Below are 52248 nucleotides of genomic sequence, written 5' to 3'. Positions count from 1 at the left end.
GGCTCACAGGCTCTAGAGCACAGCCTCAGTAGTTGTGGCGCATGGGCTTAGTTGCTCCGCGGCATGTGGGATCTTCCCGGACCAGGGCTCGAACCCGTGTCCCCTGCATTGGCAGGTGGATTCTTAACCGCTGTGCCAGCGAGAAGTCCCCCTTTTTGTTAAATATTCTTTTCCATTATGGTTTTTCCCAAGAGATTGGATATAGTTCCCTGTGCTACACAGTAGGATTAACTCTTTCAAATAAATTTGTTTCTACGCCTAAGTTTTGAAATTAGATTTTTAAAAATAATATAAATGTACGTTTGATTTTTAACCTGCAAAGGAATTCCAGTTTTATAAGACTCACTCCTGGGTGGGATAAGAAAGGTGGGAGGGAGACGCAAGAGGGAGGAGATATGGGGATATATGTACATGTATAGCTGATTCACTTTATTATAAAGCAGAAACTAACACACCATTGTAAAGTAATTATACTCCAATAAAGATGTAAAAAAAAAAAAAAACAAAAAAGACACTCCTGTGGCCAAGAACCCTAGCCCTGGATTAAGAGCCCCAGCGGCTCCCTAACACCAGAACTTCTTCCCTAGGAACTGATCTCCTCGGAGCCCCCCCCCCCAGATCGGAGCCTGGAGAATACGTGAACCGGATGTTGACTCTTTTGCCATGGTAACGGACGTGAATACGGAAGTTACGCCAGAGGAACAGGAAGTGGAGCGGGCTGCGAACCCACGTGGGTCCTGCGTGTGTTTCTAGGTCCTTGGAACCCGGTCCTTTAAACTCACCCCCGGCTTAGTAGACATGGGTCGTTCGGGGAAGTTGCCCTCCGGGGTCTCGGCCAAGTTGAAACGCTGGAAGAAAGGCCACAGCAGCGACAGCAACCCGGCCATCTCCCGCCACCGCCAGGCCGCCCGCAGCCGCTTCTTCAGCCGGCCCTCAGGTAGCAGGGTCGCGACCCAGGCGCAGCCGGCGGCGGGGTTCTGGGCGGGCCTGGGTCTCAATGGATTTGAGCCTCTCTGCAGGCTCTGGGGCCCAAGCATCGGACCTTTCGTCTCCTAAAATGTCCGATCTGGAGCCTGTTGTAAAGGTCCACCCTCCCCATTTAAGAGATGCAGAAACCGACTCCACAGGAGGGAGATGACTTGGCTAGAGTACCACGAGTATCAGTCAGTACTCACGCCTATAGTTAACCGTGGTGGCTCTTTACAAAGCGCTTTCACCCTCATCTCTTTCCCAGGCCCCTCACTGTAGCCCCCAGCCGACTCCCACCGGCGAAACTTTTAGCTGGAGGGTTCCCTTTCTGAATCTGATAAGTTTTAGGTGTACAGTGGACTGCTGAGGCAGACCGCGTTCAGAATTTAGCCTCTCTGGTTGGGGGCCTGGACTCCGCCGTTTGTTTCCTAGGGGTAGTTCTTGTTCTCTTAGCCAAAAGGAGGTTCGGGTAGAAGTGGGGGCCTTACCCTTTGCCTCCGGTGTTCAGGAAAGAGCGACTTGACAGTTGATGCGGTAAAGTTGCATAATGAACTGCAGTCAGGATCCCTGCTTCTGGGTAAAAGCGAAGCCCCTGAGACTGCCATGGAAGAGGAAGAGGTGGCTCCAGCTCTCACCGAGAAGTCCTCGGGCACCTTCCTGAGCGGCCTCTCCGACTGCACAAACGTCACCTTCAGCAAAGTGCAGCGCTTCTGGGAGTCCAGCTCGGCTGCCCACAAGGAGGTAGGGGGGGACTCTCAGGACAGCCGGAGGCTAGTGAGGGGAGGCCAGCTGACTGCTGTCCGGTGGCAACAGGTGGAATCTCTGGATGATGTGTCACCCCTCCTACCCTTTGTGTCTGCTGCTTATTACCTCTCCTAGGGCATGTTCCACTTTCTGCTTTTTCTAAGAACATCTTCCTGGCTCAAGTGTAAAGTCCCTCAGGGTATTTTCCTGACAATTTTCAAATGTCCAAAACATTTTTTGCAAACATTTGTCTCTTAAGCTATACCTAACACAGGCTTTTTTATATATTGATAGAATGTTTTCAGGAAACATTTGTTGAGTAAATTAATACTGAATAACAGTGGTTAAAAAATGTTTTATCTAACAAGACCTAAATGTTATTTACTTTTTTTAGTTTATAAATTATATATATATATATATTTTTTCATTGTTTAAATGAAAAATGTCAAAACTATAAATGATAACAAAGTGAGGTGAGTAGAATAAAATATGAAAGTTGTTCTCCCAGCTTAACTCCTTTGTGGTAGTTACTGTTAACAGTAACAGTACTTTTCTAGACCAGCGCTGTTGAAAAGAAATATAATGTAAGCCACATACATAATTTAAAATTTTCTAGTAGCTATGTTAAATAAAAGTAAAAAAGATGCAAGTGAAATTAACCTTAATTATATATCTCATTTAACCTGGTGTACCCAAAATATTGTTGTTTCAACTTATAATCAATATTTTTAAAAGTGAGGTGTTTTTTGCATTATTTTTATCGTACTGAGTCTTCAAAATCTAGTCTGACACCTCCATTTGGAGGCTAAATCTTCATTGGCAATACTTGATTTGTATTTAAAGTTCATAAAACTTACAGTTGCAAAAGTAGATTCATATACCCAAGTAGTTCTAAATCTGTTTCCAAATAACTGGATAAAGTATTTGTTTTTAAATATAAATAATTAAAAAATTTTAAGATGCAGTTCCTCAGTCATACTAGCCACATCTCAAGTGCTCAATGGCCTCTTGTCAAATTACTGTTCTAGACTTTTTTACCCACATTTTGTTTAGGTTTACTGAAATGCCATTATATTTTTTATATACTATTCTACAACTTTTTTCACCACTGATCAGTGTTTCTAAGTTAATCTATGTAGTTGTTCACCACTCTTTTCAATAGTTACATAGTGTTTGAATTTGTCATTATTATATAATAAGAGTACATTATTAATCCCTTGTTGATGGCTGCTTTATTGTTCCAACTGGTTGTGGCAGTGAACACTTGTGCTTGAATGTTTACACATTTGTGCAGGTGTTTCCATATATAAGGGGTGGAGCCTTAGAGGTGGGTTTTGGGCAGATGTGTGAATTTTCCTGTTGCCGGGCCCCGTGTGTGTTCCCCTGGCTCTGGATACTGCTCATCTTGTCTGCTCTGGGCTTTATCAGGAGAATAATTTGTGAAGGAGGAAGGAGAAGAGGCTACCCTGCGGTGGGGTTTGATAGGAAATAGATGTCATAGGTACCTTCTCCCTCATGTGCAGATCTGTGCTGTCTTGGCTGCTGTCACCGAGGTGATACGCTCCCAGGGTGGGAAGGAGACAGAGACTGAGTACTTTGCTGCCCTGGTGAGTGGGTGTGACTTGCAGGTGGGCGGGCTTTCGGAGCAGCAGGTTATTCAGGCTATAAGGAGAAGGCAGGGGCCCCTGCATGCGGGGATAGAGAAGGACAGCCTTAAACAGGTGAAAGCGCTTCAGTTATTCTCAGGTGGCTTGGTAAGCCTGGTGGTATTTGCTACATTATTCTTGTAAAACAAAATCCACTACTCTCTTTTATTTTTTTCCCCTAATCCATGAAACTGAGTTACACCCAGGGGATTCTCTAGTAAAATTGTTTTCAAAGTGTAGTTTGGGGGTTCCCAAGACCCTTTTGGGGGTTGGTTAAGTCAAAATTATTTCCATAATAATACTAAACCATCATTTACCTTTTTCACTCCCATTCTCTCATGACCGTACCCTGGAGTTTTCCAGAAGTTACGTGATGTCTGATGACATTTTGACAGCTCCTGGAATTGTGCTTGCATATTTGTGTGTTTTAAAAAATTCTCAGTTTTAATTTTTAATATGATAAATATCAATAGATATAACTTTTGTAAACAGAATCTCTCTGGGGAAATCCTCAATACTTTTTTTTTTTAATAGTGAATACAGAGAGATGTCAGAGGAGCTAGTTAGAGTAGCAAGTATTAAATTTATTTATTTATTTATTTATGGCCGCGTTGGGTCTTCGTTTCTATGCGAGGGCTTTCTGTAGCTGTGGCAAGTGGGGGCCACTCTTCATCGCGGTGCGCGGGCCTCTCACTGTCGCGGCCTCTCTTGTTGTGGAGCACAGGCTCCAGACGCGCAGGCTCAGTAGTTGTGGCTCACGGGCCTAGTTGCTCCGTGGCATGTGGGATCTTCCCAGACCAGGGCTCAAACCCGTATCCCCTGCATTGGCAGGCAGACTCTCAACCACTGTGCCACCAGGGAAGCCCCCCTCAATACTTTTTAAGGGTGTAAAAGTGTGAGAACCACTACCATGGAACAGGGGCCGGCAAACTATATAGCCCATGGGCATCATCTGACCCGTGGCCTGTTTTTGTATAGCCCTAGGGCTGGGAATGGTTTTTACATTTTTACAAGATAGTTAAAATACACAAAGAAGAATACACAGCAGAGACCATATGTGGCCTGCAGAGTCTAAAGTATTTATTATCTGGCTCTTTACAGAAAAAGCCTTCTAACCTCTGCTCTAGACTAATGACGTAGATTAGATAGCACTATATGGTTTTCATAATGTGTCAGGCAGTGTTCTAAATGTCTGATGTATATTAATTCAATTAAACCTCACAACAACTTATGATCCCTGTTTTACAAATGAGGAAACCGAGTCACAGAAAAGTTAAGTTGCTAGTCCAAAGTCACAGTGGCGGAGCTGGGATTTGAACCTCTGACACCAGCGTTCTTGGTCATAACCGTCCTGCTGGGCACACGGTGCCCCCATACCCCATTTGCCCAGCGTGACACATTTCCCACTCACACCCCATGGTCTGGCCTCAGATGACAACAATGGAAGCAGTGGAGTCCGCGGAGTCTCTGGCCGCTGTTGCTTACCTGCTGAACCTCGTCCTGAAGCGGTGAGTCCTGGCTTCTTGTAGGGGGACAAAGGGAGTGGGGGTGGAAGGGAGGAAGAGGATCAGGGAATTATTAAAAGGAACAAAAAGATGCTAAGTATCAGGTGGCATTCTACTGGCTCAGGCTCCAGGGTGGCCTGGGATGTTACGGGACAGAGTGTGAGTGCTGGTGCCCGGGCAGGGGCAGCCCTGTGCAGCGAGCGAGGCAGGAGGGACAGGGTGGAGTGCTGAGCCACGATGTCTGGGCATCTGCAGCCGGGGGGCAGGTGGGGAGAGTACTTGGGGGAGTTTATAAGGGCCCATCTGGTGGTTAGTGGAGAGCGGGTGGTGGAGAAGGTGGGGCAGGCAGGGAGCTCAGGTGCCACGGAAACGCACTGAACCGGGCGTCAGGAAGGGTGGGCTCGCTGAGTGACTGGGCCAGCGCTGCCCCACTCTGTCCAGCTTCTCCTCCAGACCCGCTGCTCTCGGAGGCCCCTCTGGTCTTCTGACCTTCTTTCTTCTCTCCCTGCAGCGTGCCCAGCCCTGTGCTCATTAAGAAGTTCTCTGATACCTCCAAAGCCTTCATGGATATCATGTCAGCCCAGGCCAGCAGTGGCTCCACCTCTGCCCTCCGATGGGTCAGTGTTTGGGTCTCGGTGTCCCCCTGCCGTCTTCCAGAGCCCATCTGATTTGGCTACAGCTTGGACACTCCCTGGGAGGGGTATAGGCACTCTGTGGGCCCTTAGAAAGCCCTTTGGCATTTTCTGGAGTTGGTGAGAAGCCGGGCTCTTTCCCACCTGGGTGAAGCGGGTGGAGCTGAGAGACTGCCTCTCCTCTGAAGGTCCTCTCCTGCCTGGCCACCCTTCTGCGGAAGCAGGACCTGGAGGCCTGGAGCTACCCCGTGACCCTGCAGGTGTACCATGGGCTGCTGAGCTTCACTGTGCACGCCAAGCCCAAGGTGAGGCCGTGGGGCACCAGGACGTGGGAGGGGGCAGCCACTCTAGTAACCGGGCTGGGCCTGGCCTGCTGAGTGGACTGGGGAGCTCGCCCTGAGCGCTGGGCTCTTGTCCGGAGGTTCTCCTCCTGCCTGAAGCCCTATCTGCTAGCTCCTCCTACAGGAGGGAGGGTCACGGTCAGGCCCATTTGAGTCTCTGCTGCCTCATTGGTCAGTGACGTGTTTAGTTACAGTGTCAGGAGAGGGGGCTGGAGGGGGGCTTTGGAGTCACACAGACTGAGTTGAATACTGGACTCATTGGTTGTGCTGTGACCTTGAGCAAGTTACTTAACCTCTCTGAGTCTTGGTTTTTAAGCTGTAAAATAGGGATGATAATAACAACTTTGCTGCAAGGTCACGGCGACACTCTGGTGTTCCCCACAGGCCTGGCGCAGGTCCTGGCTTGTCGTAGGTGCCCAGTAAGTTGTGCTTGGCCACTCTGCTTCCTTCTGAAATTTAGGGCGGGGAATGTGTAACAGTCATAAGAGTCACTCCCTGTGCTAAGCGCTCTGATCCCAGGCAGGCATGCCTCCTTCCCTGTGTATCCCTGCGGTGGTTCCCTCACTTGCTTCAGGTCTCTGCTGAAACGTCATGTCACTGAAGTGACACTTTCCTGATCGCCGTATAAAAAGTAACAGCCCCTGTTTTATTGTCTGCAAAGTACTTTTACCTTCTGGTGTACATTTCTTTATTTCCTACCTCCCAATGAGTTGTTGGTTCACTGCTGAACTGGTGGACACTCCATATTGCTGGATGATTGCATGAATGAAGGAATCCGTGTTGTAAAGATGAGACACTGAAGCCCAGAGACTAAGTGGTCTGGTTTGCTCAAGGCCAGTTGGTGAGTTAGCAGGAGAGAATGGAAAGCGAGGTCCGTCTTACTCGGCAGCCCGGGAGTCCACACACACGCAGCCCCAGGCGTGGCCTTGGCCCTGTAGGAGGTGTGCGATCGATGCTCGCTGCTGGTGGTCATGAGAACCACACACACTGCTGGTTGAACACTGACCCGGCCCTGTCCCCCTTCCTTGCCCCTCAGATCCGGAAGGCTGCCCAGCATGGAGTGTGCTCCGTCCTCAAGGGCAGTGAATTCATGTTTGGTGAAAAGGCCCCTGCCCATCACCCTGCTGCCATGTCCACCGCCAAGTTCTGCATCCAGGAGATCGAGAAGTCTGGAGGTGGGGAAGCGCAGTTGAGAGTGGGCGGCGGGGGACAGGGCCTGCTGCAGAGAGTGGGCTGGAGTCTCAGCTGCCCTCTGTCCACCAGGCTCCAAGGAGGCCACCACCACGCTGCACATGCTGACCCTGCTGAAGGACCTGCTGCCCTGCTTCCCGGACGGCCTGGTGAAGAGCTGCAGTGAGACTCTCCTCCGGGTCATGACCTTGAGCCACGTGGTGAGCTCGGGCCCCAGCGCGTGGGGGCGCGCCGAGGAGGAGGGAGGGCAGAGCTTCAGACCCCAGGCCCGTGGTGCTGGCACTTGGGAAGCTCACTGTTCAGGCCAAAAGCAGGGGCTGGGATCTCCCGGCCCCCCGCGCTGCTCTTAGCTACACCCAGGGACAGCATTGCATCCCCAATGTCGGACAGACTGGGCATCTTCAGTTGGGAGATGAGGTGAGGGAGAGGATGGAACCATGGCGGGGCTGGTAAAGCGTCAGTCCTCCCCCTACCTTGAGCTCTACCCCAGCCACAGGCACAGTTATTTCTCTCTCTCTCTCTCTCTTTTTTTTTTTGCTTGCTTAATAACGTCAGTATGACAACTTTAAAGATACATAAAAACGATCCCTTGCATTTGATATGCTAGCACAATTCTGTTAGTCTCTATATATTCTCTTATACTGTTTGTTCACATACGTATTTTAAAGCATTCGTTATATAAATAACCTGATTGTTGTTTAAAAGGAAAAAAAAAAACATTCTGAAGTATATAAAGTAAAAAATAGAAGTTCTCTTTTTCCCTCCAAGTCTCATTTCCTAAGATAAATAGTACAGACAACTTGCTGTGTATCCTTTCAGATATTTTCTTTTTAGGTAAGCAAACACATAAAAACGTGAAAATACAGCTGTAATTATAGTATGCCAACCATTTGTAGCCTGCTTTTTTAGCCCATTATGTTAAAAAAACATTTTGTTCACATTTCTCCATTGTCCTTGTTTAAATCATTTTTTTTCCTGGTGGCTGCCAAGACTTACTAAAGCAACAGTCCCCTGAGTGTCCAGGTGTAGGAGGCATGTTTGAGGTTCAGGGGGCCCAAGTCCCCCCAAGCCCACCGGCTGCAGTGGGATATTGAGGAGCCCAGGGCCACCGTGGGCTTTGCGGTGGGTTCCCCACTAAGCCTCCGTGTCCTCTCCAGCTGGTGACAGCCTGTGCCATGCAGGCCTTTCACAGCCTCTTCCATGCCAAGCCCAGCCCGGGTACCCTGCCAGCAGAGCTCAACGCCCAGATCATCACGGTGAGGCCTGATGGGGGGACGGGGGACATGGCTGTGCTGGGGGGTGGCCCTGTTACTTGTCTGCAGAGCGAGGTTGGATGGGCTGGGTTGGGCCGCCCCAGCGTAGGAGTCAGGCAGACGGGCAGCCAGGAGACTGGCCACCAAAGCCACATCAGTGTCCACGGGAGCCGGGGGGCCTGACTCTTGACTTCGTGGTAGTTAACGTAATAAACCATTCAGCGTGGTCTCATGGTATTAACAGGTACCTTGAACAAAGGTTCTCAATGTTAGGGATCTCTGGGTGGATTTGGGGAAGGGGGCACAAACCCCCCCCCCCAAATTGCAAAATGTGTGTGTATGCTCACGTGCATTTTTCCGGAGAAGGGTTCTGGCTTTTGTCAGGTTCACAAAGGGTTGTGTGACCCAAGTTATTCTTCACTGCTCCTAGAGATTTTTTTCCCATAGAAGCAGAAGCGGAAGGGCTTCATTGAGCAGGGAAAGGAAGGCCAAGGGGGCTGTGAGTGCAGGGGGCCCCGTGTGCAGGCCCTGGGACAGGACAGTCACGGGGACGTGCTGTTGCCTAGGGATGGGAAGGGGTCCTGTCATTGGGCTGCTGCTGAACACACTTGCTCAGTCACCTGCTTATTCCTTGTCCCACCTCTAGGCCTTGTACGACTACGTTCCCAGCGAGAATGACTTACAACCCCTGCTGGCCTGGCTGAAAGTCATGGAGAAAGCCCACATTAACCTGGTTAGGTAGGGATGCAGTGGAGGGCGGTCCCTTGGCCTCCAGCCAGGCCCCCTGCCCTGCGGTACAGATGGGAGGGACATGAGCCGGAAGCTGGAGGGGGTTCGGCTTTCTTGGGGGAGGTGGTGGCGGTCCCAGTTTCTGTTTTGTGTCTCCGTCATAACAGTCACTCTTATAGTAGCCACTAGATGGCTCCACTTTTCCCGAATAAGGCTGAGAATGAAATAGAATATCAGTTGGTGATTGCATTTTGCCTGGAGGCAGGGTCTCTGAGTCCCCCGAAGCTTGACCACCGTGTCATCCTCCCCTCCGCTGAAGGCTTCCCGTCGGCTTGCTCTCCCCCAGGCACCATGCTGGGTGCTTTGCATCCAAGTTTCATCTCACTGATCACACCACCCCACGAAGAAGTTCTTAGCCCACTTCATAAACCAGAAAGTAAAGCACTGCGAGTTAGCTAGTCATGCAGCTGCAAGGGAGAAAAGCCAGGTCCCCAGTGCAGGTCTGCCAGGCCCGTGTCTTTTTTTCTGCACCAAATCACCTTTTACCTGGAGGTGCCAGCAAATGGCCAAATCATTTTGTTCTCCGCTTCTCAGGGTTTATCCTGCAGGAGGACTCCCACAGTTGTAGGATGTTTGTTGTAGCACTATAGGTTATGGCAAAAACACCTAGGAGCAACCTAGATGTGGCCCCGGGGGGGACTGGTTAAATGCAAACAGTGGAATACTAGGCAGCTGTTAGAAATAATTGAGGTAAATGTGTGCATGCTGATGTGGGAAGACGTCCAAGATATACTGAGCAAAAGCAAGGTGCATAATTATCTGTATTCTCGAGCCAAACTACCGGGCTGTGAGTCCTGACCACCCCCACCCCCCACTAGCTGGGTGGCCTTGGGCAAGTTATTCAACTTCTTCAAGCCTCAGTTTCCTCATCTATAAAATGGGAATTGTAATAGGATTTAATCTCAGTTGTAAGGTTTTTGTTTTTGTTTTTTGCAAGGTTTAAATGAATTAATGCTTATTGTTACACCAGTGCTTGGTATGTGATAATTGTTACATAAATGTTAGCAATTGTTATTGTTTTGTGTGTTTGTATATGCATAAAAACTTCGAAGAGTATTTGAGAAACTTAAGCTTGAATTTCCCCTGGGAAGTGCATCCGAGAGTCAGCCTGGGAGAAAGGTGTGGTGAGGAAGGCATGCTCTTCGTTTTATACCCTGGAGACCTGTTTGCATTTTTGTACCACATGTAGTTGTCACCTGCATGACGGCACTTTTTGCAGTTGCCCACCAGCAGGGCCCTGTAGAGCCCCGCAGATCTGTGACTGCCGTCAGACCTGGGCCATCTGAGTCCCCGAGGCCCAGGGCCAGGCCCCACAGAAGCCTTTTGTGTTGACAGGCTGCATCGGGACCTCGGGCTGGGCCACCTCCCTCGCTTTTTTGGAACTGCAACGACCTGCCTCCTTTCCCCCCACTCGCAGGTGGTGACAGCTGCCACCCAGTGCCTTCAGGTACCTCAGCCCCCCAGCCCAGCTTTAGCGAGGGAAACAGAGAGCCTTAGAAGCTCCCAGAGCTCACCGCAGGCCTCCAGCTGCGTCCTGGGGAGGAAGTTCTCAGGGTGGGGGTGAGCTTCCTAGAAGCTTCAGGAAGCAGTCACCTGGGAAGGCTGAGTGGCACTGGGGGGCTGTCTTGGGCCCAAACAGCTGTGGCCTCTTTTTGCAGGAGATCCTGAAGGAGTGTGTCGCTCCCCACATGGCTGACATCGGCTCCGTGACCTCCTCGGCCTCAGGCCCTGCCCAGTATGTCGCCAAGATGTTCAGGTGAGAACACAGCTTCTGCGTGAGGAGGGAATAAGGTGTGCCTGTAGAAAGTTCCTCATGATGACAGGTACTCCTGTTGTCACTGTGGTGGGCCTTGCACACGCTGCCAGAGCAGCCGGTGTCGGTTTGAGCACTGGCCACACTCCAGGTGCCGTAGTGTCATGCTCATGAGTGTGGACTTGGGGGCCCGTCATCTGGGGCTAGTTCCTCCACCTCTCAACACCTCAGGGTCCGCATCAGTCTAATGGAGGTGTGGATTGAATGAGGTCATATATGTAAAGTTCTCGGAACACTACCTGGTGTGTAGTTAAGTTCCAATAAATAGAAACTACTGGTAGTCCTTACAGTTCTAGGAGATAGGTGCTGGCCCCATTTTACAGACTGGGAAAGCTGAGGTCACTCAACTAGTAAGTGGCAGCCTGACCGCAGAGTCCACTCTTACTCATGTGCTGTGCTGCCCTCCATGCCTCCAAGAGAAGCCATTCACAGACACGGCCTCCAACCACCCGGGCCCTTCCAGCCGCCAGTGAGGAGCCTCAGAGCACCAAGAGGCTAGGATCTTTGGTGTTTCCTCTGGGTCTGTCTGCTCAGCTCTAAGGTGTGATGCTTTGGGTTCTGTTCCTTGTGAGGACATAGGCCTGTTTCTTCTGGATACACCTGGAATGAAGTTTTTGGAAAACTGAGGAATAGAGCTGCTCCACCCCCAGCTCACCCCTTTCCCCACACTAACCCCTGTTGGCCATTCTTGCCTAAAGCCTCTGGGGCTCGACTTCAAGAGATGAGCTGACCACAGCATGCATGGGCCGGAAGGGGCTAGCAGCCGGCCGGGCTTCCCCACTGCTGTGGCTTTCCTCCCTCTGCCCAGGCCACCTGTACCTACCCCATCTTCCCACCTCTGGTCAGACCGAGAAAGCATGGGACAGTGACAACACGGGCTTTGGAGGCCCAGTTTGGCCACTAGCAGAGTGACACTGCTGGGTTACTTAGTCCCTCTGAGCCTCAGTTTCCCCATCTGAGGATGGAACAAATAACCTAGCTCACAGCTTTTTTTTGAAGTGTGAGGATTATATAAATGAAACTCTTAGCACAGGGGGGACTTGGTAAACACTAGCTCTCCCCCTTGGCCTTTCCTGGGGCCTCACCCTTGCCATGGTCTGTAGTTCCTGGTGCCGGCCATGGACTTCCACGGCCCTGACTGCCCACTCCCTTGGCAGGGCAGTGGAGGAGGGCCTGACGTACAGATTCCACGCATCATGGAGCTCCGTGCTACAGCTGCTGTGTGTCTTCTTCGAGGCGTGTGGGAGACAGGCCCATCCTGTGATGAGGAAGGTGACTGGGGCAGCGGCTGGGCCGGGGCAGGAGGTGGTGCTGGGGCTGCTAGAGGGGCACGTGTCTCCGTTACCTCTGCACTTTACTCCCCCACTGCCAGGGTCCACTGCGGGTGCCCAGTACTGTGTCCCCAGGAAGGCGACTGGGAGGAACGAGAAGAGGGCTGAAACCACCCCTCACCCCCCACCCCCTAATGCCTTCTCACTAGTCTTAGCTGGAGTTGATGGTTTTGAAACTCACAGGGAACCAGTGTGATTCTCCTTCACCCCTATCTATTATCTTTTAATTCTCTAAATTTTCTGTAACAAGTGAGCATAGTATTTTAAGCAGCCTTAGGTCCCAGGGAGGTTACCAAAGCCCAGAGTAAACCATTTTAAGGCTCAGGGATCACCCGGAGATCCTCCCCAGCTCCAGGAGCAGGTGGGAGCCTGAGGACAGGCCACAGACCCCTCTCCAGTAGGCGGAGCAGCTCCCGGCCTCGTGGGGCCTTCCCCAAGGGTACGGCCGTCATTGAGAGGCCTGGCCCGGGCCCTGCTAGATTAGGTTGGCAACACCTGGCTCCTGTGAGAGGTCCTCAAGGAATGAGGCTCGCAGAGGGGTTCTGTGGGGCTGTAGTGAACCAGAGGGGGCAGCTCTGGTCTCGAGGGGCAGCTGCTCCGCAGTGCCTGCTAATTTATACTAATTGTACTGTGGGTCTGCGTTTCCCATACCTTCCCAGTTTTCAAGATAAACCGGAAATCTACATTTGTATATGAAATCTCCTGATTTTTACACGTTACTAACAAATACAGAATTTCTTTTTAAATCCTGGGGCATTGAGGAGGGCTCAGACACATCCAAGGGTTGAATTTGGTTAATGGTCTGTGACCTCCGGCGAGAGCATAACCTGACCCCACGCCCCTGACCTCGTCCTCTTGGAGACTTTGGCCCAGCCTCAGCCCCGGGTGCCTGCGCTGCAGGCCCGTCTTAATGTCTGACCCGCGTCTCTTTGCTCCAGTGCCTCCAGTCCCTGTGTGACCTGCGCCTCTCCCCCTATTCCCCCCACACGGCAGCTGTGGACCGCGCAGTGGGCGCTGCCGTGGCCAGCATGGGCCCCGAGGTGGTTTTAGAGGCTGTGCCTTTGGAAATTGATGGCTCTGAGTAAGTGCAGCCCTGCTTGGCTTCCATTCCAGCCCCAGGAGAGCCACGGGGCTTGTTCTCCGCTGGGAGGGTGTCCACACCCTCGGCTGACGCCTCCGTGTGCCGTGCGGGTCAGTGGGGGCGGCCAGAGCAGGACCTGTGCTGTTCCTCGGCTCCGTGGGGAGACAGCTCCAGGCCGTCACCCCTTCCTCACCGCGCCTCCCCTCCCTCCTCCCAGAGAGACTCTGGATTTCCCTCGGAGCTGGCTGCTGCCCGTCGTCCGAGACCACGTCCGGGAAACTCGACTTGGTTTCTTTACCGCTTACTTCCTACCTCTGGCTACCACCCTAAAGAGGAAAGGTACGGGCCCACCACAGTCCTGGGGCCTCACTGGAAGGGTCGGGAAGGGCTCCTGGTCCAGCACCCCAGCCTTAGGACGTTCGGCAGCCTCCCTGGGCCAAGCAGGTGGTCAGCCAGTGCTTGAGCGCCGTCATCAGCGGGGTCCGAGGCGTGCCCAGGCACCCCTGCCCCGAGGCAGGCAGACAGGGGCCTTTTCTCCCACCAGAGGAATAATTAGACAGGTACACACCTATTTATATATACAAAGATGTTCCAAGTAAAAATCCCGACACAGCCCACACATCCCTCAGTGGGGCTCCAGTGAAGTCAGTCATAATAAAGCCCCACTGTGGGACACAGAAGGAAAGAGACCGACAGGGGAATGGACGTGTTTAGTCCATGGTGAGCTGAGCAGATTAGATTGAAATCTTAGCTCAGCCGCTCCACAGTTGGTGACTTCGGGCAAGTTTATTCAACTCCCCCGGGTCTGCTCATCATCTGTAAAATGAGGACGATAATTGCGATGGTGTGAGGATTAAATGAAATAATCACGTAAGTGCACATTACACAGGCTGCCATGTAGAAACTGCTTGATAAATGCTACCAGCTTTATTCCCAAGTAAAACCAGGTTTCAGAACAATATATTTATAAGACAGTCCTTTTTACGTCTTTAAAAGTGTGCACGTGCTTGGAGAAATATAAGAAGGTCAGAAATGGGGAGGAAGATTTGGGGGGGAGATTGTGGGGAGATATCGCTTTCTGTTTTACACAGGTCTTTTCACTTTTTTAGAACAAACAAGTGTTTGTTTAATAATAAGTGTTATGTTTCGTCTGTGGAGCAGGGGAATCGCCCATGTTCCTGTCCTCGTCATTGGGCTTTTGGTTTGGGTAAAAATGAGGCCTGTCAGTCAGGAGTGTGCCCAGGGTCACACTGTGTCCTGTGTCACTCTAGCAATGGACCTGGCCCAGGCAGGCAGCACAGTGGAGTCCAAGATCTACGACACGCTCCAGTGGCAGGTAAGGGGTCAGCTGGGGGGCGTGGGGAGGACAGGCGGGCACAGGTTGCTGGGCGTCACTCTCCTCTATCATCCCCTCCCTCCCCAGATCTGGACCCTCCTGCCTGGGTTCTGCACGAGGCCCACGGACGTGGCCACCGCCTTCAAAGGGCTGGCGCGGACACTGGGCACGGCCATCAGCGAGCGCCCAGACCTGAGGGTCACTGTGTGCCAGGCCCTGCGCACCCTCATCACCAAGGGCTGTGAGGCGGGTACGTGTGGGCTGTGCGGTCGGGGCTGGAGGAAGATGGCTGTGATGGTGCGAGTCCCCTGACCCTGCCTGTCCAGCTCATTGCCTGAGCCACCGCTGATCCTTGTCAAGGACCTGAGTGTCCGCTGGGGACCCGAGGAGTTAGTAGGACGCTGAGAACGGCCCCTTCTCTGCCTTTACTCTCAGTGTGCTGACAGCTGCTGGGAGTCGTCCAGCCTTTACGTGGGGCTAGCACTTGGCTGGCCCCATAGACCGTGGTGGCCCCTCGTCCTCTGTGCTCTCGCTTCAGCCTCTCCTGTCCCAGAAAAGCCCCAAACCCATGATCCTGTCACAGGTCCCCCAAAAGAATGCCTCTGGGCTGCAACCACAGTGGCCTTTGAGGCAGGGTCATCTCCTGGCCCTTTTGTGCAAACTTTGGTCCTCCTGCCAGAGGCTGACCGTGCTGAAGTGAGCCGCTTTGCGAAGAACTTTCTGCCGATCCTGTTCAACCTGTACGGGCAGCCCATTGCAGCTGGAGACACCCCAGCCCCTCGCCGGGCCGTGCTGGAAACCATCAAAACTTACCTCACCATTACTGAGCCTCAGGTGAGCTGGTAGAGGAGGGGGAGGAACAGTCTCTGGTGGGTGAGTGTTGGGTTGGGGTGTTGGAAAGGTCAAGACCCTACCCACCATGGCTCACTTGGCCCTCTGCCCCCAGAAGAACAGGGGACCACATGCCAGCAGTAGGCTGGACTCGAGGCTCCTCAAAAGGGAGGAGAGGAGGGGGAAGAGACGAGGATGCAATTCTGGGACCTGCTGCTGCTCTGTATTTTCTCTTGAACAACTCCCTCCTTATCCCTTTGGGCTGCCAGTTGGTGAATGGTTTCCTGGAAAAAGCCAGTGAGAAGGTGCTGGACCCTGCTAGCTCTGACTTCACCAGGTAAGTGCCCCACTTGAGCTGGGGCAGCCCAGGGAGCTAGAGAGTACGTCTAGCAGAAGCTCTGTGTTTCTGTCTGGAATTATTTAGGAAAGTCTTGAGATATTCAATGTCCCAGCTCTACCATGAGACCTGACCAGTTCCTCCATCCTGGAGCACCATTGTAGTCTGCTAGGGAAGGGTGAGGACCCTGGAGACATGCTGCCCGGATTCAAATCCCAGCTCTGCCCCTTATAAGCTGTGACCTTGGTTGAGTTATTTATCTACTCTAGTCTGTGCCTTCATCTGTAAAATGGGCATGATGATAATACCTGCAATAGAGTTGCTGTGAGGATTGAAGGGGTTAAGACATGTAAAGCGCTGGGAACAGTGCTGGTACCTTATGAGTGCTGAGTTAGGTTACAGGCAGTGATTATTGTTCATGGGCTCCTTCGAGGCCCCTTGTCCTCCTCACCCTGACCTTTCCCACCTCCCCCGTACCCAGTAGACATGAGGACACTGAGAGTCCATGCCCTTCCCCAGCCTCCACTAAGCTTCTCCTTGGTCTCCTGTCGCTGAGCAGATTGTCCGTCCTGGACCTGGTCGTGGCCTTGGCTCCCCACGCTGATGAAGCCGCCATCAGCAAGCTGTACTCCACCATCCGGCCCTACCTAGAGGTGACCCGTGGAGGCCAGGAGCCCCACACAACCACACTTGGGGGGGGCGTGGGCCCTGTCTCCCTGTCTCCATGCCTTGCTGCTGCCCAAGATCGGGTTTTAATCTGCTTTCTCATGGCACGGCTGCCCTTTGTATCTGTCTAGCCCTGTACTCTGTCATGTAGGTGCCAGAGTGACAGAAATGCACGGCCATGCTTGGGCCTCACCTGCTAAGACGCCTCTTGCAGAGCCGAGGCCTGACTCACTCACTAGGCCCATCCCCGCCTAGCCTGATCTTCATCCTACCCAGCCTCATCCCCCTGCTGCCACTCCGGCCTCATTAGGCTGCTTTTAAGGGTTCCAGATATAACAGCCCCTCTGTGCCTTTGCACGTGCTGGGTCCCCTGCCTGACATGCTCGCCCCTGCCCGCTGTGGCTAACCGCCAGGCAAAAGTCAGGCCAGCGTGACCTTCTGAAAACTGTCACCACTGCAACAGTGTAATAAGCAGTCACCCAACAGCGTGAGAAGTGCTCTGGTGGAACGTGCAGGCAGACACACAAGTCCAGAGCAGAGTCACCTAACCTCGGGAGAGGTGTCCCATGGGGGAGCGGAAGGGATGGAGGGCTGGGTAGGCTTCACTCCCCTCGGCGTCCCCTGCCCGGCCCAGAGTTAGCCTCTCACTAACCTGTGTTCTCCCTGCCCTCCCACTGGATGTCACGAGCTCCAGAGGGCAGGGCCAGCTTCTCTGAGTCCCCACCAGGGCCAGTCACAGCTCACGTGGCTCCTCTGTGGATGTTATTGGACTGGGTGAGGTTGGGGGGCTCCCTAGCCCCGTCTCTCACCCACCCCTGTCTACCATACGCCCTCCCAGAGCAAGGCCCACGGGGTACAGAAGAAGGCCTACCGCGTGCTGGAGGAGGTGTGCGCCAGCCCCCAGGGCCCTGGCGCCCGCTTCGTGCAGAGCCACCTGGACGACCTGAAGAAGACCCTTCTGGACTCGCTACGGAGCACCTCCTCGCCCGCCAAGAGGGTGCGGACTCCAGGGGCCCCGCTCTGCCCGAGGGGGGATGAGCGACACCAGGAGAGGACCAGCGTGGAGACGCTTAGGGACTTCAGGGGCGGAGGCGGCATTGAGGGTCCTGACTGTTGTCCCCCGTCCTGCAGCCCCGTTTGAAGTGCCTCATACATATCGTGAGGAAGCTCTCAGCCGAGCACGAGGAGTTCATCAGTGCCCTCGTCCCGGAGGTGAGGGGTGCGGGAGGGGGGCATGTTGTGATTTGGGATTCCTTGGAATGTGGCTCCTGAAGGCCTACCAGGATCAGGGGAGGGCAGTATGGGGAGTGGGGGTGGGCTGGATTCACTGCCTGGGAGCGTGAGCGCCCTTACCTGTCCGCTCTGCCTCAGGCTGCCAACCCTGGGGTGGCCGGCTCGGGGAGCCCGTGCTAACGGGGCTGTCTGGGCAGGTGATCCTCTGCACCAAGGAGGTGTCGGTGGGAGCTCGGAAGAATGCTTTTGCGCTGCTGGTGGAGATGGGCCACGCCTTCCTTCGGTTTGGGCCAAACCCGGCAGGTGAGGCCCGGGTGGCATGGGGCTGGGGTGGACGCTGTGCTCCCGGCCTGGGTGAGGAGGCACCCCGCAGCCGCCCGTCGGAGAGGAAAGATAGGGGGAGCTGCCTAGCCCTGGCCCTGGGCGGGCTGCTCCTCTCTGGCTGGAGCCCCCCTTCCCGTTGGGCCTGCGATACAGCGTGCACAGTGGGCTCTGCCCTGGGCAACTCCTCTTGCTCTCCGCCCTCCCAGAGGCCCTGCAGCGCTACCTCGTCCTGATCTACCCTGGTCTCGTGGGCGCTGTGACCATGGTCAGCTGCAGTATCCTGGCCCTGACCCACCTCCTTTTCCAGTTTAAAGGTAAACGCTATTTCCTTGAAGGCCTGGGAAGCCCTCGGGGTAGGAAAATGCCCAGGAGGTCAGGACAGGGTGGCTACCGAAACAGGGAAAGGTCCTGGGAGGGAGGACGATGAGCTGGAACCAGGCCTGACCGCCTCCCGCCTCCTCTCCTACCCAGCTCGGCTTTCCTCATCCCACAGCTGCCTGCATCCCACTGTCAGAGTGGGTCGGAGGAGGTTAGGTCCCATGCCTAGATTTTAGTCCCGGTTCTGCCTCTTACCAGCCATGTGACACCTTGAACAAACTTAGGAACCTCCTGGAACCTTACTCTCTCATCTCTAAAATGGGGGAGAAAACCAGCACCTGTTCACAGGGTGGCTGAAGGACTAGAGGAGATGCTGGCAGAAAGTGACTAGACGCGTGCCAGGCACTTGGAAGTGTCCCCCAGGTGTCAGCTCCCACTCTTGTGACGCGGCAGGGGTCTTGGGTCTGGGTGGGGTTCCAGGTGTCTCTGACAGTGGCCCTCTGGCCACCACAGGTCTGATGGGGACCAGCACGATGGAGCAGCTGCTGGAGAATGTGTGCCTGCTCCTGGCCTCCCGTACCCGCGACGTGGTCAGATCAGCACTGGGCTTCATCAAGGTGGCAGTGGTCGTCATGGACGTGGCACATCTGGCCAAGCACGTGCAGCTGGTGGTGAGTGTCCCCTTCCCCTCGGCCAGTGGCATCATGGCCCGAGAGCTGCCAGCAGAGACCCAGTGAGCCTTGAGGCCAGCCAGCTTCAAACACTTTTCTAGCTACACGTTGTCTTGTGCAGCAGAAGGTCATGCAGGAGCCCTGGAAGGGACCAGTGGTGGAGGTAAAGGGGCACAGCACCCAGGCTGCCACTTGTCACCCCCCACGGCCCCTCCACAGCAGCAGGGGCTCTGCAGGGCAGGGACCAGTGGGTAGGGCCACCCCTTGTTTTACGGATAGCAAACTGAGGCCAGAGATTTTCCCAGGTCACAGTGCTAGTGAGAGCAGTCCTGGGAACAGAACTGCGACTCTGGGCTCTCCCTCGGAAGGGACCCAAACCTCCCTTTTTATTTTCCCTCTTGCACTGTGACCTTCTGGGTTTGAGAAGGCTTCTCTGGATGCCCCTGCTGGGCTGCAGAAGGGCCTGAAGAGCCCTCTGGTATTGGGTCCCTGGCCCCCTCCTGCTGGGCATAAGGCGTGCAGCAAGCTGGGACTGTCCTCTGAGCCCTCCGTCCACTGCACCCGCCGCCTCAGTTTCCCACCTCCAGCTGGGTTGAATCGCATCAGGGCTCTAGGTCCCTCTTGCCTGTCATCTTTGCATCTGGCCTTGGGTTGGGTCAAAGCGAGAAGGGGCAGATGAGAGTCAGGATGCCTGCCCCTGCCTGCCAAACCCTGCCGCCTAACTGGGGCCAGCGATGGGGAGGACGGCCTGAGCGGTGACCTGTCCTGGAGTGACTAGGGTTTATACAAGCCTTCAAAGGATCGAGGGGGCCCTGCACCACCAGCCTCACTGAGGGACACTGCAGATGATACCTGCAGGCCACACGTTTTTCACGAAGGCTGGAGAGCGGTCCAGCCAGAGATTCATGCAGGGCGGTAGGAGGGACTCGTGAAACCAGGAGAAACCCGTGGTGTGGGGGGCAGACAGGGTGGGGCGCGCATCCTCCCCCTGAAGCCCCGCTGCTCTGCCCCGCAGATGGGCGCCATCGGGAAGCTCTCGGACGACATGCGGCGGCACTTCCGCATGAAGCTTCGGAACCTGTTCACCAAGTTCATCCGCAAGTTCGGGTCTGTGCCCTGACTGGGAAGGAGTAGGGGAGGAGTCGAGGGGTTTCCAGTCCCACCAGGACTGCTGCTGAGAAGGGGCCAGGCTGGGGGGCTGGAAGGGCTCTGGCTGGACACCTCGCTCTGGATAGCGCTCTCTGGCCCGGGCACCTCACCGGCCCGTCTTCTACGCCCTCAGGTTCGAGCTGGTGAGGAAGCTCCTGCCAGAGGAATACCAGAAAGTCCTGGTAAACATCCGGAAAGCAGAGGCCCGGGCCAAGAAACACCGGGCCCTGAACCAGGCCGCTGTGGAAGAGGAGGAGGAGGAGGAGGAGGAGCCCGTCCAGGGCAAAGGCGACAGGTGAGACCCGTGGCGGGAGGCTGGGGACCTGGTCTCCCCCAACCCGAAGCCTGCCCAGGCCATGCCCAGCTGCCCTACCTCTCCTGGAGCGCCCTGACTTGGGGCTTGTCTGTCCTTAGCATTGAGGAGATCTTGGCTGACTCAGAGGATGAGGAGGACGAGGAGGAGGAGAGGAGCCGGGGCAAGGAGCAGCAGAGGCTGGCCCGCCACAGGAGCCGAGCGTGGCTGAAGGAGGGTGGCGGGGACGAGCCCCTCAACTTCTTGGACCCCAAGGTGGCCCAGCGAGTCCTGGGTGAGCAAGAAGCGGCTGGCCCATGGGCACAGAGGACAGGCTTGCCTTGGGCCAGGTTTAGGAGTGGCGTGGCCTCTGGGGAGGCCAGTGGGCACCCTGGCCTCCCACACATGCACATCATAGTGCTGCGGGCACTCATCCAAGTCACAGACCTGGGCTTGTCGGTTATGATGAGGGTGTGAGCGGGCTAGGACTGTCCTTCCACCTCCTCACCTCCCGACTCTGCCCCACCAGCCACCCAGCCTGGGCCGGGTCGGGGCAAGAAGAAGGACCACGGCTTCAAGGTGAGCGCCGACGGCCGGCTGATCATCCGTGAGGAGGAGGATGACAACGCCAAGCTGGAGGAAGAGGAAGGCGCTAAAGGTGGGGCCACCTGCCCATTCAGGAGCTGCAGCCGGCCTGGGCCAGGGCTGCACTTGCTTGCTCATTCATCCGCTCATTTGTTTGTTCACTCATTCACTCAGGGACCATTTTGAGGGGAAACGTAGGTTAAAAAAGATATAAGGAGCTTATGTCTCAGGCAAGTTTCTCAAATTTTTTGAGTTTCTCAAACTTTTTTGACCACATTGAGAAATCTTTTCATGGTGTAACCCAGCCATATATACAGTACTTCCATAATTCAAACAAAACTTTCAAAAGGCAGTAGTACTTCCTCATACCGTCTGTGATAACACTCTGTTAATCTCTCTTCTATTGTATTCTGTTCTGGTTATTCGCTTGTCCTCCTCCTTTTTGAAAATTTTTTTGTTTTTTTATTCCAAGCGTAAACTTGGCTGAGGCCTGGAAGCTCATTTATTGGTGAAAAGAGCCAGACTCTCCCGAGTCATTGTCTCCTGTTGTCCAGGGGCCGCTCAGGTGTAACATCTCCAAGTCCTGTTTCGTCTTTCCCGTTCCCTCTGCACGTATCTCTGTATTCACGTATCTCTGTATTCACGTATCTCTGTACATATCTTGTAAGATCACAAAAGCCTGGGTCTTCTAAATTTTATGTCTTCCTCTTTATTTTGGTTCTCACCGCCTGCTCACTGCAGCCACTCAACCAGTGCTGTCACTGCTGCCCCTGCAACCCGACTTACTGGTTGTGTGACTGTGGACAGTCATTTAACCTCTCTGTGCCTCAGTTTCCTCACTCCAAAGTGGGTGTAATACCAATACCTACTTCAGAGGGTTGTTGTGAAGATGAAATGGTGACCTGAACAGCATATAGACGTGCTGGGGGTAAATGTGGTGACACTATTTCCTGATCTGGCCTCGCCATTGCCCCCTTCTCACCCTCAGTGTATCCCGTCTCCTTGCTCCCTTCTTGCGCATGGAACCCTGACGCTAAAAATGCCCACCCGCCCCCTGCCCCCCACCTTCCCAGCCCCTCTCCACTCTTTCAGATCCAGTGCAAGTCCTTCTTTGTGGCCTTTCCACGGGCCCTTGGCTTCAGCCGTGTTCCCTCGGAACTCCCGACAAGCCCAGGGACTGCCAGGCTTCCATACTTTGTCACACGCTTCTTATGACGTTTGGTTGTTGATTGACTTCACTTCAGTTTGTCTTCCCTCCAGCTGATCAGTTTCAAAGTTCTTTTTTTTTTTAAATATACTGGTAGCTTTTTTTAAAAAATGGTAAAATATGCATAACATGTAATTTACTATCTTAACCATTTTTAAGTGTACGGTTCACCAGTGTGAAGTACATTCACATTGTTGTACCACCTATCTCCAGAACTCTTCATCTTGCAAAACTGAAACTCTGTACGCATTAAACAGCAACTCCCCATTTCCCCCTCCTCCGGCCCCTGACAGCCACCATTCTGCTTTCTGTCTGTATGGATGTGAATTTGAATATGAGTCGAGGTTCCTCATATAAGTGGAATCATTCAGTATTTGTGCTTTTGTGTCTGGTTTATTTCACTCAGCATAATGTCCTCAAGGTTTATCTGTGTTGTAGCTTGTGTCAGAATTTCCTTCCTTTTTAAGGCTTGCCTTATTCTGTTGTATATCTAGACCACATTTTGTTTGTCCATCATCCATCAGTGGACATTTGGGTTGCTTCCACTTTTTTTTGTTTTTCTTTCTTCCACTTTTTGACTATTGTGAATAGTGCTGCTATGAACATAAATATACAAATACCTCTTCAAGATCCTGCTTTCAGTTCGTTTGGGTATATGCCCAGAAGTGGAATTGCTGGATCATATGGTAGTTCTGTCTTTAATTTTTTGAGGAACTGCCCTACTGTTTTCCATGGTGGCTGCACTATTTTACATTCCCACCAGCAGGACACAAGGGTTTCAATTTCTCCACACCCTCTCCAGCCCTTGCTGTTTTCTGTTTCATTGATAGTAGCCATCCTAATGTATGTAAAGTGGTATCTCATGGTAGTTTTGTTTGCATTTCCCTAATGATTAGTGATGTTTAGCGTCTTTTCATGTTTGTTGTCTATCTTTTTGGAGAAGTGTCTACTCAAGTCCTTTGCCCATTTTTGAATTGGGTTTTTTTTTTTTAACATTTTTATTGGAGTATAATTGCTTTACATTGTTGTGTTAGTGTCTGCTGTATAACAAAGTGAATCAGCAATATGTATACATATGTCGCCATATCCCCTCCCTCTTGCGTCTCAGGTTGTTTCTTTTTGTTGTTGAGTTATAGGAGTTCTTTCTTTATTCTGGATATTAACTTTTTATCAGATGTATGATTTGCAAATACTTTCTCCTATCCTGTAGGCTGCGTTTTCATCCTGTTGATGTGTCCTTTGACATACACAAGTTTAACATTTTTAATGGAGTCTAATTTATCTATCTTTTGTTTATCTATCTTTTGAAAGTATTTTGCAAATACTTTCTCCTATCCTGTAGGCTGCCTTTTCATCCTGTTGGTGTGTCCTTTGACATACACAAATTTAACGTTTTTAATGGAGTCTAATCTATGTATCTTTCGTTTATCTACCTTTTGTTGCCTATGCTTTTTGTTGGTTCATACTTCTTTATATCGCCACACAATACCTAGCACAGATACGGAGAAAGGTTTTTAAGCAGGGGAATAGGGCAGTCTTCCCAGCAAAGTGGAGTGTATGTGGGGCTGCGGGAATGCCTGGCTCCCCAGGAAACCTGGGGCTTTCTTAGAGTCTCAACAAAAGCTGTATTCACTTTAGAAGTCAGGTCACCGCTTCCTTGAGGGGCTGTCGTCCTTGGGGCCCAGGATGGGAAGGAGGAAGGGGCAGGGTCCAGGGGTCTCATCTTCCACGGGATAGGTCTTCTGGGGCTGGAGTTGGCAGCCCTTGCACCCTGATGAGCTGGGAGGAGGCAGGTTGAAATTTGTGTGGGCTTCGGGAGGACAGGGGCGCTCCCTGAGTGTTCACAGGTCTCTCTTCTTTTTGGCTCCAGGGGAGGATGAAGAGATGGCTGACCTGATGGAAGACGGGGGCGTCAGGAGTGTGAGTAATTCCTACTGCTGGAGGGCCGGGGCCCTTAGACCGCTCCACACACTCACTTGCCCTGCTTCCTCACTGCTCAGTGGAGCCTCGGGGTGGCACACAGCAGGCAGTCCGGGGCTTGCAGTGTCACGGCTGACCCCTCTGTGGGGCGCGGAGGGGGCTTGGCTCCCTCTGAAGCACCCAGTGCCTCCTTCGGTGTTGGCTGCGTTGTCCAGCTCAAGGAAGAAAGAGACTGTCCCTTGTCTCTCCACTGAGGGCATGTGCTGTGCAGGCAGCAAGGGCAACAGCCGGCCTGCGTGCCGCCGGGGGCCGGCTCCACCTGGGGGAGGGGCACCCACCCCTGAGGAGTGCCGAGGGCCCCATGTGTCGCCTCACTAATCCTCCCAGGAGGTGGGGGCTCTTTATCATCCGCAGCCTGCCCGAGGCCACAGGGGTTGTTAAAAGTGCATGTCTCCGGCCCCAGGCTGAACTCAAATCCCAGCTTGTATGTAAAGCGTGTGGCACTTAGCGGCGCTAGGGAAGTGGTGGCTGTTCATCGTTGTCATCATCATCATCATTATTACATTTTCCCTGGAAATCTTCTTCTGGCCGAAGCCTGCCTGATTCCTTGAGCACATCCTCACAGGTGGCTTTGCAGTCCCTCTGCAGCCTACCCTTGTTCCTGGCCAGGGGAGCTGACTGCGGCTGTGGAAGGATGGCCCCCAGGTCAGCAGAGCAGGGCTGGGGCACCTTGTCTCATGGCACCGAGAGGGTCCCAGGGTGGCCACGCTCCCGGTTGGCTCATGGCAGCCATCACCCGCCATTGGCATCCCCGGGGGCTTTTTTGCATAATAGTTGCTTAGTCTCACTCCTCTGCCCTCAGTTGTGGGAGCATAAAATGCCAGGGTGCAACTGACAGCTGCAGTTGCCAGTGGGCAGAACTGTTGCCAGGTGCCAGCTGAACCAAGAACAAACTGAGCCATCACCTCCATGATGAAGCCAAAGCCACATTTCCAGCCGGTTTCTGTTTCTCCACAAGGAGCCCCCTCTGCTGGGTCTCAGCTAACAAAACTGGGTGTCCTGGTTCCCCAGACACACTTGTGTGTGCTGCAGCCTCGTTCCCTTTACCTGGCACACCTTCCCTTCTATCTGACCCCTAAGCCAGTGAATGCCCCTCAGGTGCCTTGGGTCCCTGGGGAGCTTGAGCCTCAGGAATCTGTAGTTTGAACAGGCTTCCCGGGCAGTGTGGGAGAGACACTGTGGGGCAGCCAGCCCTGCGAGCTCAGGTCTCCCCACACAACAGCCCTCCGCCTTGCCTGGTTGTCAGTTTTCCGGGCTCAGATCTCCTGGTGGGCTGGGCTGCTGTCAGGCCCACCTCTCCCTCTTGGAGCTCCCAGCACGGTGCCTGGCAGGTAGCATTTGCCTCGTGCTTACAACTCCGGGGACGGTAGCATTGTTGAGCGACTGTGATGACTGACTTGAGCAGGGGTCTCCCACCTGCCTGAGGGCCCCGGGAGCACAGGAAGTGGGTCTTGTCCCCTGTATCCCCAGGGCCTGGCACTTAGTCAGAGACCAGTGAGTCTGACTAATGGAGAGGGTGCGGTGAAGATCATGTGAGACGAAGTACCGGTAAAGCTGTTCTCCCCAAAGAGGCTGAGGACCTCATTACCCCCGTTAGGAAGGCTGGGCTAAACTGAGGTCAAGGTGCCCAGACAGGCAGCTGTAGCCCTGTTGGGGGAGTTCATGTGGAGAGGCCTAGCCGTGGAGCAGCCGACCTGAGCTCTGCAGTGAGGACCTGGGCTGGAGGCCGCGCCTGTGCTGCCTAGCAGGGTGGCCTTGCCTGTTACTTGCCCTTTCTGAGCTTTAGTGCCCTCATCTGTATGGGGGATTGAGTGCTTGGCAGAGAACCTTTTCTACTAACGCAGGTTGTGATTGCTTTTGCGGCTACCATTAGTGAGGATCATCATGTCCTCTTGTTTATGAACTTTGCTTGTTCCCTCTTTATAGAAAAAGCACCAGAAGCTCAAGCAGAAAGAGGCTGACGATGAGGAGCTGGAGATGCCCCCTCAGTACCAAGGTGAGGCTTCCTCTCCTCTCTCTTGCAGCAGGTTCCCTGTCACCGGCACTAGGCAGGGTGTGTTGCAGGCAGAGTCAAGAGGTTGCATAGCCTGGTTGTACTCAGTTGGCACCAGCGAAGATTGGCTGATATGTCCCATAAGACTGGGCTGGGGACCCAGGGGGTCTGTGGGTGAGGGAGAGCCCGGGGGTTAGGAGATCTGTGCACAGAACCCCCAACCCTTCTGGGGAGCCCCGGAGCCCCATCTCTTCCCCACCCACCCAAGCTTTCCTGAGGCTTGCAGCCCACCCTTCTCCTGGGAGATGTCTGCCTCTCTTTGCTGGCTTTGAGTCAGACCAGATTTGATCTATGTTGAGGCTGGCAGTTGGGAGGGCTGCCCAGGGAGTTCCCCTGTACAGTTGTTTCTGGGCTCCCAGGCTGTTCCTTTCCCCAGAGTAGCTGCTAGAGGTACCAAGGTGGCTGCCCGAAGCCAGGAGAGGCCTCTGTTGCCTCACCTTTGCCTCCTTTCCCCCGAGGCAGCCCCCGCAGGGCCCCTGCCCCCAGGCCCTCGAAGCAGAGCCCCTGCTCTGCATCTGGAGGTCCAGGGGCTCCTGCGGGAGGTCCCTGATCCCAGTAGCAGGTATGCTCTCAGAGCCCCACGGCATCCTCACCCAGCTGGAGCGCCTCAGGGCTCCTTCTCGTTCTGTGGCCCCCCAGGCCAGGGCCCAGCTCACCTCCTCTGCTCTGAGATGGTGTGGTGCAGAAGCAGTAGTACCACACGATGCAGCAGGAGGCCTGGGTTCAGGACTGCTTGGCCAGCTGCTCTTAGCTGTGTGACCTTGGCCTGGTCACGCTGCCTCTCTGACCTTCTAGTTTCTCACCTTTAAAGGAGATTCATCTGGGTCATCTAAGAGAGCCCTCCCTAGTCGGCACTGTGGGATTCCATCCAGGACTGTGTGGAAGTCCGGGCTGGAAATGACACTGGCCTTGGAAGCACTTCGATCTCTCGAAGCCGCAGTTTTCACGTCTGTACAATGGGATAAGAGCTGCCTTTCTAACTCACAGTTTTGGTGTGAAGCCTGAACGATGTCAAGCCTTAGTGCCTCATTTTACAGATGAGCTTAAGAGGCTCCAGAAAGTTGAGAGCCTTGCCTGCGGTTAGAGCTGGGAGTTGAACCCCAGTCTGTCTGGCTTCAAAGCCTATGTTCTTTTCCCCAGAACAAATGGAGCAGATTTAGTTTGGAGAGGGTGAGGTATTTTATGTTAGTCGAGAATATGTATGTTCCCAGAGGTCACTGGTAGGTCTCTGTGGATTCAGGTCAGTCTGAGGAGCTCAGTGGTCTAATTGTCAAGTCGCTGGACAGTCCCTTCTCGAGGAAGGTCTTTGTCCTTTGTTGGTAGGGGACAGCCATTCAGTCCTGGCTGTGACTCATCTCCCCAGCAGCTCTCTGGGGAGAAGGTGCCCATTGCCTTCTCCCATTGCCTGCTCTCCGGGGAGAAGGCTGCCCGATTGCCCTGGCCTTGTCTGACTCATGGCCTCTGTGTTCCCCCTCTAGCGGGAGGCTCTGGCATCCATCGCCCTGTGGCCAAGAAGGCTACCCCCGGGGCCGAATACAAGGCCAAGGTAAGAGCTGCTGGTGGGGCAAGGACTCTCCTGGCAGAGTCTCTGGGGAAGTGCGGGGCAGCTGTGCCCATCACCGCCCTGGAGAGGCACCTCTGTGGAGCCAGCCTGAGGCCACACTGAGGGGCACACAGAGGTCTTGTTAGCACCTGAAGTCCAGGCCTTTGTTGGATGGCTGTCCAGGGCTGCAGAAGCTCTTTGGCACCACCTGAGGCAGAGGATGAAGGGAAGGGAGGATGCAGCCTGTCAGGTCAGGGGCAAGGGTGGAAAGGGAAGCCCACCCTCCTGGCTGACTCTGTTTCTCTGGGTGAGCAGAAAGCAAAGGGTGACGTGAAGAAGAAAGGTCGGCTCGAGCCCTATGCCTACATCCCCCTCAGTAAAACCAAGCTCAACCGCAGGTACGGCGTGTGCAGGGTCGGGGGTGAGGGCTGTGCTCGTTACACTCTCCACTCGATTGCTCAAGTCTCTTCCAGTTTTTTATTTTTACTTTTTCACATGCACCTTCAAGTATCATTGACTTGAACTGCTCTTTTAAACATGATGGTTGTGGTGTGCGCGGATCACGTGCTGCCCACCACCTGGCAGCGCCCCTTCTCCCCTGTTCCTGCTGGTGCCGGGGTGGGGGCACCACCCTTTGATGCTATGGGAAGGGGGGCTGCCTGTTCTCGGCGACGTGTGACCCTTCTGATCCTTGTCCCTGCAGGAAGAAGGTGAAGCTGCAGGGACAGTTCAAAGGCCTGGTGAGAGCTGCCCAGCGGGGCTCCCAGGTGGGACACAAGCTCCGCAGAAAGGATCAACGGCCCTGAGCCCCGGGACCCCCCGGGCTGCTCTGTGGTCCAGCTGGAGGCCCCTTTTTAGCCCCCAAGCTGCCGTGACGCCAGCTCCAGATGCAGCAGTCAGTGGGAGAGCCTGGACTCAGAATGACTTGTTGGAACCAGGACTGGTTCCCAGAGGTGCTCTGGATTTTGGAAGCTCCAAATGGGAGTCACCCTTTAGAGATGTCCCTGGGGCCTGGAGATGGGAATGTGGCCTCAGTGCCTCTGAGTAGGCTAGTGAGGCGGCTGTGCTTTCCGTCCAGAGTGTTTGCGTGCAACAGAATAGACGGTCTTCCTTTCCTCTAGCTGCCTGTAGCCACGTGGCACTCTGCCTGGCTGCAGTCTGGCTTTGTGAGATTTGCTGTGATCAGACATAGAATAAAGATGCAACACCATGTGTTGTACCTAGAAACACTGTGTTTTATCACCTGCCCCCCTCAGGTACAAGAACAGTGTCTGGTCATTGGCAACAGTGGCTTGACCACTTCCTCTCCTGTCCCATCATGCTGTCGGGGGTGCGTAGCATAATAGCCCTGGGTCAGGCTTTGGATCTTGCCCTTTGTATCTTTTTTTTTAACATCTTTATTGGAGTATAATTGCTTTACAATGGTGTGTTAGTTTCTGCTGTATAACAAAGTGAATCAGCTACACATATACATATATCCCCATATCCCCTCCCTCTTGCGTCTTCCTCCCACCCTCCCTATCCCACCCTTCTAGGTGGTCTCAAAGCACCGAGCTGATCTCCCTGTGCTATGCGGCTGCTTCCCACTAGCTATCTATTTTACATTTGGTAGTGTATATGTGTCCATTGCCACTCTCTCACTTTGTCCCAGCTTACCCTTCCCACTCCCCATGTCCTCAAGTCCATTCTCTACATCTGCGTCTTTATTCCTGTCCTGCCCCTAGGTTCTTCAGAACCATTTTGTTTGTTTGTTTTTAGATTCCATGTATATGTGTTAGCATACGGTATTTGTTTTTCTCTTTCTGACTTACTTCACTTTGTATGACAGACTCTAGGTTCATCTACCTCACTACAGATAACTCAATTTCGTTTCTTTTTATGGTTGAGTAATATTCCATTGTATATATGTGCCACATCTTCTTTATGCCCTTTGGATCTTGACCCACCTGTGTCAGGAGTCTCCCTGACTTCACAGTCCCAGTTAGAAGGTGATGTTTGGAGCACCAGGAGGGGCGGCGAATGCTCTGGGGCTGGTCTGTGGAGCTGTGGTTGAGCACCAGGGACTCGGACTAGAAAGGGGAGGCAGGACATCCCTGGTGGCGCAGTGGTTAAGAATCCGCCTCGTGCCCTGGTCTGGGAAGATTCCACATGCCCGTGCGCCACAACTACTGAGCCTGGGTTCTAGAGCCCGCGAGCACAACTACTGAGCCCACGCACCACAACTACTGAAGCCCGCGTGCCTAGAGCCCGTGCTCCGCAGCAAGAGAAGCCACCGCAGTGAGAAGCCTGTGCACCGCAACAAAGAGTAGCCCCTGCTCACTGCAACTAGAGAAAGCCTGTGTGCAGCAGCGAAAACCCAACGCAGCCAAAAATAAATTTTTTTTTAATAAAAATAAAAAGGGGAGGCAGCCGGCTGAGAGCTGCAGCACTGGCTGCCCCAGGGCACAAGTTTCTCCCAGCAGCTTTGTTCACTGATTCAACGGACTGTTTACTGAGCCCCTCTGTGTGCCAAGTGCAGCCTGATCACCCGACTTCCTGATCTTCACATTCTCTTTTTTCCCAGACACGTTGTGGTACAAAGAGCAATGTGATTCCTACTGTCCAGCTTTTGTTGGTCTGGAGCAGAGAAGGGATTGGTGCAGAGCTCCCATTGCTCCTAAGATCATTTGTCCCATCAGCCCAGGGAACCCCTTGTGTGTGCTTTCCCAGCAGGAATCAAGAAGCAAAGAACTGCAGGGCTATTTCCCACCCCCAGGTATGCTTGTCCCCTGGCACTGGATTGATAATGTTTATTATCTCAAAATCTCCCCATTTGAAATGGCTCCCAGGAGGCCCTGTGCACCATTCCACTCATCCTCTAAGGGGACACAAGTCAACTTGATCAGTTGCCCCCAAATTAGGGCATTTTCTCCTGCTGATTTTGGGCTAGGAAGCTGAGAGGAACCACACTCCGCCCAGAGGTGGCGCTGTTGACATGCCTTGTTCACAGAAAGTCTGAAATTTGAGAGCAAGCAAGAAAAGTCAAAAGCGGTGGCTATTAGATTTGCAAAGGTGGTGCAACCATGACCCCCTGTCGTTACACTTCTGGACACAAGGTAGGTCAAATTAAGGTAGCCCAGCCCTTTCCTGTTTCCTTTCTCACGAAATGTAAGCACATGCAGTAGGAAGCTTCATGTAAAATAAGTATGGGTGGGAGCCAACTGCCCAGGATAGATGTCTTAAAATTTTGAAGCAACTTGCTTATTATGGCACGTTTTCCGAGGAGCTTTGTTTCTTTCAAAGGTGGGAGGGGCAGGTGACCTAGAAAGGTTTGTGTTAATGATGTGTTGAACTCCATATCCTTTGGGAAGTAGGTTTCAAATGCAAATTATCTTGATGCAGAGGCAAGAATTAATCTGCTCCAGAAACTTCCAGGTGCTTGAAACATCTGTTAGGAAAGTCAGTGCCGCTTTTGTTTCTACAGTGGGATGGAGGGGAATTGGGCGTATTCATCAGTGCGAGACTCATTTGATTTCAGGGCAACTAGAATGGTAGAGGGCCTCCACCAAGATCCAGATTTACTACTTTAATTTCGTTATGCTTTTGGCAGTGTCAGAATCTGAGACTTCAGGCTTTCTTTTCTGGGGTCCATCCTCAGAAATGGAAGACAAAGCATACCCCCCCTGGCTGCACCAAAACAGCAACCCTTGTGCTGGCCGAGGATTTGGCATCATGCTGGGGATTTGCAAAGGCAATCTGCTCACGTCCCGCATCATCATGACACAGGTGGGTCAGGTTAAGCCAACCCTCCCCCTTCTTGGGAAATGTTGCTTCTCAAGATGGCGTCAGCAGGCCTGATGGTGACTGTCCCCACAGTTCACTCCTGGCATTGGCTGTCTTATTAGGTCTTTGGCTCATTTGCAAGCCTGCCTCAGTCCACATGTGTTTTCTCTGTTGTTTGCAACAAGTGGGAAAATTACTTAAGATGTTTAAGTAGTCTCTGTTTTCATTCATCTTGGTTGCATACGTTTCTTCAAAAGGTAACTTAGAAAATTAGAATGTATTCTGTATTTTACTTAAAAGTAATAAAGATTTGGGAATTCCCTGGCGGTCCAGTGGTTAGGATTCCACGCTTTCACTGCTGAGGGCCTGGGTTCAATCCATAGTCGTGGAACTGAGATCCCACAAGCCGCGCGGTGTGGCCAAAAAAAAAGTTTCACAGAACGTTTGGAAAAAAAACAGAAAAGTGAAAAATGGGCTAGAATCCTTCCACCACATTCTCCCTGTTAATCCTATATATTTCATCCCTGTTTCCTTTTTCTATACACAGGGCTTTTTTGGATACAAAACTAGAGTTTTAAATTACAAGATTATATTCTAAATTTGCACTTGGCTATCACAAAATTTTTACCCTACTGATGTATAAACACTTCATAAACATGTTTTCAATGTCCTGGCTTAAACATCTGCCCAGTAGATGTAGCTCAGTTTACTTCGAAAGGGTCTTTGAGTCCATAAGTATGTTGCTCCTTGATGTATGCAGGAGTTTAATGCCATCACTAGATGCTGGATCATGTGCAAAGCAATATCTAGAAAATGACATGATGACTGCTCTTTGTTCTATTTTTTGGTATACATTATTATGAATGGATAGATGACTGTACTCCAGAAAAGCACCCTGATTTGGGGCAATGTAAGCTGGCTCGCCATTTCCCGAAATCGCGTTTAATGTCACTGCTGCCATTAGAAATATTTACCAGGCTCCCAGTGAAGGGGGCCTAGTTTCGATCCCTGGTTGGGGAACTAGATCCTCCATGCTGCAACTGAGACCCAGCGCAACCAAAATAAATAAAATAAATAAATAAATATGTTTTAAAAAGAAAGAAAAAATATATATATTTACCAGGTTGTTAGAGGCTGGCTGAGTCATCCGGGCCCAGGGCTGCAGTGCCGGAAGGTTTTCTCCCATTTGGGGCTGTGGTCAGTAATCTGTAAGTATTGATTAAGAAAGAGGGTGAGGGCGTGGTGGCCTGCCGCTGCATGCGCAGGCTGCATGCACATCCCCACGTGAGGTCTGGATATCAGCTTTGCAAATCTAAAATCAGAGTTGATCGTGTTCATAGAAGAAAAAATAGACTCACAAAAGGCCTAGTCAAATTTGCCATTTATTAATTCGTAATGAGAAATATAAGTGCTACAGGGCCAGAGACTTGGTGTCATGGTGACTGCTCCATTCGTGCGGTCCTCTGCAAAGGGAGTCAAAATCAGAGGCTTTAGTGAGCATGAAACCGGGCAAAGGGAATCACGTGAGTGATATGTTAGTAATGTCATTGTGGTAGGATGGCTGTCCTTGGTGTACAGGATATACCTTGCCCACTGGGTCCCTCTCTCTTCTGGTTACTGTTGCAGAACAGGCCTAATCCTTCCTCTGTGGTACCTTCTAGGTTCTTTGGAGCCACTTACCTGCTGTCCAGAAGCTTTTCTGAGATTTCATTTGGCTCCTGCTCTCTTCACGTGCAGGCGTGCCTGGATCGCATTTCCAAGCCCAAGCAGGGAGGTATCCTGTTCCCTCTGGAGCCTTGTGCAGATAACTTATCCTGTCCATCATGTGTGGGTCTGAAGGTTTGACTTCTAGAGGGCAGCTTGATTTCCAGATTCCAGGGGTGTCACCCTGTAGATCCATAGGTACCAATTACAGAGCTGATACAAGTTTAGGCCAGAATTTCAGAGAGGACCTGAGGCACCGCTGACAGGCAGATGGATTTGTGAACCATGCCAGGAATAGTCCATACACTCCTTATGGCTCCTCTGTAGGTCTTGCAAGATCTTGAAAAGTCTTGCTTTGCGCCAGAATGGTTGCTATGCCGTAGATCTTGGACTTGAGGCAACTGAGCCTGAAGTACACCCACAGCCAATAACCCCGGGACCAGCCCTCCGTTGTAAGTATGCTCATAAAAATGACGAGGCACAGTGTTACCCGAGCAGATTTTACATGGTCGCCTGTGTGCATGTATTGATTGGATCGTTGTGTGATAATACTTATCTAAAAATGCCTTCCTTAATCATTCTGGCAGCTAGTTCAACTCCTTCCGAGTAGGTGGGGTACACCTCCAAAACAAATGATAATCAGCTAGCAAAGCTGACATCTAGTATTTATTCTGAAGAAAGCCCCTCCCTCTCCACAGGAGGGTCATCAGAGGTAATCACATGGATCCCCTCCCTTGGGACTTCACACAGGGGCATAGTCACATCTGATCCACAGTTGCCAGATTCATATCTCCTGTGCAGGTACAGAGGCAGTTACAACTCGAGCCGTGCAGAGCCTCGTCACGTTAAGATGATTACCGTCATGATTCCCACTTTACAGCTGAGACCCCAAAGGCAACGTTAAGCGGGTGGCGTTAGGGAGCACCCAGGCCTCCAGAGTTCAAGCCCACACTGCCCGAAACAGAAGTAGTTTAGCCCCGGGTGAGCACGGTGTTGCAAAGAGGCTTGGCTGTGAATTTCAAAACGCCGCGTGCGATTGGGACACCAGAGTCTGTTCTTCCCATTCGTCATCTTGCAGGCTCTTCACCCCCAAAGCCCTGCAACTCAGACTAAAACTAATTGCAGAGGAGGTTTCTTTGTACTTGGTGAGGGGAGGGTGGAGCTGTACCAGGACTGATGTTCTTGAGGACTGGGAGGGCCGGGAGGGGAAGGGTGGGGTGGGGTGGGGTGGGGTGAGGTGGGGCGGGCAGCGCTGCTTCCTGGGTATTCATTCCTCTTCCTTGTACCCTTTCAAGGAGGGGGTGGAGTCGGCCTGCAAGTCTTTTCTTTCTTCCTTTCCATCATTTTCTTCATACACCTGCACTGTGCATTTACTCTGAGCAAAGGACTTCCTTCCTTCCTTCTACAAAACATTTTGGGAAGCGTGGGAGATACAGTAGTACGCAAAGCAGACAGGAACTTTGCCTTCACAAAGTTTATGAGGTGGGGACAGACAAAATAAATATAAAGCACACGGGGACTTCCCTGGTGGTGCAGTGGTTAAGAATCCGCCTGACAATGCAGGGGACATGGGTTCGAGCCCTGGTCCGGGAAGATCCCACATGCCAGGGAGCAACTAAGCCCGTGCGCCACAACTACTGAGCCTGCGCTCTAGAGCCCAAGAGCCACAGCTACCGAAGCCCGCGCGCCTAGAGCCCATGCTCCGCAACAAGAGAAGCCACCGCAATGAGCAGCCTGCGCACCACAACAAAGCGTAGGCCCTGCTCGCCGCAACTAGAGAAAGCCCGCGTGCAGCAACAAAGACCCAACACAGCCAGAAATAAAATAAATTTTAAAAAAAAAAGAGGAAATGAGCAGACCGGCTGGGAAGTTGCTGTTAACAATCCAGACAAGAGGGGACGGTGCATTACGCTGGGGTGGGGAGCGGTGGCGTCAGTGGTGGAGATGGTGAGAAATGGCTCTAAGTGGTATGAAAACTGCCACATGAAGTTCAGTGCTGTTCGTGGAGGGATCTTCAGCCACAGTAGAGGGAAGCTGGGCCCCTTGTTTTCTGGACCACGAGGCCTGGACAGATTTCATCCATTCCATCATTCAATCCTTTTTTATCATCGCTCCCTATATGTCTGGCACTGTCCTAGGCACTAGGGATACGTCAAAGAACAAAACAAACAGAACTTCTAGCCTCCATGGGGTAACCCAAAAAATAAATATGGAATTCAAGTACGTTAGCTGGCGATAAGTGTTACAGAGAATTATAAAGCAGAAAAGGGGACAGGGAGTATTGGAAGGGAAGGAGGGGTGATTTCAACTTTAAATTGGGCAATTAACTTTAAATTGATTAAGGACTTGAATAATTGAGCCTTTAGATAACTCCTCTAGATGGAGGAAGCAGCAAGAGCAAAGGCCCTGAGATAGGCATGTGCTCGGGTTATTCGAAGAAATGTGGTTGGAGTTGAGCTGGCGTAGGGTCTTATAGGCCACTGTAAGGACTTTGACTTTTTCCTTACAGTGGAAAGGGGAGCCATTGGAAGATGGTGAACATAGGGGTCACGTGATCTGAAGTGACCATCAATTGAGATGGGAAAGACTACAGATGAAGCATTTGGGAGCTGGAGAGTCAGGAGTTCAGTTTTAGACATAATTGAGTTTGAGATGGCTATTAGACGTCCAAATGGAGATGGAGCTGCTAGAGCAACTAGATATATGAATCTGGAACTCAGAGGAGAGCTCCCAGGGTAGGTGTATTCATTTGGGAACATGTGTGTGTCTGTTTCAAGCAAATAAACTGGGATATCAACAAGTGGGTGAGTATAGATAGAGAAAACACATCTAAGGCTAAGCTTGGAACACTCCAACATTAAGGGCAGATAAGAACAGCCAGTGAGGTAGAAAAAAACAAACAAGACAAAACAAAATAAAACACAAAACAGGAGAACATGGTATCCTAAGTGAAGATAACATTTCAAGGAAAAAGAGGTTATTAGCTGCATCAAATCTGCTGAAAGTTCAAGTAAGGTGAGGATTATTGGATTTAGTAATATGAAGGTCATTTGTGAGGAGTTCTGTAGCAATTCAGTCCAAAATTCTCTGAAGTTCAACTAAAAAAAGTCGGATGCTGTATATAAGATAAATGAGCTACAAGGACATATTGTACAGCACAGGGAATATGGTCAATGTTTTATAATAACTTTAAATGAAGTATAATCTATAAAAATTTTGAATTGCAAAAAAAATTCTGAATAGCTTTATAACTATTTAAAAAGTTGGAACTCCACAAAGAAAACTCCTGGTCCAGATGGCTTCACCAGCAAATATTTAAGAATAAAACTATATCAATCTTGCACAAATTCCTTCATATGGTAGATAAAAGGGACCGTTCCAACCCATTTTATGAGGCTAGCATGACCCTGATTTCAAACTCTGTCAAGAACATGGTAGGCATACCTTGGAGATATTTCAGGTTTGGTTCCAGACCACCACAATAAAGCGAATACTATTGCAATAAAGGGAGTAACACAGGGGAATTCCCTGGCTGTCCAGCGGTTAGGACTCCATGCTTTCACTGCCGAGGTCCAGGGTTCAATCCTTGGTCGGGGAGCTGAGATCCCACAAGCCATGCGGTGGGGTCAGAGAAAAAGGGGAGTGGGGGGGAGTAACATGAAATTTTTGGTTTCCCAGTGCATAAAAGTTATGTTTATGCTATGTTGTAGTCTAAGTGTGCAATATCATTATGTCTAAAAAAAGCAACGTATATACCTTAATTTAAAAGTACTTTATTGGGGTTTCCCTGGTGGCGCAGTGGTTAAGAATCCACTTGCCAACACAGGGGACATAGGTTCGAGCCCTGGTCCGGGAAGACCCCACATGCCAAGGAGCAGCTAAGCCCGTGCGCCACAGCTACTGAGCCTGTGCTCTAGTGCCTGTGAGCCACAACTACTGACCCCGTGTGCCTCAACTACTGAACCTGTGCTCCTAGAGCCAGTGCTCCACAAGAGAAGCCACCTCAATGAGAAGCCCACGCACCGCAGCGAAGAGTAGCCCCCCCCTTGCTGCAACTAAAGAAAGCCCATGTGCAGCAACGAAGACCTAAATAAGTAAATAAATTTATTTTTTAAAAGTACTTTATTGCTAAAAATAAAGGAAGTAGGATGAAACATTTAAAAAGACAAAACTTTTTCTTTGAATTTTTGAATTTTATTTTATTTATTTTTTTATACAGCAGGTTCTTATTAGTTATCCATTTTATACATATTAGTGTATATATGTCAATCCCAATCTCCCAATTCATCACACCACCACTTTCCCACTTTGGTGTAAAAAGACAAAACTTCTTAAAAGCAACAAAAAGCTAACAGTATAGTGAGGAATTACCTGACCAAGCCTCAGGAGTAGATAGAACTCAGAGAGCCCAGCAAAAGGGAAACTTTTGTTTGGGTGGATGGGTGGTGGTGCAAATTACAAAGAGTCTGTTGTGAGGCTGAAATGCACTTTTAGGGGCCTCGTGAGGTTAAGGGGACAAAAGTTTGAGTTTAGGAATCACCAAGAGTGGAGACCCAAATAAATTATACACACACCTTAAGCTGGGACCCTAACGGACTACAAACTGGGACTAAGGATAAATCTAAGGTATGTCACATACACTTGCAAACTACCATCAAGTTGTCTGGGTGGCCCAGGGAATCTTGAGGCTAGGATTTGGAGTAAGGTGTTTCCAGACTCCTAGGGTCCCCAGGAATTTGATAGAAACAAACAAAAATCCTATGTGAAGGATGACATCATCCTAGCTCCCAAATTATTTGTATAAATAATTTTTCAAATACAATGTCCAGTATTCAATCAACGATAACCTCGCATACTAGGAGACAAGGTATGAGTAAGAAAAAGCAGAAACAATAGCAAGAACAGACCACAGGCAATCTGTTTATACCTCTATGACTTCACTCATCACACTGTGTTGTTATTTATGTCTCTTTCTCAATGTGGAGATTTCTTGGTTGCTTCCCCAGCATTCATTCCATTCTTTTCCCTTCCCTACACTCTTGATTTCAGTTCTGGTAAAAATGTGATACTGGAGAAGTCGACTCTATCACCAGCTCTATGAGTAGGGCATGTGAACTATCCACGGAGTCTCTCCTCCTGTCTACAAGATTGACCCAGGGATGAGCATGTGAACTAAGCCAGTCCAATGCATGAATCCCAGACCTTCTGGGAAAGATTCTGATACACAGACTCTCTACTCTTGGGTGAAGAAGCATGTCCCTCTAAGAGTTGCTGGCTGCAACACTGAGAGTAGCTAGCTACAGGATGAAACCAACGCCATGGAAGAGCAAACGAAAGAAATCAGGTCTTTAGTGACATTGTTAAGCTGCTAGATCAAGGTTCATCTGAAGCTAGACCTGCTTCTAGAGCAGCACTGACCAACAGAAATATAATGCAAGTCACCTATGAAAATTTTCTAGTAGCCACGTTTAAAAAGAAAAAAAAGGTGAAATTAATTTTAGTAATATATTTTATTTAACCTAATATATCCAAATATCATTTAACATGTAATAATGTAAACAATTATTAATGAATAGCTTACATTCTGTTATTGATGCTAAGTCTATGAAATCCAGTGTGTATTTTTTTTTTAATTTATTTATTTTATTTAATTATTTTTGGCTGCGTTGGGTCTTCGTTGCTGCGTGCGGGCTTTCTCTAGTCATGGCGAGCGGGGGCTGCTCTTCGCTGCGGTGCACAGGCTTCTCATTGTGGTGGCTTCTCTTGTTGCGGAGCACGGGCTCTAGGTGCACAGGCTTCAGTAGTTGTGGCACATGGGCTCAGTAATTGTGGCGTGCGGGCTCTAGAGTGCAGGCTCAGTAGTTGTGGCGCACGGGCTTAGTGGCTCCGCGGCATGTGGGATCTTCCTGGACCAGGGCTCGAACCCGTGTCCTCTGAATTGGCAGGCGGATTCTTAACCACTGCGCCACCAGGGAAGCCCATCCAGTGTGTATTTTACACTAAACAGCACATCTCAATTCAGACTAGCTACATTTCAAGTACTGAATAGCCCTGTGTGGCTGGGGACCACAGCTCTGGAGTTTTCCTTTATTGACAATAAATTTCCTTAAAGCAACGTTTAACTGCTTTATTGATATATAATTTATATACCATAAAATTCACCCACTGTAAATGTACAGTTCTATGATTTTTAATATAATTTATCACCAACCTCCAGTTTTAGAACATTGCCATCACCCCCAACATTTCCCTTGTGCCCCTTTGTTGTTACTCTCTGCTCCCATCCACAACCCTGGGCTGGTCTGCTTTCTGTCTCTGTAAATTTGCCTCTTCTGGATATTTCACATAAATGGAATCAAGTAATATGTAGTGTTTTGCATCTGGCTTAACATAGTTCTTCTTTGACTTAACATAGTGTTTTTGAGGTTCCTCCATGTTTTAGCATGATTCAGTAGTTCATTTCTTTTTATTGCTGAATAGTATTCCAGTATATGGGTATACACACATTGTGTTTATCCATTCACCAGTTGATAGGCATTTGAATTGTTTCCACCTTTGGGTTATTATGACTAACACTGCTAGGAACATTCACGCCCAAGCCTTTTTATGGACTTGTTTCCATGTCTCTTGATAGAGTCTTAGGATTGGAATTCCTGGGTCATATGCTAGGTTTATGTTTAACCTCTTAAGAAACTGCCAGACTGTTTCCTTTCTTCCTTTCTTCCTTCCTTTCTTTCTTTTTCTTTCTTTCTTTCTTTCTTTCTTTCTTTCTTTCTTTCTTTCTTTCTTTCTTTCTTTCTTTCTTTCTTTCTTTCTTTCTTTCTTTCTTTCTTTCTTTCCTTCCTTCCTTCCTTTCTTTTTCTTTCTTCCTTTCTTTCTTTCTTTCTTTCTTTCTTTCTTTCTTTCTTTCTTTCTTTCTTTCTTTCTTTCTTTCTTTCTTTCTTTCTTTCCTTTCTTTCTTTCTTCTCTCTCTCTCTTTCTTTCTTTCTTTCTTTCCACACCCTGCAGCTTGTGGGATCTTAGTTCCCAGACCAGCACTGAAAGCACGGTGTCCTAACCACTGGACCACCAGGGAGTTCCCCAAAGTCACCTTTTTAAAGCACACAATTCAATGTTTTACAACTGTCACCACTAATTCCAGAACATTTCCACCACCCCAAAAAGAAAACCTATACCCATTAAGCAGTCATTCCTCATGCACTGCTTCCTTTCCCCCATTCCCTTGAAATCTACTTTCTGTCTCTATGGATTTGCCGATTCTGGACATTTTATATAAATGGCATTATATAACATGTGGCTTTTTGTGTCTGGCTTCTTCCATTGAGCATAATGCTCTCAAGTTTTATCCATGTTGTAGCATGTATCAGTACTTCACTCCTTTTTAAGGCTAAATAACATTCCATGTATGGATATACCATATTTTGTTTATTCATTCATCAGTTGATGGACATTTGGGTTGTTTCTATTTTTTGGCTGCTATGAATAATGTTGCTATGAATATTTTTGTGCAAGTGTTTGTATGGACATGTGCTTTCAGTTCTCTCGGATATACGCCCAGGAGTGGAATTGCTGGGTCATGTGCTAAGGCCATGTTTAACTTTTTGAGGAACTGTCAAACTGTTGCAGTATTTCACATTCCCATCAGCAATGTATAAGGGCTCCAATTTCTCCACATCTTTGCCAACACTTGTTATTGTCTGTCTTTTTTCCCCCCCTTTTTCCAGGCAACTGGCACTTCTTCTTTCATTGTGATAAAATATACATAGCACAAAATTTACCATTTTAGCCATCTTAAGTGTACAGTTCAGTAGCATTAAGTACATTCCCATTGTTGTGCAACCATCACCACGGTCCATCTCCAGAACGTTTTCATCTTCCCAAACTGAAATTCCATACCCGTTAAACAACTCCCATTCCTCCGCTCCCCCAGCCCCTTTTTGTCTTACTTTTGGTTCCTATGAATTTGACTACTTTAGGTATTTCATATAAGTGGAATCATGCAATATTTATTCTTTTGTGACTGGTTTATTTCACTTAGCATACTGTCCTCAAGGTTCATCCATGTTGTCGTATGTGTCAGAATTCCCTTCCTTTTTATGGAGGAATGATAATCCATTGTATGACTATATCACATTTGTTTATCCATTCATAAATCTGGATGGACATTTGGGTTATTTCTATCTTTGGCTATTGAGAATAATGCTGCTATGAAGGTGGTGCTGTCAATTCTTTCAATTTGGGTTATATACCCAGAAGTGGAATTGCTGGATCATATAGTATTTCTGTTCAACTTTCTGAGGCTTAGAGCTACTTCTATAGGACAGGGGCCACTAGTTAAGGACCCTTGGTCCCCAAAGTTCCTACCTTACATTTGGTGGGGCTGTTTACCTTTTAGAGGATTTTCCCTTTGTGTAGAAACCACTAAGCAACCATGCTTTGAAATGATTTTATTTACAATGTGCTCTCATTTTTCAGAAAAGAGAATAGGAAAGGCCCCTTTGAGGATCCAGGTTTGGAAGGAAGCACAAGACACAGCAGCAGCAGCTCGGGGGGTGGGGGGGTGGTTACTCACTGATGTATCCAGCTGCCTTTGCTCTTGCTCCACAGCCAGCCTTCTTCTCCTGGCTGAAAGCTGCATGGGATGGGGCAGGCTCGGAGCTCTCATTAAACACTGGCTGAGCCAGAAAAGTGGGTTCTGGATAAAAATTTTTTTAAAAGTAGGGACTTCCCTGGCAGTCCAGTGGTTAAGACTCTGCACTTCCCATGCAGGGGCGTGGGTTTGATCCCTGGTCGGGGAACTAAGATCCCACATGCTGCGCGGTGCGGCCAAAAAATATAAATAAATAAAGAATAAAGAATTGCTCCAAAAGTAAGGGAAAAAAAGAGTTTTAAAAAAGTAAAAGTAGGTGCCTTTCACTTTGGGTACTCCCAATCAACACCCTTCCTCCTCCTGCAAGCATGGGAAGTGGTTTGGTAGAGCTGATAATACTTTTGTAGGGATATCGTGGTGGTAGGAAGAGGGAGGATGAGAAGTTAAAAAATTATATGTGGTAGTAATAGTAATACAAATAATACAAGTAATAACTACCATTACTATAACAACTACCATTGCAGAACGTCCCTTGAGGAGCAACGTTGCCCCCAACGTTGAGGACCACTGAGCTATGGCGACCAGCTATCCTGGTTGGCCGGAGATTAGGGCAATTTCCCAGGACAGCAGACTTTCAGGGCTAAAACCAGGAGAGTCCCAGGCAAATTGGGATGGTGGGTCACCCAAAGGCCAGTCCTCCACTTGCTAGCTGTGTAACCTTGGGCTGGTTACTTTACTTCTTTGTGCCTCAGTTTCCCTAGAGAGAATATCCTCTCTATATTATAGATCTCTATATTATATTATAGAGATGATCATATCTAACTCACACATCTGTTTTAAGGATAAAATAAAATGTATGTGTAAGGTATTAAGCTCAGTACATGGCACAATAATAACTACAGATAAATGTTAGGAATTATTACCTAAATTCTTATCTAATTTAACCTTGAAGGTTTGTTTGTTCTTTGGGGGAGACAGCACTTTTTTTTTACTTAAATGTATAGTCCATCTGTACCCACAGATTTATATAATAAAAGCCAAATAGGGCTTCCCTGGTGGCGCAGTGGTTAAGAATCCGCCTGCCAATGCAGGGCACACGGGTTCAAGCCCTGGCCCGGGAAGATCCCACGTGCCGTGGAGCAACTGAGCCCGTGCGCCACAACTACTGAAGCCCGCATGCCTAGAGCCCGTGCTCCACAGCAAGAGAAGCCACCGCAATGAGAAGCCCGTGCACCACAACGAAGAGTAGCCCCCGCTTGCTGCAACTAGAGAAAAGCCCGCGCAGCAACAAAGACCCAACTCAGCCAAAAATAAATAAATAAATTAAAAAAAAAAAGCCAAATATATGGCAAGACTGCTAGAAAAGAAAATATTAAAACCACATAGTAGTAGAGAGAAAAGAATGAACCCCAAATCAAGGCTAATAGTTTTCTAAAAGTGTGCATTCACAGGGCCTGGATTAAGAGGGAGGGGCCGTGGTTTACTTGGGGCTGTCAAGCTGAGCACCAGGTGCAGCTGGCTCCTCCTTCTCTGCTGAGAACAGCTCCTAAATTAGATGGTTATATTATGTCCATTTTGCAGAATTGGGAACAGAGTAAAAAGCACAAAGTCTCCCAATGACCTTGTCAGTTTTTTCGGCACTAGCTGCTGGCCATCCTAATTTTGCAGGAGTAGTACGAGGAAGGGTTAGAGATTATGGGCCTGGATATCACAGCCGAGCTGCTCACGCAGCATCCTAGAGCCAGGGCAGCCTTCAGGAGTTGAGTCCAAATCCCTTGCTTTGCAAATGGGACCATGAGGCCCAGAGCTGGGACTGCTGTCCCCAGCATCCAGGTACTGGAGGAACCAAGACTACTACCCAAGTCACCCAGCTCCCAACGTGGTGCCCCCTCTAAAGTTGGCCAGGACCAGAAGGCTGTGGGCCCTGGACAGCTCGCTAGACCTAGGGACACAGGCCTGTGACGGGTAAGAATGAATTTAGACAATGTTCTCAAGTCTGTATTTCCAAATGGGCTTATGTTTTCCCAAATGAAGTCATGTGCTTTTTCTGCAGAGGAGACCAGCACTGTCTCCAAGCAGGTCTGGTGTTTGCCTGCAGGAGTCTGAAGCAGGAAAGAGAAGGCCTCAGTGCACTTGTGTGTCAGGGTCTATAGATGCCGGACTCACCTGTGCCTTCCCTGCCCCAAGAAACCGTAAGCAAAGCTACTCCAGGAGGAAAATCCAGAATGGCCTACTTGAAGCGAATGGGGGGAGGTTACAGCCTCCCAAGCTGAGCTCCAGACTGTGGTGACCCTGCCAGGACTTCCCTCGCCCCATGAGGCCTGGTCTGTCACACAACCAGCAGCCCATTTGTCATCTTTCCTACTTTCCAATATGATGTGATTTATAGAGAATTTATAGGGCGTATGTCTTTCATGTTCCAAGGCAATTTTTAAAATATTTATTTATTTATTTATTTATTTATTTATTTTTGGCTGTGTTGGGTCTTCATTGCTGTGGGTGCGTTTTCTCTAGTTGCGGTGAGCGGGGGCTACTCTTTGTTGTTGTGCGCGGGCTTCTCATTGCGGTGGCTTCTCTTGTTGCGGAGCACGGGCTCTAGGCGCGCGGGCTTCAGTAGTTGTGGCACATGGGGTCAGTAGTTGTGGTTTGTGGGCTTAGTTACTCTGCGACATGTGGGATCTTCCCAGACCAGGGATCAAACCCATGTCCCCTGCATTGGCAGGCGGATTCCTAACCACTGCGCCACCAGGGAAGCCCCCCACCAAGGTGAATTTTTGAAAATCAACTTTATTGCGGTTATATTTCACATATAATTAATTTACCCATTTTAAGTGTCCATTGAGTTGTTTTAAGGGTTTTAAAAATATTTATTTAATTTATTTTTTTGGCTGCGTCGGGTCTTAGTTGCAGCATGTGGGATATTTCATCGTGGCACGGGCTTCTCTCTAGTTGTGGCACAAGGGCTCCAGGGCGTGTGGGCTCTGTAGTTTGCGGCACATGGGCTCTCTAGTTGAGGCGCGTGGACTCAGTAGTTGTGGCGCGCAGGCTCAGTTGCCCCACGGCATGTGGGATCTTAGTTCCCTGACCAGGGATCCAACCCGCGTCCCCTGCATTGCAGGACAGATTCTTTACCACTGGACCACCAGGGAAGTCCGAAGTGTCCATTGAGTTTCGACAAATATATACACCCATGCATCTGCCACCATAATTAATACATGGTGTGTGTGTTTACAGTTTGTTTTGTTGTTTGGGTGTACAGTTCTGAGTTTTAACACCTGTGTAGATGTGTGTAACCATTGCCACCATCAGGACACTGAGCAGTTCCATCGCCCCCCCCACTGCCCTCCAAAATTCCCGTGCTCGTCTTTGTAGTCACAGCCTCCCCTCCACCAACTTAACCTTTGGCGACCACTGATCTGTGATCTGAACCTACAGTTCTGTCCAAGGCAAATTCTAATCATGATTACCTAGGTCGTAATTTTATTAATAATAACCCCTTTCCCTTTAGGCACTGTACTGTATCCACTTTCCCAAGCAACACCGCTAGCACAAAGGAGAGAGGTAGGTAACCAGAAGAAAACTTTGGGATGGGAAGGATGACTGAAGATATTTATCAGGCCCACCGTGGTCCCCTGGCTGCCTCTGGACTAGCCTTTGCTTCCTTACCGAGGGAAGACAATGACCCAGTTCACCTTGGCCAGAAAATCATGCAACAGGAGTGAGGGAATCAGCTGATCTGACATCTTCAATGTGACTTCAAAGTTGAAAAAGAGCGGCGACCTGCATTGGAAGCATGGTGAAGATGCGATGACTTCACATCCCCAAATACATTGCCGTTACAATTATAGAAAAAGAAAGAACTAGATCAAATACCAGATACAGCATAGAATTTGTCTTACTGAGGTGAAATTCACATAGCATAAAATTAGCCATTTTAAAGTGTACAATTCAGTGACATTTAGTATACCCACAGCACTGTGCAACCACCACCGCTATCAAGCTCCAAAACATTTTCAACACTCCAAAAGGAAACCTCGTACCCTTTAGCAGTCATCCCCCCGCTGCCACCATTCTCGCTCCCCAGAGCTAAGCAACCACCAATCTACTTTCTGCCTTTATGGGTTTACCTATTCTGGATAGTTCCTGTAAGTGGAATCCCAATACATGCATGACCTTGTGTTTCTGGTTTCTCTCACTTAACATAATGTTTTCGAGCATCACGTTGTAGCACATCGCCACTTCATTTCTTTTTATGGCTGAGTAATATTCCATTGCATGGCTATACCCCAGTTTGTTTATTCATCTGTTCATGGATCACAGCATAGAATTCCCCCTTTTTTAAGGCTTACACATCACTAAGACTATTTCTGCTTCTCAGAGCTTCACTCCAACATCACTCCCGCCAAGGTCATGTGATAAGTCTTCCCATACGTATTCTTACGTAATATAACAATTTTGTAAAGAAGGGATCACCCTCCATTTTACAGATTCAGGATCTGAGGCACAGAAGGATGACATGGCTGGATGCAGGTGGAATTCCAAGCCTAGAGTCTACCTCTTCATCCCCGCTGGTTTCTCTGAGTACAGGTTACTGAAAACAAAGTCCAGGTGGAAAGCAAACTCTTTGCGAAGAATTTCAATGCAGTCCAAACAAATTCAGAAAATCCTTGAATTCTGTGTCCTTCCACGGGTGATGCTGAATACGTTCCATGTCTCTTTCCAGGCAGGCGGCCAGCGTGCCAGGCACACAGCTCCCATCGCTTCCCTTTCTGATACCCTCTCATTACTTTTAATTGCATCTGAGCCTCTCTAGCATCTTGTATTTTGATTCCTAATCCTGGGCATTTCTCTGCCTCCCACTGGTCCAGCACAGCACTTTCTTCTCTCAGAGCTCTCCAGAGAAGTGCCCCCAGAAAATGGAGTTGGTCTTCTGTAATGAATTCATCTTTATAATGAATAGTATAATATCCAAGTCCCAGCATATTTACATAGCAATCTCCACACAAAAGCAACATTACAAAGGGAAGATTTTTAAAAGAATGCCATCTCAGCTCCATTTCCTATAGTACTAAGAACACTATGGGAATTACCCTGACAAGAAAACAAAAACGACTTCCAGGGATGCTGGGTTAGAGACAATAGCTACACCAGCTCCATTAATGTTTAAAGTCAATGGAGCATAAAACTGCTTTTCTCTACTTACAGGCAGGCATCATCTTACAGAGAGGAGAAAAAAAAAAATTACCATTTAACTCTGCTGAAATCCATAAGCCCTCCCCTAATTTTCATTCCCCTTGAAATTCTCCAGTAAGTACCATCAGAATGAAAATGAAAATCACTCTCTCTGGGGGGAATGGCTTCCAGTCCTCATCAGTAAAGCATGTGAAGAGCCCTCCACAGAGATGCAGGAGGAAGGCTGCTTGTTGGGAAAGGATCTGTCAGCAAAACCTGCAGAACTAGTTGTAGGGGGTCACACCTTGGGATTTGGGAGCCTTTGGGCTGACTTCAAGAAGGCCTTAATCAATCCCAGGTCAGGGTGGTCCCGAGGCAGAATTCAGGGACCAGGCAGGTTCAAGGAAGTAATGCCTTAGGGGTACGTTTTACTTAGTGGGCTGTAAGGGGGAAACTTTATCATGAATTTATTAGCTGATTCCCTCAGGGAATCGCTGGAATTAAGCCAGGCCTCTGTTAGTAAACCATTGGACCTAATCCCACGTTACATTTGTGTAATGCCTGACAAAGCCTGCTCCCATTATCTCATTTGATCCTGAAAGCAATCCTCAAAGGGAGGCAGGGCTGGGATTATTTTTTCCATTTTACATGTGTTTTCACTTGTAAACTGATTTGCCAGGAGCCACACACCCAGACGCGGCAGGAATGAGACAAGGATCTCTTTAGCTCTTGGTACAACCTGTTCAAGGTTTTTCTTGACTTCGCACACAGACTGATCTTAATATTCCCAGCCCCACCCAGTCCTTACAACCTTCGGCTTAACCAGCAGCTGGGAGCTCCTCAGGGCACAGCTTGTGTTTACAGTGCCCAAACACCTCTGTCCTGAAGAAGAACTACAGCCCTGCCTGACGAGCTCTGTGGTGGGAAAAAAATCGTATCATCTCCCTGCACCAGTGACCAAAGTGAATCCAGATGGATCTGAAAAAAATCAAGGCACCAGAAAAATCTCAGGAAAATAGAATGTAATATTTAATAACTTTCTGGAGCCAAGAAGACTAACTTCAGCATTGTGTTAGAAGTTTCAAAGGAAGGTAGTTTATGTAGATTTGACTATATTAAAGTTTAAGTTTTAGTGGAAAAAAAAAAACTCCACAGGGCCAACAAAAACCGAAGAAATATTCACAGCAAAATATGAAAGAAAAGAGTTAACTTTTGGCATGTAGAGGAGTCATGAAAATACAAAAGAGAAAATCAATAGGAAAAACTTATTAGAGAACTATTCACAAAAAAAGGAAGTACAGTTGGTTAACAAAGATTTAGAAAACTACTCTACCTGACTAAAGGCAAAGAAATAAATACTGAAATGAGATCCATTTCACCTACAAAATCAGAAAAATAACTATAATACTCAAGTATTAATACTAGTGAAGGCGATACACATGAATGATGAGAGAGTAAATACACATGAATGATGAGAGAGTAAATTCACATGAATGATGAGAGAGTAAATTTACCCAACTGTTGGAAAGCAATTTGGTACATTTATCAGAAACCTTAAAATATCCATATCCTTTGACCTGAATTTCCATTCCTGGGAATATGTTCTTAGGAAAGAATCAACACGGAAAAAGTTTTACGCACAAAAATGTTAGCCACGCACTTATTTACAACGGTGAAATTAGGTAAACCGCAAACGTTAAAGGAATTATTTAGTAAGTTATGGTACAGCCACTTAATGGAAACTTGCGTAATCATTATATGTTCTCAAAGCGCATGCAATAACACGAACACCGTTTACGGGATAATGCTAGTGGAAAGGTGTATAACGTTGTATACGAGTGGCTGTTTGTATAACACTTTTATAGAAAAAGGCTGGAAAAGAAAAACTTTTAATATGTGAACCATGTTTGAATCCTATAATTGGAGAGTTTTTTTTCATCGCCCTATATTTCTATTTAAATCTTTTTTTTTGGCCGCGCGGCTTTTTTTTTTTAATGAACAAAGTCAGCTCTTCTTTGGCCAGGCGGTGGCGCGTCTTTCTCTCGCGCTGGGCCGTAGCGCTTGAGGACTAGGCGGAGGGAGCAGGCTCCGAGACTCCACCTCAGGGCGATTCCGCCCTCCATTGCGGAGTCCCCCTCCCCGCCCCCAATTTCCCCAGCCCCACCCCTCCCAAGCCAGCTGGTCGCAGGGCCCGCCCCTCCCCCACCACTCCCGGGCCCGGGTGACTGCGGGTGCGCGGGAGGGGGAGCAGGGCCGCCCAAGTCTTGCTGACACGTGGGGAGGGAGGAAGCGTCGGAAGACTAGTGGTTGGGTGTGTGGGGGTGTGTGTCCGTGAGTGGGAGAATCCAATCGTGGCCACCTCAGAGTCTTCATAGTCCTGTGCTGCTCATCCGGCCAGGGAAGTACGAAGCTCTCCCCATGCCCCGGATCCCCTCCTACGCAGACACCCAGCGCAGACACAAGCAGGCTCCGGCCGCGGCCCTGCGCCGCCCGTGACGGCCCGCGCTGCGCCACCTCCTCTCTTGTCCCCCCCGCCCCGGCGCGGTGGTAGGGCCCCGCGGTAACGTCACCCATTGTTTACAAATCAACCCGAGCCGGTAGGATTTCGGCTCCCGCGGCTGCTGGCGCGCGGCGAGGGTGCCTGGCGGGCTCCGGCTTCCGCGTCCGCCCCGGCTCCGGCTTCGGCCTCAGCACCGCGCCCGGCTCCGCCGCGGCCCACCGAGCCCCGGGGGCAGCCGAGCCGCCGGCGACTCCCGCAGAGCTCCGGGTGCCCGCGCGGGGGGCCATGCCGTGCCGGAGGGAGGAGGAAGAGGAAGCCGGCGAGGAAGAGGAGGAGGAGGAGGAGGAGGAGGAGGAGGACAGCTTCCTCCTGCTGGAACAGTCGGTGACTCTGGGCGGGTCGGGCGAGGTGGACCGGCTGGTGGCCCAGATCGGCGAGACGCTACAGCTGGACGCGGCGCAGGACCGCCCTGCCTCCCCGTGCGCGCCCCCGGGGCCGCCACTGCAGCCCCCGCGACCCCCGGCGGTGGTGCGGGCGGACAAGGCCCGAGCCCCGGCTCTGCCGTTGCTTCTGCCGCCCGCCTCGGCCGAGACTGGGGGTCCGGCGCCCCCGGGGGCCCTGCGCTGCGCCCTCGGGGACCGCGGCCGGGTGCGGGGCCGGGCTGCGCCCTACTTTGTGACAGAGCTCGCCGCAAGCCCCAGCGCGCTGCCCGGGCCGTGCCGGCGAGGATGGCTGCGGGGCGCTGTCGCCTCCCGCCGCCTGCAACAGCGACGATGGCCCCCAGCCGGGGCGCGCGCCAACGACGACGACCCGCACAGGCTCCTGCAGCAGCTGGTGCTCTCGGGGAACCTCATCAAGGAGGCCGTGCGGAGGCTCCAGCGAGCCGTCGCCGCGGTAGCAGCCACGGGCCCTGCGGCACCCCCCGGACCCGGGGGCAGCCGCAGCCGACCGGACCCTGTCGTCCTGTGCCTTCCCCAACCTTGAACTGAAGCCGCCGTTGCCGTCCTGGGAGCGACCGCCTAGGCTGCAAGGAGGCGCGTGGGGAGAGACCTCAAGCCGAGAAGTTACCCGCCCTGGCGGGGCTGTCGGCGAAAACTTGAGCGTGGAGAAATGCACGGGCCAGGGCGCGTCCGTGTCGCGTGAGAATTTCCCCGGCCACCTCGGGGACGGGAACCTGGGGTAAAACTGGGAGAACTATGGCAGCTATTTGCATCAACTTGTACCTGACTTAACCCTTGGGGGTGTCGTGTGCTTGGATTGTTTGAAGATACGGCTCCAAGGGGCGAGAATCGCGAGGGCTTTGTAACAATACTTGAAAACTGATGACACGAATACATTTTATTTTCCGGTGGAGGAACTTAGTGAAAACGGTGCTACAATTGCTGTGCAAAGAAATTCCGGAGGGAAGAAGAATGTAAAAGCTTGGTGGTGGGTGGGTTGGCATCGCCCGACCCCTTTCTCCCACATCATCGGTGACAGGTCAAGGTGGGAGATGTGAACTCCAGTTGTCGGGGGCAGGGAGGTGGAGAATTTTGCAGGTGGGTCGAGGTGGATGTGGACTTTTAAATGACTTGACCTTGCCACCTGTGTTTCAAGGTCACGGTGTGCTTGGACGGAAGGTTGTGGGCTTCCTGGGAGAGCTAGCTGACCCCTGTGTCTTTTCTTTCTCTTGCTCCAAGAAGAGCCCTGTCTGTGCTTCGCCACCTCCTAGAGTCTCCAGAGGACACACAGGTGGAGAGGGCTGTGCGAGGAGAGTTATTTGTTTTCCTCTGTGCTCTCCTTCTGTCCAGAACTCCTCCTCCTCCTCCCGAGAGGCCACTCTTGGCGGTGCCATGAGCTTTCTCAGAAACAGGCATAAACAATGTCTTATGTCTCTCTCCTGTCCTCCCGGCTGGCCTTTCTTATTCCACCCTTTCTGATGTCTTCACTGCATGGATGAGACCCCCGCTGTTTTTCTGCTCTGTTCTGGCCCTCTGTGGAGCCATAGGCCTGAGCTTTCGTGGGTCTTCACCCCTCAGTTTCCTTCTGCCACCAGCTCTTTGTGAGTGACCGAAACCGTTTTTTAAATGGGACTCTCCAAGAGGAGAAACCCCAGGCTTTACCCGTATGAAACTTGACGGCGCTTTAAGTAAGGTGCCACCCCCAAACTTTAAAGGAGCTAAACTAATTTTTTTAAAAAGATTCAATGGCTTGTTCATCCTCCAGATGTAGCTATTGACGTACACTTCGCACCGGAGTGTCTGAAATTGTGGTGGTCCTGATTTATAGGATTTCTTAATTAAAGTGTCTGCTGAATAAATTTGGTTTTTGTTTTGGAGCATGCTTTGGCTTTTTGGTGGAAGGTGGGGGAAAGAAAAGCACAGAGGGGACACGTTTCATAATGAAGTCGTGATGGAGAGGGGACTTGGGGGTCGAGATGTGAGATGGAGACTGGTGGAGCTGCAGTCGATGAGTGCTTCTGGGTCAATGTTCCACAAGATCAGAAAATTCAGTCCAGGTTTTTAAAAACATGCTAGGTGGGATTTCACGCCCTTTGTGGAATAAGAACATAGTCCAGAAACTTTCTAGGCTGGAGGGCAGAGGCCAAGTGATTTGCTGTATCTGGAGGAGAGTGGAGGGAGGTGAATTTTCTGATTTTTTTGTGTTTGAAGAATGGGGAGGGTATAGACAGAGCCTGCCTATTTTCTCCTTTGAGACTGA

General features: G+C 50.4%; 2 protein-coding genes across 2 annotated transcripts; both read left to right on the top strand.

Annotated features, from left to right (window-relative positions):
• Positions 1-710: 710 nt before the first annotated feature.
• RRP12 (ribosomal RNA processing 12 homolog) lies at positions 711-29047 on the top strand. Its single transcript, XM_068548294.1, has 34 exons — positions 711-937; positions 1478-1710; positions 3237-3320; positions 4791-4867; positions 5376-5481; positions 5685-5801; positions 6874-7012; positions 7101-7228; positions 8186-8284; positions 8928-9019; positions 10406-10517; positions 10729-10826; positions 12041-12155; positions 13153-13295; positions 13513-13634; positions 14567-14631; positions 14719-14881; positions 15311-15465; positions 15732-15799; positions 16359-16452; positions 17304-17462; positions 17597-17677; positions 17896-18001; positions 18229-18336; positions 18854-19011; positions 20027-20118; positions 20294-20455; positions 20575-20747; positions 20982-21110; positions 24115-24164; positions 26151-26220; positions 27756-27823; positions 28136-28218; positions 28524-29047. The coding sequence occupies exons 1-34, from the start codon at positions 799-801 to the stop codon at positions 28624-28626; spliced, it is 3891 nt and encodes a 1296-aa protein (XP_068404395.1). The 5' UTR covers positions 711-798; the 3' UTR covers positions 28627-29047.
• A 20786-nt stretch (positions 29048-49833) lies between these two features.
• Positions 49834-51831, top strand: FRAT2 (FRAT regulator of WNT signaling pathway 2). The gene has a single exon (XM_068548997.1). It carries the CDS (start codon positions 49834-49836, stop codon positions 50530-50532), a length of 699 nt encoding a protein of 232 aa, XP_068405098.1. The 3' UTR covers positions 50533-51831.
• The last annotated feature ends 417 nt before the right edge of the window (positions 51832-52248 follow it).

This window comes from Eschrichtius robustus, chromosome 7 (genome assembly GCF_028021215.1).
Source record: "Eschrichtius robustus isolate mEscRob2 chromosome 7, mEscRob2.pri, whole genome shotgun sequence".
NCBI lineage: Eukaryota > Metazoa > Chordata > Mammalia > Artiodactyla > Eschrichtiidae > Eschrichtius > Eschrichtius robustus.
Note: the sequence above shows the minus strand (reverse complement) of the source record. Positions and strands in the feature narration are given on the sequence as shown.

Bases quoted from the DNA above. Each gene is read 5' to 3' on its own strand.
- RRP12 (XM_068548294.1), top strand. From the start codon at position 799: ATGGGTCGTTCGGGGAAGTTGCCCTCCGGGGTCTCGGCCAAGTTGAAA. The intron at 5,482-5,684 runs GTCAGTGTTTGG...TCTCCTCTGAAG, and splicing joins CCACCTCTGCCCTCCGATGG to GTCCTCTCCTGCCTGGCCAC. The intron at 12,156-13,152 runs GTGACTGGGGCA...TCTTTGCTCCAG, and splicing joins CCCATCCTGTGATGAGGAAG to TGCCTCCAGTCCCTGTGTGA.
- FRAT2 (XM_068548997.1), top strand. From the start codon at position 49,834: ATGCCGTGCCGGAGGGAGGAGGAAGAGGAAGCCGGCGAGGAAGAGGAG.